The 72,089-nt window shown below is 40.3% G+C and overlaps 1 protein-coding gene across 7 annotated transcripts; it reads left to right on the forward strand.

The window, feature by feature from the left end:
- Positions 1-8,734: 8,734 nt before the first annotated feature.
- On the forward strand, positions 8,735-38,563 carry LOC111219766 (paired box protein Pax-2a-like). 7 transcript variants are annotated; one of them, XM_022742536.1, is made up of 15 exons: positions 8,741-8,783; positions 10,525-10,702; positions 11,260-11,457; positions 14,757-14,836; positions 14,958-15,077; positions 17,104-17,112; positions 21,082-21,091; positions 21,124-21,142; positions 23,514-23,520; positions 23,969-24,144; positions 26,996-27,110; positions 31,873-31,878; positions 34,967-35,068; positions 37,262-37,348; positions 38,327-38,403. In XM_022742536.1, the coding sequence occupies exons 1-15, from the start codon at positions 8,741-8,743 to the stop codon at positions 38,401-38,403; spliced, it is 1,227 nt and encodes a 408-aa protein (XP_022598257.1). The 7 variants fall into 7 exon arrangements, with proteins under 7 accessions (XP_022598260.1, XP_022598257.1, XP_022598258.1 ...); XM_022742537.1 differs by having other exon boundaries at positions 10,537-10,702; XM_022742539.1 differs by lacking the exons at positions 17,104-17,112; positions 21,082-21,091; positions 21,124-21,142; positions 23,514-23,520 and adding an exon at positions 9,176-9,178 and having other exon boundaries at positions 8,735-8,783; positions 10,537-10,702.
- The last annotated feature ends 33,526 nt before the right edge of the window (positions 38,564-72,089 follow it).

A 72,089-nucleotide genomic window follows, 5' to 3' on the forward strand; every position in this document is an offset into this window, starting at 1 on the left:
CAGTATGAATGGGATCATTCTTCATAATGGGTACTTTTCACAGAGTTAGTGCAGTTTGCTGATGATATGTCTGTACGTTTACAAATTTTGAATGCAGGACTTTTACTTGTAACCAAGTATATTTGACACTGCAGTATAAGTAAAGGATCTAAGTCCTTCTTTCACCACTGATGAAGTATACTGATCTAAAAACTTGCAAACACAACGTTGCCACACGCTGAAGGCAAACAGACTCAGCGAAAACGACAGGGATTGTAGGAGAGGAGGAAGCCTCTGAGTGGAGATGAAAGCTGACGGTTTCTGTGGTTATTTATTAACGCCGCTGAGTGAAATGTGCCAATAGCTGGGCTATACATTGTCACACTTTTACACAGTGCATCATCAAACAGATATATAAAACAGACAGGCAACCAGACCAAATTTTAATGACAAAAGCGCTGATCTGAGATAAGTATAAATACGTGTAATTCAGCAAGGTTTCATGCCTGGTTAAGCATGTACGTCTTTTGGCGGCCCACTAACTGATATTACTTCAGTGCAATATTTCAGAGTGCATCAACATCCCGGTGAAATTAAATCTGATGTGTGAGCAGTCCCAGGTCCGGCACTCCAAAGTGTCTCATGATTATATCGAGATAGATAGAGCAAGTTGTGCACTAAACTCCCCACAATCTACAAGCTGTCCTGACAAATTTAAATACGCCTCAGAAAAAAAAAACAAAATAACATGGGAGAATCATTTGCTAATGTTTGTGCTGCTGGAAAATAGGTAATAAATGCAATGCCCCGAGAGTGTTTTTGGAAGCAGTTGGTTTTTCCTCTGTCTGATTACTAAATCTAGGGTTGATAATATACAGATGTAAATATGCTGCTTAGAAGCCCCCTCCTCCTCCTCCTCCTCCTCCTCCTCTGCAATCCCTCCCTCCCTCTTCTCTTCCATCTGGCAGACAATAGTTTAAAATTCTTAATCCATGAGCAACCATTGAACATTAGTGAATTGCAAATTACAGATGTTTTACTGTCTCTCCCTCTTCTTTTTTTTCCTGTTTTGATCTGTGCATCCCACTGTCACTCAGTGTTGCGTACGCATCCCTCGCTCCTCTGCATTCATTAGACACCCTGTGCCATCATGGCACCATATGACACTGTCATCATTTGGTAATTAAACCTTTGCTCGTTTAAATATGAAAAGCTGGCAAGGGTGTGATCATAAACAATGTTGCGCAAACCAGATTTTCCAGACTAAATGAGAATTCGAGCAACATCATGCCAGAGATGGATTTCTCCCCCACCCCCCGCCCCCCTCTATCCCTCACTTGGAGCAAAACGAAAAATGAAAAATAAACACTGGGAAAAGTTGCTCTTGTGCCAAACATATCAGAGTGTCACACATTAAAATTCATGTAAACAGACACTTTATTTAAAGCACAAAACAATGCACTTTAGAAAACATACTCCAGCTTTGTATCTAATGTGACTGACATCATAAAAGTATGTATTTTATGGTCATAGTCACAGATTACAGCTCTCCTCTTTCAGTTCAGAAGTAAACAATGAAAATAAACCAACAGATGACAACTTCAAACACCAGTATGAGCACAATAACATCATGATGGGAGAGGAATTTTTTTTTCAAAATTCTGCCCCTTAAATGATAAGCACAGGACATAACATCAGTGTTGCACTCTTCTGTCCCCTAAACACAGTTATGTGCTTGATCATGTTGGACCACCAGACAATAAAATCTCCCCCGGTGCCTGAGGACAGGCGTCAACATCTCCCAGATTCTCATCTACATTCACACAGGCCTCCATCACTGAAGATTTAGCCAAATGGCTGTGGAGAGGAGGCATGCCCGAACCATTACAAGCCAAACTACTGGCTTTTTATTACCACTAAACAATCTTCCTCAGAGCCGTCCTTTAGCGTACCTCCGAGCTCGGAGCCGGTGAGAAAGTACGTGGGAGGAGGCCATTCAGTCACATTATGGCTTTCCATAGATCAAGGTCACAATTTTCATGATCATTACACCACTGAAGGTGACAGGAAGCATTTACAGAAGTGATCAGGAGCTTATGTGGGAGCTGCTCATCCGTAGATTTCTGGGGAGAGGAATATATGTGTATACACAGCCTCGTGCACACCCACAGACACACAAACTAATCAGCAAATCACACTGTGCAGCTGACATTCCTTGATCATATTATCATATCATTATTACAGCCAAGATAACTAGCAAAGACAAAGAAGAGAAATGGAAGAAAACAACAAGACAAAGAGGGGAAATTAAAGAAATCAGCTTGTCTGTGGTAAAGAAAAAAAAAAAAAAAAAAAATCAACATTTGTGAGTTCAAAGCCTGCCACCAGGAGGTGACTGCTACATTATGCATTCACACGCCATAGGCTAACACATGTCAGCGGCCCACTGGACAGAAGCTCTGTTTCCCATATTGCTGACATGTGATTGGAAGCTGTTGGCTGTCTGGTTGGGACAGAGGCAGCTGGCGGGACACCTCCGAGCCGCCTCAGGCTGATTCTCTGCTGCACACACACACTGAGACACACACACACACACACACACACACACACACACACACACACACACACACACACTGATCCACTGAAGGATCCAGCTTCTCCCACAGCGATAAACCCAGGGCCTTATGGGAGGACTGGCTGGTGTGTGCTGCCTTTATCCACTGGAAGAGGGGATTCTGTGCAGCTCTGGCGGTTGTTGTAGGTGAAGGTGGAGATGATGATTTTTTTTTTTTTTTTTTTCATTTTAGTAACTTGTGTAAAAATAATGATAAAGAAGAAAAAAAAATAGGAAAGATCACAGTGGATGAGGATGAACTTTTGCAGAAAAAAATAAAGACACGATATCCACAATATTCGACTTTAGTTTCCAATGCCCTATAATTTCACTTTTCTCTAAAGCCTCTCCAGTCTTTGTTAAGTTCCAACCAGAGGGGCACACATTTAACTATTCATGTGGAAAGTTTGATGGGGAAGAGAACCGATTTAGCCCTTGTTCCCAGTACAATAAATGCAACATGGAGAATACTTTTTGAAAATGACAAGATACAGTCCTATTTTTAATCCAGCACTGCAGGGCATATTTAACAATTACTTGCAAATCTGCATAATGAATGAGGAGCAAGAGTGTATTTTAAGACTTTGGTGCTTTATTCCCCCAACTTAGTGTGTTAATGCATGAGAGACGGAGAGAAAACGTGTCGGAAATATCTGGAATTTTCATGGAAATGTTCTTAACAGTAGATTTAAATGCTAATAATCGTAACCATATTAATAATAACAATAATAAAAATAATAATAATGATATGAAATGTTTTTTTGGTAAATAGGTCCTTCCTTCACGTTTAAATGCAAATGAGATGTTAATTTTTCTTAATGATTTGCTGTACCTGAGGCAGGGAAAAGCTCAGAAACTCAACTGTCTGACTGCTTTTGTGCTCAGGGTATGAAAAGTAATTTAACAAAGTGTTTTCTAATCAAAGTAATGTAACCTGATCCCACTTGCATTTGGATCTTTAATACAATACAAAATCACTGGAACCACTCGTCTTGTGTGTGTGTGTGTGTGTGTGTGTTGTGTGTGTGTGTGTGTGTTTGTGTGATTTGGAGGTGTTGTGGGGGTGGGGGGGGGGGGTTTAGGGAGGTGGGGGGTGTTGGTGTTGAGGACTAATGACGGGACAGATCATCAGCTGAACAGTCAACCTGAAAAGACTGCAGATATAAGAGGAGTTTAATTGGAGTTAACACCAAACAGGATGCAGGTTTTTTAAAGCCGCTGTGTGGATTTTCTTTTTTTTACACTTTCAGCACAAAGACTCACATTCAGCAGCTCAATGTCCTTCCTGTGTGTGTTTTATCATCTGAAATACGACCCTGACAGCTGTAAACTTTCGCATTGACTTTTACGCCTATTCTTAATTTTTGATGATTTCCCATCAAAGACAGTAAACGGTTAAATTGGCTGCATTAAACTGACATATTCACACTTTTAAGCACACTTGGAAAGCTGTGATGTGGCTTGAAATAATAAGGGTGGCGTCAATCTGGCGACGAACGACCAATAGTAAAATAAATAAATAAAAAAATACATTTCAACGAATTATATTGATATATATAGTTTATATCTATATTATATACGAATATTATTTATTCCTGTTCCACGTTGAATTCCCTCATTAAAATATCAATTTTAGCCTTAATCCAAACTCTGAGTTCAGTTAAATGTGAGTGTATTTACACATCTGACACTGAACTCAATGTAAAAGACGCTTTTCATTATTTATTTATGAGTTTATTAACGTTGTGAGGTACAGTGGGCGATTTCAATTACACACAATCCTGCCTGTCACCTGCATATGGAAGTTGAACGTGTGCAAATTTTTACTTGTGCATGCTTTTGTATTGCTTGGTTGATTAATTTAATATTAAGTATAAAGTGATTTTTTTTTAAATATGTGTGGTTTGGGTGACAGCTGATTATTTACAAATTAATGGTATTTAAATTTTAGCCCATAATAAATAAATTCAGAACGACACTGTGTGCATTGCTGTAAAATTACAGGTACATTATATGAGATATCATAGGAATATTATTTAAATAAAACTGCAGTGTCAAGGTGAGAAAATTCAGAAAATTGCAGGAATATTAACGCAATTGTTCGTTAAGAGATGTGTCCTAATAAATAGGCCACATCCTAAGGTTATAATGACTTTAAAACTCTGCAATATTAATATACAGTTGGGTTTAAGTACATTGTCAAGACACTCAAATAGCCAAGCTAGAAATAAACGATATTCGATTTTTTTTTTTTCTTAAATGGTGTTTTTGCTGTATGACTTTCTCCCACAGAATAAATAAAAACATAAAATAGAAACATAGATCACATCCTAATTCACCTTTGGTTTTACATTTGAACGATGGGATCAATGCAAAACAGTTGTAATGATCCAATTAATTATGGGCAAAATTAAAAGCAAGTGCAAAATCAATCTTTCACGGTGTCGAGGATGGAATCAAATTGATGCTCCATCTGTTCACGCCAGCAAGATTTGTAGCCCGGAGAGTGGTCTCCTCGCTGCTGGAGCACAGGACACAGAGTGGAAATCCAATATACAGTATAACTACAGTGTCAGGAGGTTGTTTTAGTTGGTGTTACAGTGTCATATGTAGGTGGAGGCTGAAGCTCAACTTCTGAAATCTCCTCCTGTTTCCTTCAAATATAAAAGACGCATTTGTATAGATTTCAAGAGCAAGTAGCTGATGTTTCAAGTCTATTTTTGACAAATTTAATCAAATAAAATACTGTTATTTATTTGTTATTTAAGCATGCAGAAAATTTTACATTCTATAAATGTTTTGGGCATTATTCTCAGATTTACAGAATGTGCAAATCGTCCAAAATCCGCCTCGATTTCAGCCCCAAATTCATCTAAATCACCATAAACCTCCCGACAAACCCCTCCCAGAAATCCAAAAAGGATTAATATTCAACTTACAACCAGTGGTGTCAGCTCCCCTCTGCAGGGAAACTCAGATCGATTGGTGACGTTGGAATAACGCGAGACAACCAGCAGAGTCTGCACAGGAGGGAAATGACACCTCTCCCACCTACACAGAAACAAAAAAAGTGGACTCTACACCACCACCACCATCACCATCACCATCACCCAGACGCCTCGGTCATCTTCCCCGCATGCTGCCTCAAAGTGCGAGCTGATGTTCGGCGTGCGGAGAGCTGCTGGACCCTCGGTGCTCCTTCTTCCCTCTCCACCTCCACCTCTTCCTCCTCCTCCTCCTCCTCCTCCTCCTCCTCCTCCTCCTCCATGCCACCTCTCCTCTCTCCTCTACACAGGCCATTAGGAAGCGGGGCAAAAGATAAATTGCTCTCTGTCAATACATTACACCTCTCCTAATGGGTGCACGCGGGCTCCAAAAACATTTTCCAAACTCCTGACATGCAGTGGCATCGTCTTAAATACTGCAGTTGTGTGTCAGAGTGGAGACGAGTCACACATTTGTATTTCAATTTTTGAATTTTTTTATTTTATTCTGAAACACATATTTTTGTCGCTTGTCTTGGCTTCAGTGATCAGTTGATTGGAAACATTCAGGGTTTGATTATTAGAGGTGAATATTAAGCGATAATTCATTGACTTTGTCCCTTTGTTTCATTTCTCCTGAATGGCTTTTGACCCCGCGTTGTAGCAGCTGAATGGAGCGGCCCCCTTCCTAAAAAGAGAGGGGTTATAAGGGCCATCTGACCACAGTCAAACACACCACACAGCACGTGCTGTTCAAACAACACGCCAAACAAAGTAAACACGTGAAAACGGTGTATTCATTTGGATATGTGTTTAAAAAAACAACACTTTCAGCATTTTATCCCCCCCACTGCTTAATTTTTGCAGGGGGGGGGGGGATCAAATGTGGGGAGCGATAGGCCATGGGAGAGAGGGAGGGAGAGAGAGGGGGGAGAAAACTGAGGGAGGGGGGTGGTGGTGGTGGGGGTCTTATAGGGTGAAAAAAAAAAAAAAGAGTGTAGCTTTAAGGGAAATGTGCAGCCGGGTGTGAAATTACAGCCTATAGTGCTACATATTGTACCAGAAGCTCACTCCAAAAACAGTAACAAAAAGAGAAATCATCCCCTAACCTGACCAGGAGGCAGACCGCGAGATGTGGCCGTCTGCCCCTAAGAGATGCCCCCCCTCCCCCCACCCACCCAGCCATCCCTACCATACCCTACCTACCACCCCCCCATTCCAAAAAAATAATATTTTTTTTAAATGCAGCCAGAGCGTCCATTAAAAAGAAGGAAAATTAGAAAGTCACTTAAAATTATGTATTTTATTTTGAAATCATTCAAACAATATTATTATTATTATCATTATTATTATTAATTATTATTATTGTTGTTACCTCAGGTATACAGGATTATTAAGACTTATTGACTGAAATTTGATGAGACTTTTATTTAATCATTTAATGTATTTAACGTTTTCCTTTGCTTTTTTTTTTTTGCTTATTTGTTTTTCCCTGTAAAACACTTTAAGAAACGTGCTTCACAAATTATGTTTTTTTTTAAATTGCCATATATTTATTCTATAATTCATCTATTATATTTTTTTTTTTCTTAGATTTTTAAAAAACAGGATATTTAGAACCTTGACTTTCATGTGACTCCATCATGCACTGTTTAGTTTCATTTCTACTGCAGCTGATTAATTCTTTGCAACCTCTCACATGGAGTTTATACATAATTGTTCCAGAGGAATATTTTTTACTTCTCAGTTTGATCACAGACACTCAAGTGCACCTCAAGTTTGACTCTTTAGGGGGGACTTTGACAGCACCTTTACATTTGAGAAACTATACAGCGCCATCTACAGAAGCTCAGCGGCACTGCTGCGCGTGCAGATCATTTTCACCCCCGACCACCAGCAACCACCGCCGCTCCCAGTTTGGACCACTGCAATCATCACCACCATCAGCCCAATGTAAAAAGGTCAACACATCTGCATAATATACAAATGACCACTTTAACATTTCCTCTTTCAAATTAAAGGAAGAATTAACGGTATAAACAAATTATTTTAGGCCTACTTGCGTTCCAGAGCGGACATAAAGGCAGATGCGCAAAGAAAAAAAAATGAAATAAAAAGACAAAATTCAAAGAAGGATGGAGCTAAATCCGGGTTGTGAGGAGACCTGACCACACATAGACATCCTGTATATTCCCAGAGACAGGCTGTTAGTCCGCGTAATAAAAGGAAAAAGATCAGAAAGGAACACAAATTTAAAAATAATCTCTATTTCATTGATTGAAAACTTCCAGTAAGCGAGCATATAATTCACAGCTGTTATAATGTCTAGTAAACTCTGATATTTGTAACTCCGAATCCATTCCTTATTTATCTCCCTCCCCTTCCTGCCGGTGTGTCAGACCTAGAGACCTCCTCATTTGGACCCCCGGTTTTTTTGCGTTGGCGAATCACAAAGTGTTGGCATCTATTGCCTTTGTCTGACAAGTCATCCATATAAGCAAAAGGGGGGTCTGCAGAGGGGAGGAGAGGTGGGGTGGGGTGGGGGGGGATGTTGGGGGGGGGAGAGAGAGAGGAGGGGTGGGTTGCAGCTTTTAGAACCACAGACACAGAGAGAGGCTTCATTCCCAGCCCAAAGATCCAGCCTAACGCATCCAGCGCGAAAAAGAGAAACCCCGATGTGTGTGCGTGCGCGTTTCCTCCTGCCGTTTTGACGCGTGAATCGAGGCCACCAGGATTGAGGAGATACCGGGCCCTGCACGCTGGACCTGAACGTTACATTTCGTTAAAAAAAAAAAAAAAGAAAAAGAAAAGAAAACGCGGTCTTCTTGCTGGCATGCTGTGAGAATTATACCTCTGGTCACCCACCCCCAGGCTTTGAAAAATACCGATAAACTGAACACAGGTCGTATTACTGAAACAATCCTTCGGTCATGCTGCGCACCTGCCAGACCTCCGCTCCCGGACCGGACTGTTAAAGACAAGAAAGGCAACTTTTGGGGGGAAGAAGTTGCCATCAGATCGTTTGTTGACGAAGCAGGGGTGGAGGGGGCAAACTAAGTCCCTCCATTGAGTAGAATCACCTTTTTTTTCTTCACATTTTCATCCTTGATAGGAAGGCGAAACGGCGACTTCAGTTGATTATCTCTCTTTCCTTTGCTATCCAATGGATATTCACTGCAAAGCAGACCCCTTTACCGCGATGCACCGTAAGTAGCACAACCTGAGTTTGTGAGCCACTGCAGCTTGTACATGTATGCGGATAAAAATAACCATCATTCCTGCATAATACAAAGGCCTGCAGCAGAGAGCACAGCGATCTTTTTGTGTGTGGAAACTGCATCTTTGCGCATAAAAAAAAAAAGAAGACAAGTCACAAGCTAATAAAGTGACATGCAAGCAAGCATGGAAACACAAGGCTGCTATAGTGGAGTCATATTCTCCTCATATTCCACACCCTCTTCTTCTGAGGGCAAAATTTCAGCCAAAATAGTGTGAAAAATTATTGTAAATACAATAAAACACCACAGCACTTCTTTACACACAGAGCAGTGATGTGCAGAAATTTAAGTTGCCATAGTAAACAAAGAACATGCGTTAGCAGGTACACAGTAATTTACACGTGTATCACCCTGCAGCTTCCCGCGCTGTGTGTGTGTATATGTGTGTTCAGGCCTAATAAGTCAGGACACATTAGTTACACATCTATTATTCAAATTATCCAAATAACAGCAAGCCCTCATACAAGTCTAACTGGAGTCCACGTGTAGTGTGGTTTACTTGTAATTTGGTGAATGTGAGTGAATAATTGATGACCTCTTCCTTTACTAAATAATATGTAATATGAGTGATCAAAGCTCGTTCAATTATTTAAAATTACCGTGCAGGGAAAATGAAGGAGGTTGCAACTTAATACCAAACATGAGCCGTGGAGCTGCTGAGGAAACATGAAGTCTGTGTTTTGACTGGGAGAAACTTTAAAAACACTGGAGGCTCAGTAAAATTCATATTTTTAAAATGTATTTTCAGAAATGAAATCACAGGCTCACTGGTCAATGTAGGCTCGATTTAATGTGCTCATTGTACATGCTGCAGAATAACATAAAAAATGTAAAATATATATGCTGTATGATTAGGTGTTCAGCAGGTCAATGCAACCTTCTGTGTTGTTTTATTTAATTATTACAATGGCATTATTCAGAATTATCTTAATTTGAAAAGTTAAAGTTGAACTTAAATTACCTTGTTTTAAACACAAAAGATGGAGTAAAAAAACACTGACCAACAAGCATGGACAAAAACGTGCAAGTGCTTGTATAAATAAGACTTTCTAGCTACTACTACTACTTTCTTTTTTGTTACATAAAAATATATATATATATTATATTATATATATATAAATATATATATATATATATAAATATGTGCATTCATGACGATAGTTGTTTTGCAGTGTTGTGATCATCTCTAGTCTAGTCTCTGCTTTTTCTTAAATCACCCCCCCCCCAAAAAAAAAAATCCTCTTTTCTCCATCAATTATTTTGAATAATGACTAATAACTGACAAAAGATTGTAACTTGGCCATTTTAATGTATTAAGGAAACGGTCAAAACACAGAAAAGTAAGGCGCCTCAGTGAAGCCAATAAACAACCTTCTAATCACATTAAATTGAAAAAAATAATCTTTTGATAAAAAAAATAAAAAACACTATTTTTAAATGTGCCGCATTTCATGCATTTTAAAGGCTTCTCCATAACATAATAAATACATTTAATTCCACCTGCTCCATAGAAACAAGTAGAGGAAACTGACCTGCAGCTGTTATATTATATGGGGTATTTTCTGTAGGTTTCTGTCTCCACGACAATTAAAAAAAAAAAACATTCACCTGCTTCCTCCTCTCTCCCTTACGACCTTATGTAATGTTACGGTTGTGTGTGCTGCTGTTGTATCCCACGTAGGGCACGGAGGTGTGAACCAGCTCGGCGGGGTGTTTGTGAACGGCAGACCCCTCCCGGACGTGGTGAGGCAGCGGATAGTGGAACTGGCCCACCAGGGAGTCCGGCCCTGCGACATCTCCAGACAGCTGCGAGTCAGCCACGGCTGCGTCAGCAAGATCCTGGGCAGGTAAGGTGAAAGCTCTCCGGCCATGCCCTCTGCGTCCAGCCAGGTATAGACTACACGCTGCTGGGAGTGAGGAGGTGGATGTATGGGTAGTGGTGGAGAAGGAGGAGAAGGCTTAACCTCCAAAACTCAGCTTTTAATTATTTTTATACATTTTAGTATTTTTGAGTAGAGGGCAGTAGGCTTTATTGTGGATATTGGTGCGTAATGAAATGACTCAGAATTACATGTAGGTCGTGTATGAAAGCATGCCCTGATGCGTTTTTCTTGTAGTTGGAAGTTTTTAAGCAAAATCTGTTTGTTTTGAGACATTTTTAATGTTTACAGTCGCCAGTTACACTCACAAAAACCTCAAGCTTCATGCTTTGTGGAAGAAAAGTTTGACTTTTGGACACTTTCTTGTAAAAATAGTTCTATAAAACAACAACCCTCTAAAGCTTTTAATCCATGGGTGCATCATTAAGTTTGAAACAGTATTAAACGCTGATTTTAAGGGAGGTATCGGCAGCATTATTGCAAACTATCACCGCCTGATTGGATTTTTTTTTTCTTTTCTGCAGATACTACGAGACTGGCAGCATAAAACCAGGGGTGATTGGTGGGTCTAAACCTAAAGTGGCCACGCCAAAGGTCGTGGAAAAAATCGCAGACTACAAGAGACAAAATCCAACCATGTTTGCCTGGGAGATCAGAGACAGACTGCTGGCAGAGGGCATCTGCGACAACGACACTGTTCCCAGCGTCTCATCCATTAACAGGTAGGAAGCAAGAATTTTAATATAACCGGAAAATACGCATAAAATGTGGATGTTCAGATTTTTTTTTTAATTCATTTGTAAATTTAGTTGGATTAAACAACAGGCTGCAGGATGTAAACACGTTAATGAAGAGCGCCGGCAGAGCGCAAATTGGAAATCATTTATCACAGTATATCTGTGCTAAGCGCACCACCAACAGCAGAATATTGTTTGACCAACTTTGTGCTGCCCGGCACGCTGAGGCTGCCTGCGGTCTCAGAGGTGCAATTCAATCTTTCAGACCAAACTCCCTCAACAATCAGCAGTACATCCAGGACTGAGTGAATCTGTCGAGATGAAAACCGATCAATATTCGGTGACCAGATCCCGTGGCGCTATAAAGCAGGCCAATTTTCTTTAGCACATCTAATGTGCTGGAGCTGCTTCTCACACAGAGAGAGCAACACTGGCTTCTCTGCGAGATTACATTTTTGAAGAAATGCTCTGAAAAAGGATGATTGGAGGAAAATATGTCGGCTGTAATTTGCTAAATATTGCATCATGTGAAAATAAGGTTGTAAATTAAAAAGAAAAAAAAAATTAAGTCTTTCTGGGAAGCCAAAATGAAGCCTTAAAAAAATCACTTTCTCTTTCTCAACAAAGCTCCCGATTTAAATCCTTGCATTAAAATTCGAGGTGTTATCTTATTACTGATGTATACATGATGCATAAAAGTGCAATATCAATTTTGCCTTGTTCGTGGCATATAAACGCTCATATAGAGCGTTTATATGACGATCTATCAGGGAAAATATCTACATTTAACAGAACAAGTCTCTGTATTTATGCTACAAATCTTCAGTTCTCCTAAAGAAAGTCATGAACAGCACTATGGTTTGAGAGTGGCAGCTACATGAGGACCGAGGACACCCCCACCTCACCCCACCACCATCTTACCCCTCCTCACCCCCACCACCACCACCAGAGATCCCTGGTGATGAACTTTGGTTAAGAGGCACTGTTCCATAGAGCCAGCATCAGCATTACATTTTAATGAGCTGATGGGAGAGCATGGACAGCTCCACACAAGACATCTTTTAAATAGAGAAAAGGCTGAAGAAAATTCATTTCATGCTTCGTGGCTGCTTAAAAAGCCCCATTTAAGGAGGCTCAGACACATGTATGTGATAAATTCAAAATGTACATTAATATCATTAAAAGAGCCCTATAAAGTTTTTTCAATTCCAATTAAAGCTTTCTATTTTGGACCGGTGGGGGGGGGGCCTTATGTGTCTTTGTTTATGTGGGAAATTAAATTGTGAATACAAAGAGCTGTAATTCTATCAGCCAAATATGAGAGCTACTTTGAATTTCTATTATGGCTTAATGCTGAATATTTTTCTTTTTTTCTTTTTTTTTTAAGCAGGAGAATTGTAAGATTTCAATGTGGCGCTCTATAGTCTAGCACCACACACATTCAGTGGAGCATACACACAAATGAGACGACACAAGCATTTGTTTTGATTTAGCTGGAGGTAAATATTTCAATACATGTTTGGATTCCTCAAGGAGAAGTCTGCAAAAATCAATGAAAACATCCTTAGTGGTTCAATCACTGGAGCAGACTTTGCTCCAGATTATCTGATGCTACTTCATATTGTTAAAAAAAAAAAAAGAAAAGAAGAAAAAAAAGAAAAAGTGAGTTTGTGTTAAAATAAATGACACGAGACGTTTAAACAGGGCTTTCCCAGTTAAGACAATTCAGGAAAAAAAAACCCACTAAAGACTGGAGCCAAAGTCTTTTCCAGCTGGATGGTTCTGACTGGGGCCAGTCGTGGGTTTCTGTGGCAGACAGTCTGACCTCAGGACTGTTGACAAAAGAGGATGCTCTATTTAAACACCTTTCCCCTGCATGCATTATTAAATGCTACAGAGATAGTGTTGTACTACATGTCAGGGCCACCACGACCAACAAGTAACGCTACCCTGCTGCTAGACATAAAAAAAAAAAAAAAAAAAAAAAAAACGGGTCCTCAATGGTGCTCGATATTATTGATTCAGAAGTAAAGCAATTTTAATATTTCTTCAGGGGATTTTCAGCAACAGCCAGGCCATTAATTCATTCTCCCAAATTGCTTATTCAATATCAAGAACATGGATACCAAATAAAGTCTTTGAATTTATGTAGCACACACAAGTCAAAGGGTCGAATAACTGTTATGGGGGAGAAGTGAAAAAAATTAAAACATCAATATGCGCTCTCTGGAAAAGCTTGTTGTCTGGCAGCTTTGCCTCCAAGGGGAGTTCTATCTTTTTTGTTTGTGACAGTGTTGGATTTATTCCTCTGAAGCCTTCTGGCACCATCAATATCCAAATCATGTGATGGGTTTCTGGATAATATGGAGGACAGAAATAAAAGGAGGAGGAGTATTTTTGCTTTAAAATTATATTCTGGGTGCTACATACTGTGCAGTTTTACCTGAGCGAGTAAATCATTTCCTTTCATGGAAATAAAATATGCAAAAGAATAGAACAAATGATCAAAATCTGACCTGTGTAAAAAAATCAACCCTAAAAGGCTCAATGGTCCTCACCTCTTTTCCGTGTGCTCTAAAATAGCTCTCGTGGCATACATGATGAATAGTTTTAAAGTTTACAAATTATTGTGACAGCTCCCTTTCTCCCCAAGTGCCATTCAGATTAAAGGAATCTAATGCTGGCGTAAGCTTGTGCAAGGCAATAAGGAACTATTGCTTTCCTGTCACATATAATTTATAGCTTTCTATTTGCATCTGTTTGGCCGTGTGACTAATCCCCAACTTTTTCTCCCCAAGCCCCGATCAATACAACCTCATCCGCATTGGCACATGGGGGCTCGCTGGTTCTACAGAGATGTTTGATCTGGGAAGCAAAGGGCTACTATAGGGCTGAGATCGGCCCCAGTGAAACCCCCCTCCACGGTGGGGTTGGGAGAGACAGAGTTGGTGGGGAGGGGGGTGCTGATTAGTGTGGGCCAGGTAGAGTCAGTGAAGCTGATCATTGAGGTGAATTGATGTGATTTCATGCTTTGTTTGCAAGATCACTCAGACCAAAAGTGCAATGAAGACTTTTCTCCAGACCTCACCTTTAAGGTAGAACCACTGACCGGATCCCTCCTTGCGAACGAGTTGCGTTTGATATCTTAATCATACAATATCTCCATAGTAGCTGCTGTAAGCGAGCGGTACGCTCAAATTAGGGGCAGTTCGGGAATCTCCAGGAAGGAGAAAGCGGTCATAGAAAAGCAGCAGTGACATCTGCATTTCCTTTGTTCCCCCCAGGATCATCCGAACAAAAGTCCAGCAGCCTTTCCATCCCTCTCCTGATGGGACATCCCTGTCAACACCAGGCCATACCATAGGTAATACTGCAGCTCACAGCATCAGCAGGAGCATTACATGGACTCATAGCACTTAGATACAAGCATGTATTCATTGTAAAATACAAGCTGGTTGTTAAATATGTTGTTTCTTTTTCCCCAGTACCAAGCACAGCCTCTCCGCCTGTAACCAGCGCCTCCAATGACCCTGCAGGATCCTACTCCATCAATGGGATTCTAGGTATTCCACGATCCAATGGTGAAAAGAGGAAAAGAGATGAAGGTAAGGAGAAAAAAAACCCCAAAAAAAACACTGCTTCAGTTTAAGATTAGCATGCAGAAAATATCTAAAATCCTGGAAAAAAAAAAAAGAAGCTTTATGCTATAAAACCCACTTTGCTGAACTTGCAATTACGGCATTAAAACCTGCTTCAGTTCCAGTAGATGACCCTTATAAAACACCTAAGTCTGAACTCTGTTACACCGCTGTGTCAATCTGCCAAGGAGTCTTTTGATTTGAAGACACGACCTCCGCTGTTGTCTCCTGCAATTAATCTTTATGGAAGTGATTAAAGGGCTTTAGATAATTACATGTCAAGATGATGTAGCCAACCACCCAGGTCAGTCAAGAAAGCCGCTACAGCTCTGTGGAGGGCTTCTTTTTTTTTTTTTTCTTCAACAAAAGTGGCTCCACTTCTGCTGCCGAAGTAGTAGGTTAGTGGATATAAGGGGGCCTGAGGCGATATAGATTATTGGTTCTGTAAGCAATAGGCTTCCTTAATGTCACTACATAAGTAGCTGATGAGAATAGCTAAACAGATGCACTCATGTTACGAGGCGTGTATGAGTATGGAGGGATGATGTGGCTGCTGAAAAGGGGCAGTTATCTCAAACAGGGTGGGGAATGAGTGCCTTATTTCTGCAGTGCTTCGGAATGAGAGCTAATCAGAGCACGGCAGCAGTTTACATAGCGTCTTCTTTGTTCTGGCGTTTGTTGAGAAGCAGAGGGGTTTGCGGGATATTGAGTGGAATTGATGTTTTATGTGCGTGCGGGGAGGGAGGGATGACTAATGACCTGTCAGAGGTAGATTTCCTGGCAAAGATATAAAAACCAGCATGACGTGGACATGGCAAATGACATAATCAAGTCTTTCCCTGTAAGAGATGCAATCGCGGAGGCATAATGCAAACGTCTGGTATTTTCAAGGGTTCATTTTCAGTCGTTCGAGGACCTCTCATATTAGCCAGGGTGTAATGTCTAGTCACTGAATGATAGAATGCACACATTTCTATGCAGATTGCTACTGAAGGGCAAAGAGGTATTAAAGGGCATGGAGAGGACTAAGGTATGTGTGCGTGAGGAGGAGAGCTGGCCTGTTTTGTGGAGGTCTCCCAGGTGACAGCGCCATGTTTCTATGGCTATTCAGTCTCAAATGATTCCCCTGATGTGCTGCCATTTCTGTGATTTAGGTGCTCAGCCAGTATGTACGATGAAAGAGGAGAAAGCTGTGTGTGTGGATGGTGGTGTGTGCTCGTGCGTACGTCAGGGTAGGACTCGTACTGAGGATAAAGTCGGGGTGGGGGTGGGGGGCTTTGGTTCTTATATACTCTCTCAACAACCGGCTGGTGCCTACCTGGAAACACAGGGTCAGGGATACTTTATCTTTCCAAAACATAAACCCCAGGCCTTGGCCCCACACACACACACACACACACACACACACACACACACACACACACACACACACACACACACACACACACACACACACACACACACACACACACACACACACGGCTACAAAAGCAATGTCTCGCCTCGAGCCACAGTTTGTAAGAATAGTATATTACATATGAAGTTAGCCTGTAGACACTATTTTCCTGCTGCTGTCTTCTCTTAAAGTGCACATTGCCAAACAAAACATCCCAAATTCAAGGTTTGAAGTGTCCTCTGAAACTGAAGAGGAGTTATCATTTAGGACTCTTATCATAGTTTAGGGACTGTGGAGGGTTTGGAACCTTTTCAACCACGAGTTACTTTTTGGTGGAAATCGCATGTCACTGTGAAATTGGTGAATGCTTTTATTTTGAAATGAAGGTCGCAGTTCCCAGTTTGTCATAACTTGCGGTTCATATGGAACTAAATATTCATGTGGTATTATTTTTTGGGTATACTGGAGAGAGAGAAAATCATCACTCATACCAGGTTTGGTTAATAAAATAAATGTATAAATGTGAATAAACATTTAAAAGATGAAATCTTTAGTCACTTTTAAATCAGAGCCATAGTTGTGATTTAAGACATTCAGTGATATGGGGCTTTTACAACCATGAGTAACTTTCAATTTTGTTGAAAATCAGGAAAAGAGTGAGTAGTTTTATTTGGAAATTTAGGCCCAAGCTCCATGATGTCATAACCTGTGGCATATATGGTGCTAAAGATCCATGCATTATAAGATCATTAGTCACATCTTGAGAAAAATTTCTGGAAGCTGTAAGCGTGAGATAACTGGTAAGTTTTTTTTTTATCCAAGAAAACCACATGTAAGATCAAATCGTTTAAAAGTAAGAAATATGATTGTCCAGTTTTGTTGGAGTGTCATGGTCATTTATTTTTCAATGCAATGATCTTTTTCAGCTGAAGTCTGTGTTTCAGTGTTGCCTTGTTTGCTATTCAGATGTATTTTGCTTCGCTCAGTAGGCAGTAGTCTATAGTCAGTTAATGCTTGGATTAAATTTCCTCACAGCACAGTAGCTTGCCTGAGCCCTACTTAACTTGGTAAGCCTCATGATGATTATGGCACAAGCAGTCATTATCAAGGGCTGAAAACATGAACAAAAATGAGCGAAGGAAGGGGGAAGGAAAGGAGGGGAAGGGTTAGGGAGGGGAGGCTCTGTGCAACACAAGCCCCGGTGAAATGGATTGGCTGTGTAGCCCAGAGTATTTGTTTTAGGCAGTAGCTGTGGCTCTCTGCCAAGCAGGCAGACAGCTCCTAAGTTTCCAAGTCAGCAGTGCCCTTAAAAAAAGGTCCCCCATTACGGGAGGGATGTAGAGATAATGTAGTGTGACACACGTTATGTACACTGGGTCTCGGCAAGAGGAGCTTCAGGGACACAGGTGTCATAAGAGCCATTAATCTGCTATTGTCACGTGTTATTGTAAATTAAAAGTAGCATGTTACACTTGGCAGCCATTGTTGCAGATGGACAGAGTGGGGGGAGAGAGAGAGAGGGGGTGAGACCCCTAGAGATGGTGTCTTTGGTGACCACGGCTGTCCGCGCGTTTTACAACGTGACATATATTAGAATTTGCAATTCTGCGGAGAAAAGCTATTACCTCACAGATTAACATCCAAGTACCCCCCACCACCACCCGCCTCACCCCTGCATCCCAACTCTGCCACCCCCCACTGCTTCTGACACAGTGGGCTTCAGAAAAGACAAAGGAGAAGCTTTGGCTGCTTCTCCGAGGGCGACGTAAAAATCTTTCATATAGCATCTGATGTTTAAGTACAAATCTGCTTTCATGGATGTTTTTGTTCACCTTCTTGTTATTAATGAACGTGTGAGAGAGCTGAATTGACCCGAGCAGAAAGCTCAGAGGTCTGTTGAGAACATGCAGTGTCCATGAAGTGTGTCCGGTCTTTCAAAGTCATATCACACGTCCTTTCAGAGCGGCACCACAAATTGCACTATCAGACCTGTAGATGACTCTTAATTTCAGCCATTCTGAACGCTTTCTTGCTTTGTGTCGGGCTTTTCTTTCTTGATTTATGAGAGAAATACCAAGAGAGAAAATTTCATGATAAGACGATCATCATATATTTCAAGAGCCAACAACAATAGCCGGTGGCAGTCAGAATGGATGTGATTCTGTGCTTCAGTAGCTGTTGAATTAATTATTTCTCATCTCTGAGCGTCATGAGGACTGAGCCGATGTGTGTGGATGGAGATGAGTGATGGAGCGAGCCGCCGTCACACCCGGCGCTGTGTATCAGCATCTGTTTTGGGGGAGAGGAAGAGTAAACACAGGAACTCAGAGAGCAGCAAAATGTCAACACCTAAGTGCAACCTCCGAATTAGATTAATAAAGCTTTCAAAAGCTCAGGAACATCACGGCCTAACATCTTTTCAGACTTCCCCTCTCTGAATTTTAGGAGTAATCCCACTTTTTGCAATTAATTGCTTAATTGTTTGGTTTATTTGTCAGAAAATACAAAACATTCAATTTACAATGACATAGAAAAGAGAAAAGCAGCAAATTCTCAGGTATGAGAGGCTACAGATGGAGTGTTTCGATTAATCGATTACCAAAATTGTCATTAATTATTCTTTTTTTAATCGATCTACTAAATTTAGCCTCTAATCCCTCTCAGTTTACATAATCAAAACATTCAATTAGAAAAACAAAATGCAGCTGAGTTCATCCAATTTGATGCAAATGAGTTTTAATTTGATTTCATTTAGTCAGGAATTGAATCAGGCGGGAAATTATAGAGGTGTATTTTTGTGAAATACATAACAATGTGTTAAGGGAACAAGAGCAGTATGTATGTTGACATGTTATTTAAACAAGGAGCAGACTTAGGAAGATTGTGGGGGTGGCAAGCTCATTCCTCATTGGGGGGCTTCCATGACCTCAAGGTGCCAGCTCAACTCCTCATGCTTCTAACAAGAACTTAGAAACTCTATTTTCATTGCATGAAAAGAGTTTAAACTTTTATTCTGAAATCATTCTCTTCCTCTATTATAGAGTTCGACTTTCAGAAAAAGCTACTATTCATGCTCAATCTGCACTTCATTCATGATAATTGTTCTGTTTTTGCTTGGTGGGCAGTCACTCAGACTGGCTCCCAGACCAAGAGTTGCGTTGGCTAAAGCCCCCTGCTGGGGGTCGTGACCTCTGGGTGCCAAACCCGCAGAGAGGAGTCTGCTTTATAGAGCTGGTTATCTGATCTGATAGAGGCTGCTCCCTCGTTACCGGAGTGTTAATACAGACTGATGTCAAGATGAATACACTCAACTCCAGTGATCAATAAACAACCACAGAGTGGGACAAGCATGTAATGCATCAACAAAGCCACTGTGGTCAAAGATTAGTATCACCGCTGCATAATGGGCAGATTTGGAAATGTCCAAATACTGGATCTGACTTGTGGTGACGATAAGTGCTTATAGACACTTTAAAGCACCTGAAAACTAGTACTTCTCTATATCATTAAACATTTGTCTTTAAATAAACAAACATCAAAGTTAAAGTTGCAAAAAAGTTTAACACTTAAAACTCCACTAATCTGCTTCATATGGACCGTGCTGGTAACGTTTGTTCAAATTTGATTGACAGTGGCGTCTCCTGGCAACCAGACTGAGCAAACAACCCAACAACTTGTCAGATTCTTATGGTGCATAAAAATAAAAAATACAATCACCTCTTTCTGCCAAGTTTGAGCACCGAAAAAACACAAACACAAATCTCTCAAGTGAAATAACCAGGATTCGTAAACATCACAGCAATTCGTCCAAATTAAACCACGCAACATGTCTTTTCTCACTGCTTTTCAGAACGACGAAAGTGGTGCTGTCATTTGTCAGTGCCTTCCCTGCAGCAAAAATAAAACCGTTTTCTGACCTTGCACAGCTCTGGCTAAAGTTTGGTTTGCTTCTCAGATTTTCAAACAGCTTCGGAAACCTTGCCTTCTCTCGAGCTTTCTTTTTCATTTGTTACACAACTACATTCCATGTCAACACCATGAATGCCCTCCGAGAGAGACTATCTGAAAACATGCACTTTTGATTTCTAGCGTTGCCGGACTAACACATCATTCGGTTCTTTTCGAGTATTACCTGACAGAAAAACAACTTTGTTAGCGTTTCAAAGTTTATTTCTTCGTGAAGATGGAGGGATTTTCATCATCATGGCGGTTAAGGTCAGGGAATGACTTAAAAGAAACCATCGTCAACTGCGGGTAGGAAACAGTTCATGAACAATCTTCTGTATCAGACTCTGACACTTTGTTGACGATTTGTGGCTCTATAATACTCCTCCGTGGCTCCTGATTGACAGGAATCACAATTCCTACAAGCACTAGAGGACGCTGTCACTTGAACATAAACATGTCATTCTTTGGGCATTTGACATCGTTTTTTTCTTGGGAGGTCCAATGAGAAAGGATACATGAAATCGATTTATACACCTTGACGAAGCACAATTACACGGCTGCATGAACGTTCTAAATGTCTCCAGAATCATCTTCATCACCAAAACACAGTTGTTGCTGATTTGTCAGATGGGAATCAGTAGCTGGGAGGGCACATGGGGCTGTCCTCAGCCTGAGTGGGAGGAAGAGTGTGGAGGTTGACCCAGGATGGTTTGTCTTGTGTGTGGGAAGTGTATTCCACAGTGGTGAATGACAAATATGGTGTGGGGGGGGGGGGGGGTATTGATCAGGCGTTGTGGCTCGGGCCGGCTGATGGAAAGTAATTAATGACTCTATTTGCTTTGGTAGCAAAGAGAACAATTGAGTTTGATAAAGTGACAAGCAGCAGCTATTGTAGGTGAAGGCCAGAAAACCTGCCGAATATTCACCTGAATGTAGAGACGAGCAACACATCAGAAGAATTAGAGCTAAAATCTTGGAAAATATGCTTTCATGCTGAAACTGTCCATTAAATATGAAGCCGCATCAGGACTGGAAACAGGGGAATACAACTCACTGTAAAATCATAACGCTGCTTTTAAACAGGTTTTTGCTCTAATAAACAATTAAACAAGATATAATGTGTTAATTAGTAAGTTTAAGAGGTGCCAGTAGGCAGATTTTTCTACATTTCGACACAGCCAGGCAAGTAGTTTCCCCCATTTCCAGTCTTTATGCTAATCTAAATAGACTGATATCGACCTTCTCATCATCTCTTGGCAAGAAAGCAAACAAGCAAATTTCCATCTTTAAAAACTCTTGTGTTTTGTGGTCAAGCCTTTCAGAATCTCATGATCTTGACTAAATTTACAAATAATCACAAAACACCCAGATTAGGTTCAAGCATTCAAGCTTCATGACAAAGTTGTGAGAAGCTGATAAAGAATACTCATAACTGTTTTATGAAAACCATGTATCCACAATATCATGTTTCTGGAAGCTACAAAAAAAGCCCTTTTTTTTTTTTTTTTTAAAGCTTGGCTGCAAAGCTTTTTTGAGCTAATCCATTGAATTTTTAAGTGATTCCACATTTTCTCTGCCTGCAATTTGAAGATTGGTTTTCCCTGGATATACTGTGAGTGTGGAACATATTTTTCCCCTAAATTTAAGGAAACAAAAGAGGAAATCTAAGGGGTAAAATCAAGCGTTTAACAGGCTAAATGACAACAGATGACACTTTTAGGAGGTAAATAATGGGCATGCTTGGCGATCCTATTCCGTCTCACTCAAAAAGGTACTGATCCGCTACTGGTGATCTCTTTTTCATAAAATATAAACATAAACATTGCTATGTGAAACTCACTGGAATCATTTTTATGTAAGGTAACATGAGGACAAGGATTGCTGCACCAGTAAAAATGGATTCAGCAGCACGCCATGACTGAATGAACGTAAACAAAAAGCCGAAACCTTTGATTTTTATAATGATATAGACAAAACAACTCGTGACCGATACCCGATCCACTTAATAAGATCAGTATTGGCACCAATAACGATCCAGCGTATCGGGTCGTGCATTGCTTGTAAATAAGTCCTAATGCAGTTCTGCTGTGAAAATGGACTAGTTAACAAGATATTGTTAGCAAACTCATAACATATTTATTACTAACCATCAGCATGATTTGACGTTACACACACACCTGCAAGTGCTCGGGGACAGACACACACACACAGAGACACAGAGACACAGACACACACACACAGACACACAGACACACAGACACACAGACACACAGACACACAGACACACAGACACACACACACACACACACACACACACACACACACACACACACACACACACACACACACACACACACACTTTTATAGCTCCTCCAGCTCTTCACGCGAGAGTCGGGTTCATCCTCTGGCCTCAGCCTGTGAAAAAAGGTCAAGCAGCAGAATAGAATGGCAATAACCCTCCCAAATGGTACTATCACACAGACATGATTGATCAATTGAATTCCATGGCAGAGAAAAATGTGGGATTAAGTAGAGTATTATACGCACAATGAGTTGAGGCATGATGTTCATTTCAAGTTCATTTCAGCTCCCTCTTGCCACCAGATCAGGCAATCAATAGGGGCCTTGCATATCATATATCACCACTCTCCCACTGAGGGGAGAACATAATCTGCCGCAAATTTAGAATGACAGATTTGTAAGGGAGCTGAAGCTTTGTGGGATCCGGGGAGGAGACCTACAGACACAGCCACTGCAGCCAGGAGAGGTGGGGGTGATGGAAAAGGTGGGAGGAAAAAGAGAGGGAGGGAGGGAGGTATGGTAGAATAGTCTGTAAAGGCTTTAAAGCCTTGCACACAAGTGACAACGGGAAAAGCTAAGGCATCCTTCTCCCCAACAGTTGGGTAATCAGGTCAGGAGTCAGGAGAAAATTCCTGTGTTTGGAGAGCAGGATGATTAAACTAGACTGTACGATTTTATTCAGCCTCTTGTCCTCCGCCGCTGTTTCCAAATGGAACCACACACTCGCAGAGAATGAAAGTAGTTTTGAATTGTGAAAGGGAAATTGTGCTTTAAAAAAAAAAAAAAAAAAAAAAACCTGCTCTCGAATTCAGCGAGCACCAGTAGAAGAAGAAGAAGAAAAAAAAACCCTCTGACTGTAAAGAGAAGGGACTATAATGGGCTGGCTGCTGCTTTCATTAGTATACATGCTTGCCACAACATGTATATATTTGCAAGTGATGGTAATCCATCAATTACCAGAGGGCTTTCAGATCATGATGGTGTTAATACTGTGGGGTGGGGGGTTCAGGGGAAAAGCCTGTGTGATGTAGCCAGTGGCTCACTACAGCCATTAAGGTGCAGGAAAAAGCTGCACTCCATCCTTTTCTGTCCTCCTCAGATCCCCCACAGAGGTGGTACAGAAAAAACATGAGGAGAATATAAAGTGCATAGCTTGAAGTAAAGGCCAGCTTCCCGGGGTCAGTGTCTCGATTGTTGCTCTTTCTTCTTGTAGATGGTTCAGATGGTTCTGGCCCAAACAGTGATTCTCAGGGTAGTGTGGAGAGTTTACGGAAACACCTGAGGGCAGATGCCTTCACCCAGCAGCAGCTGGAAGCGCTGGACCGGGTCTTTGAACGCCCCTCGTACCCTGACGTCTTCCCTACAACGGAGCATATCAAACCTGAGCAGGTCAGTAGCACTGCAACTCTCCCACTTTCTCTTCACATACACTGAAACACCCAAAATGTGCATGTGATGCTGAATCAAGCACAAAAAAACACCTTTGTCAAATATTCCCAGGCCATATTCAGAAACAAAAGCTAATTAAACAAACGTCTGAGATGGCCAAGCACTGGATTACAACCCAGCATGTATAATGCTGGAGGGATCACAAGGAAAACTCCCACACATTATTGATTTTGTGATGAAAAACACATTCCTTGCATCCCCTATAATTGAGAATAACAGTAAGGCAACATGAAATTAATCAATACCTAGATTTTTCTTCATTTCTGCTGTGTTATTCAACTGCTGCTTCTTGCCTTTTGTTGTTTATTTTCCAACCCTGTGTCATATCTTGATGTTTAATGAAAGCTACCTTTATTGTGACGTGTATTCATGAAGTGGATGCATGAAAACGCTCTCTGTGATATTAAAACCACAGTCGCCATCCATCCTCATTTCAAAAATTAGGAGGCATTTGGGGGAACAGCCGCCCCCCCCACGCCAAAACGACAGCCAGAAACCACTGCTTATTAAAAGCTCTGGGCTTATTACAATGGATAACCTTTATTTACTTTCATTATACCATTAAACAACAAGAGACTATTAATTTCTCTCACCAAACTACAAGTTGGACCCATAAAGCAAAAGCAGTCGCCTAATTGAGTTCATTTTAATTTCTCTCCAATCGGGGCGAATTACGCAGGTGATAAATCAGTGGGACAGGCCTCACCTCCAGAAGAGGGCCTAATTTGCAGCTAATTACAAAACTGATTTCTACTGGAAGATCAATACCAAAACGAATTGGAAATGACTTGCAATCACAAAGAACGTCAGGGAGAGTATTAAAAGGCAGAGGGAAAAGGGTTAGGCTGAAAAAAAAGGGGGCAAGTGAGGAAGAAAAAAGAAAGGAGGCCAGGAACAGTCCAGAAAAATCAGCTTTAATTTAATGCAGTATTAATCAGAGCACTTTCCCTTTCATGGGTGCCTCACGGTTTTTTTTTTTTTCTCTGGAAAATGTGGCCCTATTAGCCAGTGTCTGGGTTCTGTAGCGAGGCATTAAAAACCCATTCTGGAGATGCAAAACTCAATGGATTCACCCCTCCCACACTTCTGCTAGCCATTTGGTCATCCTTTTCAGACCTATCTTTTCAGTTTTCCCCCTCCTGCCCTTTATCTGCATGATAAAACGTCTGTTTGGCGTCTGAAGCCTCCGAGAATAGAGGAAAACATCCGACATTGTGCCAGTGAACAGTTGTAGCAGACAATTAGAGTTTATCGGTGATAGTGGCAGACAAGAGCGGGGTCACAGGCGTCCCCCTGTGGGAGCGCGGCCCACTGAGCCACTCAGGCTCACACTGGGCTTTGGACAAACATTGTCAACACTCAGACTCCGGAAGTCTCATCTCATTAAAAAAAACCTGCTAACATCTGCCATGAGTGTCTTTTAGCTGATTTACAAAAGGAAACATGACGATGAAAGACAAGCTGGGAAGAGATTACTTTTTAAATAAGTGATTTTTTTTTTTTTATTATTTATTAAATGATGAGTTCACCCAAATTACAAAAAGGTATTTGTTCTTCTCTGCAGAGGCTTTTAGACATGATTTCTGCCCCCACCTCAGTATAATGGAGGTGAATGGTGTTTAGTTTATGGAAGTCAAATTTTTTATTTAAAATTTACTCTGAAGAATCCAGACTTTTTTTTTTTTTTTAACAGACTACTTTCTACTGAAATAGTCCCTATTATCCAGAGAAACCAGCGAGGACACTGTTTCTGGAAAGAGATGCTGCTGTTAAATGGGCCTTTGCATCAAACTTCAATACTATTTTAGTACCAACTGAAACTAACATTTAACGATGGCATCAAAGGTCTGGGGAGATTCACAGTTTTATTTACAGATTCAGACATTTACTGATTTAAATCATGATTATGCTCATTTTAGACTGTTTTATTTAGCTATACAGCTTTGTTTAGAAAGTGTCAAACACTGGGGGCATTAGGCCGCTTTTGTTAAAAATAGTAGGATAACAAAAAAGGGTGGTTTTGGTACTGGTATTATATGTCAAATAAGACCAACTGACTTTTCAAATGGAAAATGGCCATATTTTTTGTTTGTTTGATTTTTAATTAAAGCAGCTCAAATGTATTTTATTGGACTCGTTAAGATGGGAGCTTTGGCATTATCTGCATGGCTAGATGCAGTTTCTGTGTTTTTCGTGTTTTGTGTGAACTAGTCCTTGAACGCAACATCTGAATGCGCACAAGAAGCAAAACCTCAAACAGTTAAACAGTAACAAAAAGCACAAGTTGTACAAGTGATTCAGAGATAAGAGGTAATGAAATTTAAAGGTGGTTTAGACTCCAAATTAAAAGCAGAAAACAGAAAAAAGGGAAAGAAAAAGAAAGAAAAGGTGAATGGTGTCTCTCAAACAGGACCACATGGTGTGCCTGTAACAAAGCAGAACTGCTTTCTCCCTTGGCTGATCAGGGGTAGGACTGCAGTCAAGCACAAAGGGCCAGCTGACGCCTTGGCTTTTCACTCATCTCAAAATCCCACTTCCTCTCAGACAATACCAAAATACATTCATGATATGCTTGAACTGCCACCCTGCAGCTTGAACACACACACACACACACACACACACACAGACACAGACACACACACATACACACATACACACACACACACACAATGCTCTCATACAAATTTATACTCGCACAGGCCTGTGTGGAGCGCTTAATGGAGGAGGAGAAGGGAGGATTTCCATCTAGGTATTGTTTGGTTGTGTAATGATTCAACTGTCCTTTTCCCAGGCTAATGAGTACTCGCTCCCTGCCCTGAATTCCAGCCTGGACGAAGTCAAGCCCAGTTTATCCTCTAGCGCCAACCCAGACCTGGGCCCCAGCGTGTCGCAAAGCTACCCTGTAGGTAAGATCAAGTGCCATACAGTAACGCCTTTATGCTGCCGAGCCACAGCTTCAGCTGAGGGGTTTTGAAGAATACTGTAAAAGAAAACTAATGCTAAGCATGCTTGTGCAATTGACTTAAAAAGAAATGTGTGAAAATAAAAGCAAACCAAAAAGTTAAGTGTGAAGACTTTTTTAATACCATTTCACTCTGAGCTGAAAAGGTGGTACGATGATGCGATAAAAGCTTAGCAGCTGTCGTCCGTCTGGTTTTTTTTTTGCTGAGCAAGCAGGACGATGAGAAAGACTGGGAAGGGGGGGGGGGGGGGGGTGTTCAGTCACCGCTGGACAAGGACCTTTGGGTGTCAGCATATCAGAACTATGACTGTGTATCAGAGCAAGGTCTCTCAAAGGAAAAAAAAAAAAAAAAAAAAAGGCCACCATGCAGGACTGGCTGCTTGTTGGCTGCTGCTGCTGTTGCTGTGTTGCTCCTGTGATTTGTTCGCCGGGAGACAGTTTGTGTGTCTCAAAGCACGAGTAATGTGCCTCGGTAAATACGCTCTGGCATTTCTGCCGCCTAACTCTAACACCATGATCATTTATTTCACCCTCCTATCTTTCTCTCTCTCTCTCTCTCCCTCTTTACCCCCCCTCCCCTCCTTCGTCTCCTCTCCTTGTCACAGTTAATGACTGCCTGGCTAATTGAAATATTGTTTCGTTGTTGCCATGTTATTACCAAGAAGAAGGTTAAGTTTACTGAAAGTTTACGATGACTGTCGGAGGCCTGAGATTAATATACAGAGCTTTTATTAAAATTCATATAATTATGCAGCAGCCATCAAAGGCAACGGGGTTCTGCATGGGGGAGGACAGGGTGATTGAAAATTGCAGCAGCCCCCCTTCTCAACTGATAGCCAAGCAGACTTACGAGAAAATAAAGAGCCCTTTTCTCATTAATATGTGGGAGGTAGTTTTCCCCTGTAAGGCAGGCCTCCTGAGAAGAAAGGTGTGTGTTTGTCCTTTGTGCACTGATGGCCGTGTAGAGAGCAGGCCTGGTTCTGCAGGCGGCTTTGTTTGCACCTGGGATATTTTAGATGGTCTCTGCAGAGAGGGTCTCCTTACTTACTGCGTTACAGGTGCAAAGAGACATGTAGAGGAAGAAAGATGGGATTGTATGCATAACCGTGTGTTGCAGTGTGTGTGTGTGTGTGTGTGTGTGCGTGTGTGTACGCACATGAGAAGCACATTTGTTGCTTTTGTATCAGCAAATACTTTTATTCCATGCCCTTTTCTGTTGGTAGATCTCACTGGAGGCAGAGAAATAAAGCATTCAGAGGTCAAACTAATGGAACAAACATCGCTCTGACTTCCACTTGGTAATTAGTATTTGGTTAGTGGCTCCTCTGCTTGGTTTTCCCTCAGTGCCTGCCTGTGTGGATAATAGGTAATATTCAGGTGTGTGGTCTCTCTAATGGCTGAGTATTACAGTTTACTTGCCGGCGATAAGCCTACCAGAGGAATTTTAAGCCAGGCAAAAAGTACTAAATTATCTACAGTATTTAGGCTGAGATCCAATTTCAAATTAATTGTGTCTTTACGGGGGAAAGAACTGGAGATTATGTTCATCCTTAAAATGTTTTCGAACACCAATTAAAACGCCTGCAGTTATTGATCTTGTTGATTTTATGTCCTGGAATTTGCATAATCTATTAAAAATGAATGATTCATGAAGTGCTCTTTGCCAGAGATCGGGATTCTCAGTGAACTGAAAGACTTGAGAGATAGAAATCTATTGTGTCCTCTGCTTATCCTATTAAGGCTCAAAAGTACCTGCAAAGCAGGCTCAAATAAGAAAGGGATTTAAGGGCATTGTGCACATCATCGAAATTCAGAGGCAAGAAGCCACTTCCATTAAAACAGTTTTTTTCTCTCTCCCTCTCCTCCACATTAATGCTGTATTAACTGCTAAATAGTCCCTCTTACCCCATAAAAACACCAAAGGGTTCCATGAATATGTGGATAGGACAATTGCATATTGTGAGGTAATTTCTATTGTTGATATGGGAAGTAATTTCTTTGATGAATTCCCTTCGAGAGATGGATTTCATCTCAAGTGCTTCTTATTCTTGTTCATTCGAACTGCTTAAAATTCAAATAGTGTGGGCTGTGGGTGAATTTATGAATAGCAGAGGGAGGAGCTCGGAACTTTTTTGTGTATTTTGAGAAATAAATGGAGAGATGGCCTTGATACGGCCAATTGTCCACTATTTCTATATAGAGAGTCTCTGTATTTTCCTGAAATTAGTCAGAGCCCACCTGTTTTCTTGATGGTGCTTCAGACTTGAGAACCCTCTTCAAGCACTAGCTGGATTCCCCTGAGCTTTCAGTGGGAGTTTTACACTTCTCCACTCAATGACTGCATACTGAAGACTCTTTAAACATATTCCCTGCTGGGCCTGTTAATGGAGGCCTCCAAAGGCTCAAAGCCCCTGTGTCAATGACACCTCTCCTCCTCAAGCATCTGCTTCTGTACGCTCCTTTTATCCTTTATCCCCTCCTGTTATTCCTCTAAACAAAATTTCATCCGGCAAACACCAACTATCCACACTTAAAATTCAATTAAGGTGAGTGAGTGCTCTCAGGGGGAACTACACAGAAAGTATCAGGACCTGCCGTTGTCCAGTGAGCAGCGAGCAACGATCAGACAGCGAACCTGCCGACAGTGACGTGTGGCCTCATGACAAACCGCTCGCCTGTCTTCCCACAGGGGGGGAAACGGAGGCTCAGGCGCTGAAATTAATGCTTATTTCGTCTTCACAAAAGCAAACTAACCTTTGAGCACACATTTGATAATGAATGACTTTCAGCCGGTGTTTGGGGAATTAAAGCAATTTGGCTCTCCAAACATTCTTTACTTAGTTGTAATTAATTAGGGTGCTGAGATTTTTTGGCTTGTGATAAATTGCCCCATTCTGCATATAGCCTGGAAAATGGAGGTCAAAGATTTTTGGTTGTTGTTGTAGCAAACATGAAGGTGTCCCTGTCATGCTAAATTTAATACTCTTGCAAGCAAAAGAGTCATTCACAAACGACTTTGTTCCTGTGCCAGATAAAGAGAAGGTCACCCTGCTTTTCTGTTTGTGTTTGAAGAAACTGAGTTGATGGGAATGCAAAAGCCGGGCATAATGTTTCTTGTCACGTTGTGGTTTGGGATAAAACTCATGTATCTTGTACAGTATAATTAAGTGCTGACAAAAAGTTTTTTTTAAAGTAGTTAAACGTGAATGACGTGTTCAAATCAAGAAAATTACCAGTAGCATTTACTTCCTACAAAAGCACAAGACGCAGACAGTCATGTCTGTAAAAACCTGATATTTCTCATCCACCAAAGGCAGGAAATACTGTATTCCCAGCAACACTACCAGTTACAAGCCACTTTTCAAATTAAGGCAGAAATCAACAGGCTTTTGTAACAGCAAACCCAAAAAATCTTTGAATTGATTTTCGCAGGGAAAGAAAAGAGGCCAGAGGAAAAATAAATAGCTTGATTTGCTGGCGTTCAATCTAAGGGGACTGTCAGAGGAAGCAGACAATATAAAGAAGCCCATCTTTTAATGAGAATCTGGACACACATCTCTGTTGTAAAAACAACAAAGGCTAGGAAGCAGCTAATGAGGCTATCATTGCTGTACAGAGAGTTCTCCGAACCGGCGCCTCTCTGAAAGAGGGCTTTAAAGGGGACATAAAGCAACAGTCACAGAGCTGCTGGCAGTCACTGCCAACTGTACCCTGGAATATACAAAAACAGGATTCAACAGAGGCTGTTATTATCATCATCATCAGAGTCAACATGTGATTGAAAAAGACTGAAGTTGATGGTAAACACTCAGAGTACATGGACTGGTATTCGCATTCATTAACTCATTTAGTACTGGGTGATGCAAACCTGGAAGGGAACATACCCCCCCTCGCCAGTCCTTTGTTTTTCTATATTTTCATATTAAAATAATAACTTGTGCTTTTACCACCTCATTTTCTCCCACCAAATTGTCTCTTATTGTCGCTTTTTAATGTTAGAATGAAGGTTGAAGTCTCCAATGAGGGTTAAGTTGAAAGTATTGTACCTGATCCGATGCACTGGATCAGTATCAGGACTAATATTGATCAGGTATCAGCTAGAAGTGACCAACCCACATTAAATTAAACTAGTTTCCTAGTGCTTGTATTAACCTTCTGCAACAGTGTCAATAAAATCAACACAAATCTTAATGAAATTTGGTGTATGAGAGTCTCCTCTTATGGTTAGGAAGTGATGTGTAGTTACAGCCTCAGAACTGATCTGTTAACTAGATGTTACTGTGATTCTGTGTAGTAAAGACAGGGATCCTTTGCCCATGATGTATTTCATCTCTCTGAAGCGAGTTAATGAAGAGATAAGAGTATTTACTTTTATAGGTCATGAACGACTGCTGTAGCTGCTGCAATAATAATGAAGAAAAGATTGGGTCAGTGTTTGCTGAGACAGTTAGACAATAGTTACCAATGTCACACACACACACACACACACACACAATGGCCTCACCCCTGCTGGACCCCCCACCTACAGTACTCCCACGGCTCCCTTTGACTTATGTGCACTGGCTTGTGGCTAACTAATTCTTATTATAAATGAAAGGTCCGACATGACCTCACTCTTCTCTGTAAAGCTCTTTAACGCCACGGCCCTCGAGTCTCAAGCGCTTTAACCAAAAAGACACATCTCACCAGGTCCTCAAACAATACAGCGACCGGTGCTGAGATTTGCAAATAATAGAGAACAGTTGTTCAGCGTTAGACTGAATTGCTTCTTTATCATTTAATTCAAGAGCACAAATGGACATGTTCTTGTTTTGGCATGTGTCTTCAGGGAGAATTCACCCCGAAATGGATTTCCCACATGCATTTTCTGTCACGTTACAGCTTTGCGGTTTATTTTGTGGTATATTTTGAATAAATAAATAAATTGAACTCGTTGACTGACAAACTTTAGTGATTATGTCACTCAGAGACAAATCTGGGAGCTGCTCCGCACACACGCACGATAACAACTTCTGAAAGCGGCAAAGAGTTGATGTTACTGAAGTATGGGCACATTTTCTGATGCAGAAGCAAACAAAAGCACTACCAACACTTTAAACTCAAAGCTCACTCTTTACCCTGAATGACCTCTTTTAGAGCAGTATGTTATTGTACACAGTACATGGCACGTTTTTGAATTTGTATGACATGTGCTTTAAAATGCAAGCAGCACATTTTAGCAGATCAGGGTGGAGTTCATTTTGAATACTGTGGTAGTGAAATCTTCAGTAATGCTTCATATTCTATTAGCAGATCATTCAATATGCTATGACTGTAATAAATACACTACCAGGTAGGTAGTAGGGAGGCAGGGAATATATAAAACTTAAATTCTATAAACCCACAAAAAATCAGGTCCTGATTCGATGGACCGTCTCCTAAAAGTGTCAAATGACGACATCTTTGAAACAAACTCCTTTTGATCTAATTTCAGTGTTTGTGCATGTTAGTAGATGTTTTTCGAGTCCAACAATGGTTTAACAGCACAAAGTTAATTCTCCTATTGATGGGATTTCCTGTTATGTATAGACCTTTATGTCTGCGTCCAGATATAATGTATGTATCATATATAGACAGGCAAAAAGCTCCTGTCCCTCATAGGCTTTCCTCCATCCATCATTACAACACATTAAGAAAGAGCCATACGAAGCATCTGTAGCTCCTCTCAGCTCCACTTCCTCCTCCTCCTCCTCCACTCTGCCTCTTCACCAGATTTACCAACCGTTTCACTTCCTGTGGCCCCCGTGGCCTCCACTGCAGTCAGCATGCCTGCCAGCCTCTAGCAGCAGGTACTTCATTACCCAGAGGGCTCATTCACTCACCCTTAAATAAATAAACTGTTCATGATATTGTACATGTAGGAAGTAGTTGACTTTGCTTTTTTTAGCCAAAATGTAAATTTGCTCGTGGTTATGCCCTCATTAGCAGTGCTAACTGGCTGCTCAATCCAGTTTGTGATTTTCAGACGTTGACGATGAATGTTTTGTATTTGGGAGGTATCTTTCTCTAGCGGGTGTATCAATGCTATAACTTCATTTCCATTTATTTTCCCTCTTGTAAGACTGCTTCCCTTTAACCAGGTAAAAAAGTTTTGAGATTAAAATCTCTACTTCAAGAGTGACCTGGCAAAACGAGCAGCATAAAAACATTGTTAGAAAAATAAAAACAAACAACTGTCGCACACTGTGAAAGAGTTTACACAATATCTGCGATAAAAGATTATAGACAAAATCCAGTTCAAATCAGCTTTAAAAAGCTAATCACATGCTGATGTTAAAAGATGCAGAGTATATCAAGTATATAAAAAAAAAAAGACAAAACCTCCACTTCTCCACAGCAAAAACTGTCACTAAGTGACACATTTCTTCAAAAGGAAAAGAAAGCAACAAAAGAAAAGAAGTAACGATATTAAACAATAAAGCTTTTTTCTTTAGGTTGTTGAGAGTGGCTCTGTTTTCCTGAACTTTATTCGTAAATACAACATGGACAACTGTTGTCTTGCAGTGTTACGATGCATTTCGTTCAGTAGTTCCCTCATTACAGCTCCAGTGGGAGGTGATTTTCCCTTTGAGTCCGAGTGGCCCTCGCAGCTGACAATATAGCTGGGGCCTCTCCTACCCCGGCCCCTGCTGCAGATTGGGGTTACGTGCTGTAGTCCAAATGTCCCTGTGGCCAATGAGGACAACCCAACTGTCACTCTCAATTACAGAGCTGAATATCTGCAGATGGGTGACGCTCAGCAGAGGGGGGCCTGCATGCTCGACCTTTACTGGGATTCAGTAAAGGCTTTAAAGTTTGAACTGCCCACTACAGCTCCTGCAAAACACCAGCTGTTTCATTCACATGTTACAGAGGCGGGCTGAAGCTCTCTGGTGTTAAGCAACAGGTTTATATGACACCGTGCTCGACCCGGGAAGATCGAGTGTTCCTAAACCACAGTGAAAATGGAGTTGTTGTGCTGACTGACTTGCGGTGGTGGTGATGAGTCATGGTGTCGACAGTGAACAGCAGGTTTTTGTCTGTGTAATCTGGCATGATGGAGATGTTGTATGTTTAAAGGGGCTGCTTTGATTTTTTGGAACTGAACATTAAAACAGACAAAGTAACTGACTACATTTAGTCAAATACTGTATTTAAGTACAGTTTGGAGATAATTGTACTTCTACTGCATATTCCAGAGAAAAATACTGCACTTTTTGCTCCATTTACAAGCTTTGGTTACTTATACTTACTTAGCATATTCAGATATATAAAACTGGTCATGGAATATGTTTTTATAGGTTTAACAAACCAACAGTATATAACATAGGCAGAATTAGCCATGTTTCCACTTGCTACAATATGAAAACGTTACTTAAATTACATGTATCAGATACAATTTAATATATACGGTATGTGTAGTATTAAGTAACACCCTGAAAACCCCCACTTTTGGTCATAGTACTTTTGGTTTACTTATGTAAACTTTGAAATTCAGGACTTACATAAGTAAAGGACGGAGAGATTTCTTCTGCCATTGGGTATTCTATTCAAATAGTTTTATTCTAATGCAGTTTCCAGCTCTGAAATAGAAAAAAAAGCCCAAATAAAACATTAAAACAAAAATGGAAAATAAATTTTTAAAAATCATGAGTCACTTTCTGAAGAGCAGCTTCAGGATTTATCTTTAAATGACATCGTCACTAAACTAAGTTAAGATGAGGTTTGTCACTGATGATGTGTTTTTTTTTTTTGTTTGTTTGTTTTGCTTTGTCTCTGCAGGTCGGGATATGGCCAACACAACCTTACCTGGGTACCCACCCCACGTTCCCCCCACAGGCCAGGGCAGCTACCCAACCTCCACACTTGCTGGAATGGTTCCTGGTGAGTCACTGCTTCATATGGTCGTTGGGGTCTGTTTAACAGGTGGCGTCGCTCTCAAAGCGAACAGGTGTAGAAGCTACGAAGCACAGTGAGGAGACTTTAGCACCGGATTACACAGTGAGGCGATAAATATTGACCTGGAGAGTTTGAGGCGCACACATTCTTATATTAGCTCTGTGTGTATGATTGGATTAGACAGGCTGAATAAGTGATCAGAGACAAGGGAGAGGACAGTCACTCTCCCTTCCTTCCTGCTTTCCTCTCGGCCTTATTGGCTCATTATCTCCCTGCGTGGCTGTTCTCACACGCCGTCGATAAACAGCGCCACCAGCCCTCCCCAGCCTCTGCGCTCCAGAGCATATCCCTTTCCCCTCCTCTACTTAACCCGCAGTTCAGGTTCACAGCAAACAGTTAAGGGTCAAAAGGCAGAGGCATGGGAGCCCTGTAAATATTCAAATCGCCGTCTCTCTGAGGAGGTCGGGCTTGTGTTTCACTGCCAGGAACAGGGAAGGGATGCAGTTTTGGTGCTGGGTTTGTACGCTTCCTCAGCTCCAGCATCACCATACATATACATACACACACACACACACACACACAGACTTTCACCGAAAGGCAGCCGGCATTTTGCTTTGATGTGATTAAACCACGTGGATGGGGAAACCAGTGGAGTGTGTGCTGTGTTAGCATATCATTTACCAATCACACCACCCATCGCAGGCTCGGGCTGTTCCCCTGTTCTCCTGTATAAAGGGCTGCCATGACACGTTTCGTTATCTCCTCAGCCAGGAAGGTCATATTTACTGTCACATTTGTTTTTGTCTCTTAGTCAGTGGGTAATCTTAAAAAAACTTGCAAAGATATTCCAATGAATCCTAAAAAATAGGTCACAGGCAACAAAGAACAACAAAATGCTTTTGTACTGGATTTTAAAGGATTTTTTTAAAGGGTCAGTTCACACAAATTACAAAGATACATATTTCCTTTTGTGTTGATTGTTTTATTTGTCCAGATAGTTCAATATCTGCCTGTTATTTTTCTGCCCCCACCTCAATACATGAGCTGATATGAATTTAGTTTGAACTGAATGACTTACATTTTATAACATGCTTTGTGTGAAGTGAAGTGACCCCTTTTGAATGAAAAGAATAACTTAAGAAGATTTATGCATATAAACTATTGCACTTGTACACATGTAACTGCGGGTATTTTGATGCAAATATGTTCCCAGATAGGAATTTTAATTTTCTATTATTAAAAAAAGCTAATTTTGAAAAGCCTTTCAATCTAAAGTGCTTCTTAGGTTTTTCTCTCTGCTTCTGTTTTGAAAATATATTTTGAGAATAGGCTTTACATTTTTAGAGTCAATTTAACAGCTACCAGTAAAAACAAAAGGAGACATGGTGGCACCATGGGGGCAGTGCAGTACGGATTTACTTTTCGATTTGGGATTTTGACTAATAAAATTGTTAAATCATGTGGGTGGAAAAGCATCAAGTCAAACATACTTTTACTTTCCATTTGTTCTTATGTAGCACAAAGCAAAAGATGAGGGCCTTAATCCCATGGCTTGTGGTTTTGTGTTACAACCCATTCATCCTATACACAACCTCTAAGATTTAGTGACAGGCGCAAAACACTGTTAAAGCAAAGCCATTTCTCACCAGCTTCATATAAAATCTGGCCTTTATTGTCTCGTAAAAGAAAGAAACGTGTTGAACCAACAGCAGTGCTCACTGACATGCTCCAAGTTACTTCCCCTGCAATGAAATTCTGTCACGAGAAAACACCAGAGCTCAGACTAGAGGGGTTTCAGATTGGAGATGTTAAAATTCCTCCAAGAAAGGCTGCAGGATTTATTGCAGCATATCAAAAATGTATGCATGAAACTGTTTATTACCACTGTGTATTTATTAGGCCAGTTTGGAATATACTGGAGGAAGAAGAATGGGTAGATATCCATAAATGGGACAGGGAAAGCCGCCTTCAGTGTCACATCCTGTATTGTTCAGTGTTGCATAACTTAAGTGAAATGAAAAAGAAATAAATTACTTGCTTGACTGGTTGCACACCGATGACTATCATTTTCCCCCCCTCAAATTGCATCCTGTTTTGAATGACGAGAAATGGCTGCATGTGAAGGGGTAATGGTTTGACACATTGAAATGCTAATTGATTTGTTGTTTTGTTTTGCAGGGAGTGAGTTTTCGGGGAACCCCTACAGTCATCCACAGTACACAACCTACAATGAAGCCTGGCGATTCAGCAACCCAGCATTACTAAGTGAGTAAAGAGTGAAAAAAGTGGATGAGAAAATTTAATTGACTGTTCGCTAAACCCCTCCCTTGAACACTTATAGTCTGTAGTCTAACTGTAGCCTTGGAAAACATAACGAGGCTCACGATTTTAAGCAAGCTTTTGATTTCTCTACAAAGTGGTGTGTATGTATGTGTTAGGCTTTAAAAAACCAAAAACACAAAATTGTAAGGAATGGGTTAAACAGTGTGTAAGTTTGCCCTTTCTGCCCTGCTAAGTAGCTAATTAGCATTACTTCTACATTAATAACGAGCTACACAATTTTGTGGGATTTACAGGTTACAAAAAAAATAAAAATAAAAAGTCATGTCATGTCATGTCAAGTCAACTAGCACACCCACTATATAGTATTTCTCCTCTGTGTGAAAGCCTATTTTGGATGCTACACTATCAAAGTTTGGGCTAACGTTAGCTGCTCTGTCCTGCTCTTTATTGCAGTGGGGAAGTTTGCACTGCAGTCACCCCAGCCAAATCTAAGTTGGGGTTAAATTTGCCAAACAAATGAATTAGTAGTCCTTATCCTTAAAGTCTTTTTCCTTTAAACATTTAAAAAGAAAAGTATGTAAGCTAAGCAACAAAGCAGTTGCGTTCTTGCAGATCATAAAGTCAGCTTATTAAGGCAACACACAAACACTGAGATTTGTTGCCTTAATAAAATGAGTTCAAATGGTGGACAGTGTACAGGATCTACTAAAATGTGGAGTGGTGAATCTGCCACCGACATCATTGTAAACGGGAAGCTTGATAGGCGTAGAGGCAACACTATCGAAGAGGGAACAGAGCTTAGCGAACGCTCAATTATCCATAAAAATTTTAAGAGCTTATTAGAACCCAATGTTACATAAAGGAACAGTTATGGCTAAAAGTAATGATAATGAATTTGGTAAATGGCAGTTAAAACTGTATTTGTTGTTTCAAACGGTTCGTTCTTCTGTTAACTTTCAGGTTCCCCTTATTATTATAGTGCCGCATCGAGAGGCTCCGCCCCTCCCACTGCTGCCACTGCCTATGACCGTCACTAGTTACCATGGAAACCAAATCAACCTACAGGACCATGGCCTCAGCCTCCATATTGCCCCCGTGTGAGCAGCATGGTCCACTGGACACTGAGCAACTGCGCATAAAATGTTCCCCGGCTCACACAATGAGACACTTAACAGTTTTTTGGGATTCCAGACGACTTCTCTCCTCTCTCCTCGCAGCTTTTTTGGACACTCAAAGCCAAAAAAAAAAAAAAAAAAAAAAAAAAAACAAACAAACAAAAAAAAAACAAACAAAAAAATAAAACAAGACATCATCAGAGACATCATCACCTAAAGATGCTACACAAACGATGATAATTGTTGCAAATTGCAGTGATTTAAAGAAATAAAAAATAAAAAAAAAAGACTGAAAACAAAAATATCCAGAATTTATTTCCCCCCCTGTAGCAGTGTCACAGTTTCATCCCATCATGGATCAATACTGTACATTCCTTTTCTTGACGGCTCCCAGCAGGGACGCTGTCCGGAGCATAAAATGTAGCAGCAGCCCCCCCCCCCATTCAACTCCCACTTGATTCAAATGGCAGCGCAGTGAGATCAGAGGAGATTAGCAGCGGCACATGCAAGACTGTGGCAGGCTAACGTTGTTTTTATCCATCTGAACAGTCACCGACCAAACATCCAGCATGAGTAAAATCGATCACTTTTGATGCCATGAGAAGATTAGGACATGTTCTCTGTGATACACAATCAAGATGTAAAAATGAAAATGAAATAAATAAAGAAACATCAGTTTGAAAATAGAGGGAGCCATGACAATATATCACCATGGCCCACTATTTGCAAGATTTCAAGAAACTAGTAAATATATTCTTAAAATAATTTTTTAATTTCATTTTTATAATTCGTAACAACTAAACTGCAGACTGCTTGGCTAGTGTTTTACTATTTCTTATTTGTCAGGATACAAGAGGTCATCAGGCAAAACCTTTGTGTTTTTTGTCTCTTTTTTTTTTGTTGTTAATTTTGCACTATTTTGGAGGTTTGCAACACTGGAGCGTTATTATGCAGAAAAATGATGATGCATATTTGCTTTATTTCATGAAGATGACTGTAAGTCTAATAAGTCTCAGTCTGTTAAAGGCACTTACAGTTTCACTGTTTTTTTTTTTTCTCCAGTACTTCAAAACCCATTATGTCACTGCCTTGACATGCACTATACTATGTTCCCACAGCTTCCATTTTTTCTATTTAAGTTGATTAAGTCTTTGGCATTCAACCACAGAAAAGGATATAACAGCCATCCCAAGTCAAACCAGTGTCATCATTTGTCTAGTTTGATGCCACAAGCGTCCAGATTCACTCTGATAGGATGATTCTGACGACTCCAATAATGTCAAAAAGCAGGGCGACGTTTTCAGCTAAATGCCTTAAACATGTTCCCTCCTAACTTCAGCTCCCTCACATGTTTCAGGCCAAGTCATTTCTTTGAATCAAGCTGGAACGATGGTTTCTTCATCTGTCAAGTGAATGTATTTGCATTTGCCAAAGACTTAGTTCTTGTTAATGTTTATTTACAGGCCGCCGATATGCATCATGAGAGCAGTATTATTATTATTATTGTTAGGAAAAACCCACGTTGTTCATGAGGAAAGTATATGTATAAATTCTATGCAGTGCAGAGATGGTCATCATATGCATATTCAGCTGTAAACCTAAAGGTAGGTGGAGTTTATTTAATTGTTATGTTATTTACAAATTGTTCATTTTGTAGGTTTTTTTGTGTGTGATGTGAAGACACTTCTCTGTAAATACAGTAAGAAAAAATGTCTTTCATGTTCATGGGTATTATCACTTTCATTACGCTGGTCTCACTTGTACAATAATAAAAGTGTCTGAAATCTTTTACGCAAAAGGGGCTGCATGGTGTTTCTGACTGTCTGGAGTAGAGCTGAAACAATTAGCTGATAGAGAGAAGATTGGGTGACAACGTTTCTGATGACTGGTTAATCATTATAGGTTTTTTTTTTTTTTGCTGGTTTCAGCCACTCAAAAGTAAGGATTTGCTGCTTTTCTCCATTTCATCTCACTGTGAATTGAATATCTGAGTTTTAGACTACTGATCAGACAAAAAAGCTACTTGAAGATGTCAATTTGTACTCTAGGAAGTTGTTATAGGCATTTTTCACTATTTTGCACATTTTTTATTCTAAAGGATTCAGCAATTTTTTTTAAATTAATAGATGAAAGCAATCTTTATTTGTGGCACTACTTTGACCCATATACTTACACATATTAACAAATCTTGAACAAGTTGTATAAAATGGGATATTATTAAGACTTTATTATAACACCCAGTATAAACACTTAATACATGGTTTTTAACACCAGGTGTGAAACGTAACAAGGTGCATTTACTGTATGTTTTAGTATTACTGTTTTCTACTACTTTGTACTTCTACCTCACTACATTTCTGAGGAAAATATTGTACTTTTCACTCCATTACATTTATTTGACAGTGAAAGTTACTCTGCAGATAAACATTTCACATAAAACATATGTTCAGTTCATAAAATATGATGCATTGTTAGAGATTAGGCTGTCCCACAGTACATAAGAGTAGCTAAAATTAGATTCACACTTGGGAACTACAATATCAAAATGTTGATTTCACAAAAAAGCATCAGTAATAATAATTCAATAATATAATTTATAATATAATTCTTCTGCCTCAAGAAATACCCCAAAAACACTTATTCTTATAGTTTGGTGTTACTACTAAAGGAGATGAATACTTCTTCCACCACTATGATGCACTATAAAGTAGTTGCAAGGCAACATAAGGACATTTTAAAGTGTAATACTAATGTATTTGTCAAAATATCTAACTCCTGGTATAAAGCACCTGTAACTGGTGTAAAAACAGTTAATGGAAAGAGTAGTAAAACAAAAAATCCTGAACTCAAGGTCCACTTACTGGATTTCTCTTGAGCCTTTCATATGCATCTCACAGCCCTCAGCAGCAGATAGAGTTTGCTCAGCTGTCATGGAGAATGAAGAAGTATTTATAGATAAATAAATACAACTACCATAATAATAAAAATAGTAAACATAAATATATACTTTTAATGACAGCTTCTCAATCATTAATTAAACACCAGTTACAGATGCGTGATAGGAAGAATTATATTAACAAAATCTTAAAATGCCCTTATATTTGCTTAGACCTGCATCATGTCATTGTGTATTACACACAATGTTAAGTGTTTTATTGCTTCTAAAATGCTAAATAACAGGTTAAAATAAAGTGTGACCATGTTAAATACACATTTGATGTCGACAAATTCTGCTTGAGATGACAAATAACTTATTATTTCAAGCCTGTTGAAATAAACAATACGCCACGATGAATATGCCACCGCCTAATCAGACTGTTCTGAGATAAATGTATTTACTTTTCAGGTATAAAGATCACATGGTACACCAGGGCTACAGTGAGAATGCCTCTGAATGTTTTCTCCATGATTTGGATCACTGAGCAGCACATAAAGTGTTTAACCTCTCCTCGCTTTGTAAAGCTGAATTAATTTTTCTAGCAGTGTGCCTGAATTCAATTTGTGCTAAGTTGCAGCGAGAGATTTATGCATGAAATCCCTCTTAGAGCTTATTTTCACTCTTTCTTCGCTCCGTAATCCCTCCGCCACTGCCGCCTTGTATGACTTAGTTATATCATTATTGATTTACAACAAGTGGACAGTGTCCTGATTAGCGCTGTGTGATTTGCAAAGGATTTGGGCTGCGGGAGCACAAGATAAAGCAGCGTGTACATTTGAAATGATGTCAGACAGAATAGAAATGTATAATACAGTAATTCAGATATCCATTTGTTGGTCCAAACACTATTCTCAATCTTGTTTTAATGGCAAAAAAGTCAGTTTGACTCTCTGGTCCTACAGTGACAGCAGTGATATGATATTAAATGAAAATCTTATAAGGTTTATTTATATATATATTTTGTTTATTTCCATTTCTATCCTTCTATCACATATTTTCCTCCAAATTTCAACATCGTCAAAAGAGAAAATAAGCTCTGTAAAACATACTGAGCTGAGCTGTTTTTGGTGCACGCTGATGCCTCTGGGCCCACAAGGAGAGACCCCCTTTTTGCTTTGTAATTCAATTTCTCTGCCTGTTGTTTATTTCATAGCTCCCCTGTGAAGCATCAAAAGCTGATGTTCTGTCAGCCCCTAACTGTCGTATATGTTTGTCATTCACAGCCCTTGTTAAAAGAGGAGGAGGAGGAAAGAAAAAGAGCTTGACTCTTTCCTTTCCCCAGCTGAGAATTCCCAGAAGCAGAATTTAGATGGAAACTTTTTTTTGTCACTTTCCTGTCTAAATTGGCATATCTGGCTCTCTCCTCCGAAACCAATAAACTGTGAACCTGGATGTATCTGTCAATCACGCTCAAATTGACTGCAGTATGCCAGATGACAACAGCATCCTCTGGAATATAAATATATATATTATTTACAGTATAAGAGCAGGGAGAAGATCTGATTGGCTCTAATCAGCATCTGTCTTTGCTCATCAATCATTCAGTAAGAAAAAAAAAAAATCAACATTATAAAGCACAGCAATGACACCGTTCGTCTCAGATGAGCTAGAGTGAAACACATGAAATTGCGTATTTGATTTGAAAAAACAAAAATAAAAGTTCAGTGTAGCATAGGGCTAAATAAAGAGATTTTTACTCACACGAAAAACTACTTCAGTAAATCAAGTTAATGCACAAGTGCTGAAATCTTGATTTACTGTACATTTTAAACATGGAGCAGGTTGCTCTGCAGCTATGATTTTTAATTCATTTGGGAGAAAAAAAACAATCTTTTTATACTCTACCTTTTGCTCTGTAGCTAACTGACATTAATGTTATTACTCCCCACTGGATAAGCAGTAATTATCTTAATGTGTAGACCTCACTACTTTGCTCAAGACAAAAATATGTGCATATAGAACAATTGATCTTGAAAGTTTATGATCCATTTAAGAATGATCAATATTATCTTTTAAGAAGAAACAGTAAAGAAGAGGGTGGTCACATGTGGGAGGATGTCCGTATAAATATAGTTTTGACACACATTTCCGTTTCAGGAATTGTAACCGTGAACCTCATCATGTATAACTTGAAACCACATTGTCAGATCTAAGTGTTGACCTTTCGAGCTGCTCCGCACTAATACATGCTGACTGAACACTCTCTGTGCGATTTGTACAGTGGTTCTATGAATATGCCGCAGCGACTGAATTATAATTTGGGTACTGGTGTGTCAAATGTACAATAAATCCTCAGGATGTTATCATTTGCAGTGACACACCAAGACGAGGATGGGGTGGTGGGGGGACCGGGCTGTGGAGAAAATATGAAAATGCATTTCACGTCTTTATATCTGAGTAGTAGTTTGGACGTTATGAAAAGAGGGAATGGATCTGCTGCTTTATGTGCTGTATCTAATTGGATATGGCGATATATAATACGATTCTCCAGTATCCATCAATTCCTGTGTTAGACCTGTTTGTATGGCCGTGTCAGTGGGGCAGCCTAGCTTGTTATGATGCCTGAGCAGCAATTATGAGGTAATTTTTGACTCTTGCTGTGTGAGGCCATCCAGAGGATACTTGAGGGGAGGTTCCTAATGAGTGAGCATTGATTGATTGGACATAATAAGTGCCCTGCTTGACTGAAAGAGAGTGTGAGAAAAAAGGGGAAAAAAAAAAAAAGAAAAAAAAGGAAGGGGAGGGGGCGGGCAGAGGGGTCCGGATGACAACATATTTCTAAAATGAAGCAAATGACCTGTGATTATATCTGTTAGCGTATAGGTGAGCACCACACTTTTGCCAAAACGAGGATAGCTAGCTGCCTGCCTGCCTGGCTCAGCCCAGCGCCGAACCTCATTTACCCTTCACCATTAAATAATTACCCTAATGGCTATTGTGTGATACATGATGCAATTAAAGCCTAATGCAATGCACCTCACTTAGTGAACGTGTCAGGTCCCACATAACAGGCACTGGTGGTCCTGGGCTAAACAGGGCTTGCTACCTGACTGGCCAGTAATGGGGATATCCTCCAAAGCCGACAGAAGAGCTCCCTAATCAGCTGGATCTGTCAGCCAGGCATGTTTGTTTGCAACCGAGGGGAAATATTCAGAGAGAAGTGAGGGAGGTGGGGGAGAGCAGAATTTGATGCAGGCTATTCCTGTTAGCAGAAGAGGGAATAATAGAAGCGGGTAGAAGAGAGGGCACAATCATCAACCCCCATCCTTTCCCCCCTATAACCCCAGCTTCTCCTGCAGCTCCCCCTCACCCTCGCCTCCCCCAACACCACCACCACCACCACACCACACTCCCAACACCCCAGTCACTGTCAGGCCAAACACATGATGAATTGCCCTGTCAACAGAATTCATTCAGGGACCAATTAATTCAGCAGAAATGAACTAGAGCCATCAGTCGCTGAAAAACTCACGGCAAAGAGAGCAAAGTAGCTCTCTTTGGAAGAAAGAGAGACAGTGTGTGTGTGAGGGAGAGAGAGAGAGGGAGAATGAGAGAGAGGGTGCCAAGGGAGTGCAGTGGAAGTTAGCCTGACAGGAATTGGTCATTTAATGCTTTAGCGCACTGGAGACAGCCCCTGTCATAGAGGAAGCCATGACAGGACTCCCCTGGTACTTTATTTATTAATTATCCAGAGCAGCAAGGGGCATTTAACTGTCTCACTCCAGGCCTGTCAACTCGACTTCTTGTCATTTCCTCACCATAAACAGGTCCTTTAGAAACAAACCCGGATCAAAGCAGGAGAAAATGCAAGTATGCACAGAGACGACGAGAAATTTGGTTGCAACGAGTGTTTCAGAAGTGTGACCCTCTTTGAAAATATAAACACTTGATTGCCATTGAGGAAACAATATCTGGCCTTGTGTTATGTCAGCTGATCAGCTGACAGCAGTGAAAGGGCTCCAGCGAGTCAGGTCACTCTCACGACCTCTAGACACAAAAACAAAACAAAAATAAACACCCATCGAAGAACGCACACTCCTGTTAGAAAAAATAACAGCTTGATCCCTTCACACAAAGCAATACTTCCTGTGACCCATGCATGTGTGTAAGTTATGAACTTTTTAGGCGTGTGGAGAGGTCCACAATTTAGTTATTTTCTACCATTAGATTCCTTTTGCGACCCCTCGTGAGGGTCCCAACCTCCCTGTTGGGAACTTTATCTGTTTAAGAAGAATTTTGTTTTTGTTTTGTTTTTTAAACATCTTTGCATCAAATGTCAAAGCAAAAAGACAAGTTTTTTAGATTTTTTTGCCATTGACCATTTTTGTGAGTTATCTGTTTTGAATCACTACATGTTACTGTACCATTCGTGGCAGAATTAATGTTAATCCACGCCTTTACTACTTTGTACTTTGTAGATAACATTTCAATAAAAGCACATTAACCCCCAAATCATACTGAAACAACAACAACTCAGAGGGAGCTAACTAAGAGTACCGTAAAGTCAACTGAGAAAATGAAGTCGGGGTACAGGGACATCCTTTATTTTTAACATAATGATAAACTTAATATGAAATCTACGGTTCTATTGCACACTACATATTTTTCAGGGAATATTAAGTGTTTTTATTTGTGTGAAAGATAAAAAATAGTTTGCTATGGTAGGATTTTTGGTTTAAATTGATTAAAGACAGTCGAATAACCAAAAATGGGAAGTCACACCATTAGGATGCCAAATCTTCTTTATTACAACATACTGCAAGCTGATTGCTATGACCTATAAATTATAACTTATTGTAATGTTGCATCAAATGTGAGTCACTTTGTATAAAAGATCATCTATGAAATGAGAGGAATGATTGAGTGACTGGCTGGCTGACTTTACAATTGTACCTTTCTTTGTAAATGTGAAGGGTTAATCTGAGAGAAAACTGCTTTAAGGAATGACTTAAGGCACATAAGTTGTTCTTTAGACCAATAACACAATGAAAAACTTTTCTTAAAGAATAGAAAATAACAAATCCATGAGGATTTCTTTTCTACAGATTCTAACAGTGCAACTATTGTCTTCCTACAGTCTGTTTTCTCTGCTGGAAACCCAATGAGTCTGTGGCTGACCTATTCAGTCAAAGGTTTGATCTTTCCCTATTGTGTTGTGTTGATCGGGTGGTAAATATTTGATGGAAGCTTTTCTTTAGCACATTATACATCCTAGTGTAACAGGAGGATGAAGTGGCAGCTGGGAAGCTGCTTATGCCATCAGGTATTCCTTTACCGAGATCACACAACAACCCGCAGAAAAACAGCATCACCTGTCCCAACAGCATTACAGAGCACTTTAATGAAACAGGAAATACATAGAAACTTAAAGAAGGAATGTTAAATGATCTCGCATCCGATCCACATCCGATTGTCATGGGTGTCGCAGTGCTTTAAGTAAACATCTTGTGGTGAGCTAAACAACCAGAGTGTGTTAAATTCACACATTGGCATCATAGTTACGACCCTAAATGGAGTACCAGCACCTAACTGAGCACATCTTCTCTGTAAGTTTGAAACAAAGGCAATGAAATCCAGAGGAAGCCAGAAATAAGGAGAAGTGCTGCAGTATATAATTAATTAAATGAGACTAATTAGGAACATGAGAGCAGGTGCCAGGCTATGGGCTGACAGCACAGACAGCCAGACAACAGGAAGGGAAAAAAAAAAACCTATGGGTAAGGGGTGTAACGTGACAAGAGGAGGGACAAAGCAACTTTCTGTGTTTTGTCACATGAAACCTCCAAGGAATATATGTGACAGAAACTGTAGACCCAGACACCATGGGGGTCTTTCCCTTTGTTTAAGACAGATTTTCATTTCGCCAATTTGAGGATGATGCAAGCAAGAGATTTTCCTCCTCATTATTTCTGCACATGGATTTAAAGAAAAAAAAAAAAAAAAACAGAACTGAGACATGAGCAGTAGCTCACCGGAGACGGCATAGAGATGTCACACATTTAGAAACACCATGCATATAAATGGTAACGCAGGACTTACATCACTGACTGCTCAGCCTCTGGTGGGATATAGAATCCCAGCATTTCAGGTCAGACAGAACAGTGATATCAGGACGCACAGGAACATCACAGTTATGGATGAGAACCACTCTGTTGTGTACAAGATAAAAGTAAACCTGTATTTGTGCCACAAAAGCACCTCTCATCCTCATTTTTGTCCACACAAATAGGGTTCCCAACATTATGGAAAGTCCAGCTTGTGCAGCTAGAGATGCTCAGAAGGGGCATCAGCCTATTTTATCACAATTTGCTCGCTAACCAGTTACAAATGTGGCATGTGATGACAATAATGAGGCTTGATGTCACTTAGCCTTTGGTGCCGTGTGTGTGGAATAGCAAAGCAGGGTGTCAGGGTGCTGCAGGTCCTCCACTCTGGCACTGAGAGGCCTCCTGCACGAGAAGTGACAGACACCTCGGTTAGAGAGAGAGCCGCCTCTCTAACAGCATTATAAATTACTGTAGATCCTATTTGTGTCAGTGGAGGCAAGTGAGGGGAAAATTCAACATCAGCCTATTTATTCATTTACTTATTCCCTGGCTCGGTCAGGCTCAGTGCTGCCGGAGAGGAGCTCTGCTCCGCTCTGCAGTGCCACTCTGCCTCAGAACAAATGCTGTGTGTTTACGGGGACACATGGGCATTTTATTTTAGAGGCACTGGTGATATCAGAGTCAATCAGGCCGGAGGAGGGAATGCACTACACTAAAGCAGATTTTTTTTCTCCCTACCTGGATGGAGCCTGAATTTTTAAACAACCATAAAGTGTAAATAAACCTGCAAGTGCAGACACCATGTCGACCATGGGCAAAAACATCCTCGCTTAGACGTGACTAAAATGTTTAAAAAAGACCTTATTCATTCATTTTTTTCAAACATAAGTCGTGATACCTACATGACAGAACAGGTTATGTTATTAGTTATGTGGAATCGTGTGTTAATATGAGGAAAAATACCTTATTGTAGATTGTTTTAAGACAGAATAAAACCAAATGGTTGGTTTCTACAAAATGACAAAATGACCTACAGCATATGACCATTATAAACATAATTTATATGGGGGCTTTCTGATATGTCACCTCTGATTACAAGGTTACATTTCTTGGTAAACTTAGGCAACTTAAACTTGGTTAAGATTAGTGAAAGATGATGGTCATGTTAAAAAAAAAAAAAAATAATGTTGTCAGGTTGTGAATGAGCATTGCTGTAGTATGCCTTGTTGATCCAACGCCACGCTACATTGTTCACTTGTCAGGAAAATGTAAAGTCGCTTTAAGCATTTCAACAAATGACCTTTGCTAGTAATGTTTTGTATTGGTTTTATGAGCCTCAGTTTAGAAATCTCTTCATCTCTCCAAAATTTCCTGGCCAAGAAGTTACACACAAAACAGAAAATAACAGAAAATATGTCACCAAGTCTGAATCAATCAAAATGTGATTATGAGACCATAAAAAATGCAGGTAAGGTCATAAAAGATCACTTCCTTAAAACCTGAAGTGGAACCATAAAAACATTGAAAAACAGATAAGAACAATAAGATTATAAACAGATTCAGACTCTAATATCATCCAAGAGCAAATGAAAGTCTTTGTAAGTAAGAGATTTTTGAGCAGATGCTGTTTGCTCAACAAACAGGCTCACCTGACCGAATGCTCAAAACAAGATTGTTAACAGTTCTTATTTTGCGTAATCAATAAAAAGTGACAGAGAATGGATTCACCAAAAAAAGTCATTTCCCAGCTAACAATGCCACAAGTGATTTCAAAGGAACAAAGTGATTGCAGCTCGATATGTTTTTGCGTGCACCTGTTAATTCACAAAAAGAAACAAAAACAAAAACAAGAGAAGAAAAAAAAAAACAAAAAAAAAAACATGACTTGAACTGTGCATCATCATTAGTTTGACTAAATAGCGTCGGTCAGTGACTCAAGTAGTGGTAAATGGCACAATTAGCAGGCTGAGCAGGGAGAGGTATATTCAATTTGAAAGCCTTCTTTCTTAATCCATCTCCTGTGATCATGAGAAATGCTGAGCTATGGGCGTTTACGCTCAATGACATTAATCAGGTTAATTCCGAGCAAAATGTCAACATTGTAATCAAGAACTAGCACACTCCAGCAAAACGTAAATGTCTATGGACGCTAAATTTAAATGTCCTGCAGCTTTTATCTTCCCTATCTCCATCTCAACGTCGTCCTTTTCTTTCTGCACAAATTCCTCTGTTAACAAGTTGGCACATTTCCTCTTCAGCTGGGCATATTTGATTAACAGCTAAGGAAAAAAAAAAAGGAGCACAGATTAGTTAGAAACCTACGTAGCAACCAGCAACAATGAATAGCTTAAGTACAGACACCAGGGAGGTGTTGACATGCTTCCTTAACATGAATCTGTTGTTCCTTGTTCTACTTCTCCCAGTGCCCCAGTGCCCCAGTGCTTAATCCCTCAGTGCACTTGCTCTGTAACCCCAGCAGGTGCAGTGGGAATCTATAAACACAGCTGGTGCGTCTCAGCATCGAAACTCTCAGATCTACCCTCACCTCGCTCCTCACCCCACCGAAAACCCCCCAGTTTACCCTGAATACCAGGCATAACACAGATTCATGATGCTGGCTGACGCTTTTATCAGGGCTGCGGGCAAGACAAGGGTTCACGTCAATTAATTACAAGTACTCAGTGCTGCCGTCAGGATTTTTAGAAATTTGTCAGGGTTAAAAAGCCGATGAAAAAGCTTATAGACCATCATGGGACACTAATCTGAATTCCTCTCTGGTTATAGTACCTCTTCTAGGCAAGGTGACCTATAACATGTATTCACTGCTAGTGGAAACTGAGATACATTATGATTTTAAGCTACAAATACATTTACAAAACCAAGCATAACAGGAATAAGTCCAGTGTGGAGCAAAAAGAAAACATTTTAGTAGCACCAACCGACACTGAGTTGACTGTCAGTAGTTAATAAAAATGAAATATAATATTTATTTCAACTGCAAAGGGATGTTGATTTACAGTAAATCAGGCCTACAAAAGGCAAGTAAAGGACCAAGTCTGGTCGAGATACACTCTGGGCAAAAGGAGTTTGAAACTGAGACAAGAATCCAGAGTGGACTGAGTCGTGTCCATGTTTCTGCCACATGCAATAATAAAGATAGCGAGTTCATTAAGGATAAAGAGAAATATAGACGTCCATACTTTCTAGAGCAACACACAGAGGCGTTTTCTGATCTGACGTCCCTACCGACCAAATTTGTCTGTTCCTTTCAACACCATTACAAGTCATTGCTGAATTAATAATTACATTTATAATGTGACACTGCTATTATTAAGGTTTGTTTAGATTTAGGCACAAAAGCAGCTGGTTCAGGTTTAGAGAAAGATCATGATTTGGGTTTAAATAAGTACTTTGTTAGGGTTGGGGACTGTTTTCATCATGGTTACAATAATAAACATGTGATTACTGTTCAAAACGATTAAGGTCATGTGTTGAAACTTTAGACTAGGACTTGGTTGTTCTGTAACTGTCACCTGACCTTGCTCCTGTCATAATTACTACGGCCACTAGAGAGCTTTGTCATTTCAACGTAAACAGATGTCATTTTTCTGACATTCTTATTGGGAGGATATTGTCACTCATATCATCATTAATGACAATAGGTTGTTTGTCAGTGCTTTCCAAAATGATCCTATGACTGTTACAACAATGTTTCATATGTGATTTTTCTGGATCCATCTCTATGGTTAGAATTTGGTTATAATCCGATGATGAAAATTTGATGTCTTCTTTACAAATCCCTCTAGCTGTACCAAAGCAAATATGCCTCCTCTGCAAAATGCCCCGCAGCCAGCTGCTCTGCTCTTCCGGGTTACAGCAGTATGGGACATAGGGACGTAGTGTATATGCGCATGTGCACAAATTACATGCAATGCACACACGCAACAGCTGTTGCCTTCCAAATTTTGCCAAGTACATGCATGTATCAGTTCCTGAATTGTGAACCTTCTGAATTCAACATGGGAATGGTGGACCCTGCCACTGACAATGCAAACTTCTGTGCACAGTTACTAGTTAACTAGTGAATGTACATATATTTTACAGCAGAATAAATTGCCTACCATACACACTTGGGTTTGAGATTATGAAAATATTATATATAAAATATATAAAATAATGATTATCATTATAACTTTCAAGAGGTCTTGCTGTCAATATTGTTAATGTATTAGATTTCAAGCAATTTAAAGATATATGTTTAGTACAGATACAGTACAAAATTTGGGTAGAAAATTGACAAAGATAGAATAAGCAAAGAAAGTCTTAAATGAAGACAGTCAGAGACAAGTAAGAGACATTAGAGAAGTGGTCTGGAAACTGAGACTAAACTATAAAGCCTTATAAAATGATATGGGTTCATGTACGTCTGTTTCCCTGCTCTATGTATGTACAGATATGTCACCAGGTGTCTCCTCTCTTTTCTAGAAGCTTGATGACTCTGGGTATCGACTGTCTCATTCACTCTGATTTAATGTTCTACTTGGCTTTGCATTTTAACTTGTTAAGGTGTCGTAGTCTATACCTGCCCGGGAACGTTAGTCCTGATTGCTTAGGAAATTCACCGCTGCCTGCCTATAATGAGAGTGGACAGAGGTTAGAACAGCTCAATAGAAGAGATAACCAGTCTTTGATCCAAACAGCCATGCAGAACATACAGGCAATACCATCAGAAAATGTACTGTCAGGAATTTTGGATTTTAAATTACTCCTGATTAACCTGAAGGGAAGTGGAAGAAGAGTTTGGCGGACTTGAACAGGAAGAAAAGAAACATGGAGTTGGTTGGTCACAAAACCTGTCAACTTTCCTGAAGTCTGAAAGTGAGTAAGGCATTAATGCCTTGCACAAAGACAAAAATACAAAAGAAAAACTAACTAGTTGCCACATCTAAGAATAAAATGCAAGTTTAGTTTTATGCAAGCTCTTTGTGATGAGGGATTTTATTTCATGCACCTGTCATTCTCCTCCACCTAAAGCACTGCAGAAGTGTGAGAACAGCCCTTGCTGATCAAGATCAGTGAACAGTCTCATGTTTGCAGATGTCTGCTATGTTATCAGGAAACATCAGACCACTGCCATGAAACATGCATCAAAGAAGAGATTTGATTCAGTGGATCTGAAGCTTGAATTATCCTATTTTTTTGTGTATGGAAACGTGACCTATAATGATACTGCAGCTACTGCATTTTTTTTTTCCCCAAACAGCATTAAAGCATTTTTGGACATGTTTGTGGAATCAGTGTCGCAGCTTTCTCATGACGGCGGTTGACTGACATCTGTGGGCTGTTGACGCACTTTACAATATTTAACAATTGTGAGGTGTCATCACGCTGTTAAGTTTGTAATCCACCCAGAAAATGAAAGCTGGCAAGCTACACTAACTTGCCTCTAGCCTTAAAGTGCATGCTAATTAGGTTAGCTAGTTTAATGTTAGCACTGATTCATACTGTAGCAGAGTTATAACAATACCACTTGCCGTTACTAACCATCATTACTGTGAACCTTGTTTATATTATAGTGAGTGTCCCACTGGGAATACCCTGTGCTCAGCCCCCGCAGACTTGAGGGGTTTGCTCCAAGCTCCATTACAGGTCAACCGTAATAAGCTCCAATGAAATACCTTACCAAGTTTGTCGTTGTTGCTAAAACTGTATTCTCTGTGCTTTACATGTTAGAAAGGGCTTCCAGTTAACACATCAAAAGCTTTGGTGATGATATTAGTTGTATGTAATTTGTTGTATGGTAATTTGCTGAGTACCTAAATTAACTAAATTAATTAAGAGATCATGGCTTCCAGATAGTAAAATTATTCTGCTGAATAGTTGGGTCACATATTTGTGTTACTTCTGGCTCAATATACGTCCAGTTCCTCAGCCAAAGTCCGACCCATATACAACTTGACTGTAAGATGCTACATCCACACCTGGACCAATTATGGCACAAACACAGAAAATCTTCCTGGCTGTCAGCCAACACTTGAGGATAATAGATAGAGTAATGATAAATATAATAGATAATGGGTAATGACATAGGGTGACAATGCAGCGTCACAGAAACACTGACAGAAATGTAGAGGGCACTGTCGATATATATTTCTTTCAAATACCATGGACACTGATTTTTTAGGAAAAGTGAATTATAATTTCAGTTTGACTCTAAATTTAAATGTCTCAATAAACCTGTTAAAAATAGTCTTTATGAATCTTCTACTATGGATAATAATTAAAAAGATGACAGTGTTTGTGCTTCTCCATAAAAATAAAATCATCTCAAGGTATTTCCCAGTAGACTAGCATTAAAAAGCTAGGCTAACTAGCAACTACTCTTAAAATGGAAGCTAGCTGGCTTACCTTACCACTTAGCACTGATTCATACTATGACTGACTCATTCTGTTTATTTCCACACCTACAGTGTTCTTTTCATCCAGCATGAGAAACTAAAGACAAAACTCATAACAGCAAATTATTCTGTAACCTTCACATGTAAATCTGCAATGTGACTAATGACAGAGTAACAAAGCAAAGTCACAGAATAATTAAAGGAGGAAAAACATTTTTCTTCTCTTTGAGATAAACTGTCCCAAGGTATTTCCCTCTAGACAGGCTTGAAAAATGTATCCGTTGATCTGTCATTGCCCCCTGTAATTAATATTTTTCTTCAATCGGGATTATGTTTCGACTTTTATTAAAACTGTAAATTGATACTAAACATTGTCTCAAATCCCATGGCTCTTGAATATTCACGAGGGTCAGCTAAAAAACAATTCGATCATCCTCAGCCACAGCCTGATTGTGGTTTCCAAAACACCTGAGGGGGAAAATGATTTCCTCATCGTCAGGCTAATGATGTTCATTTCTGTTAATCTATGGCCCAGTGTTTTCCAATTTGGAGGGTGTATCCTCGCTCTCCACTGTCTATTATGCTCCAGGGCCGGGGAGAGGCCACTCTCTCCCCATCTTGTGGAACTTGAATTAAATGGAAGCAACTTGATTGCTGGGAAGAACAAGGCTAAGCAATAAAGCAATTAAGACACTCCAATTCTTAGCCAAAAGACGGGGCAGCAACGGCACCGGAAAGAATTAATTTGTATATAATGATATCCTCTAGTCTTTTCATTCACATTTTTGTTTCATGGCTTTTTTTGGGCTCTTTTGTGTGGAGACACTCCTCCCTTGGCTTGTCAGAGAGATGAAAACAAATCTGTGGTTAAAAGGTCCTCCGTGGACAGAGGTGGTCTATTGGAGAGTCGTCTGGTAATGAATGGGAGGACTGGCTGAAGTGAAAGAAGAAAGGACACTGATAACAGCGCGGACAAACTGCTTCTCTTCTGCAGGTTGACTTTATCTTGATAAGATTTGCTTCAGTTTGATTCTTTGATTAAATATTACACTTTGATTAACTGATTCAAATTAACTGTGAATGGGTTACAACTGTTTGTTTTTTACAGTATTGTTAGCTTACATATGTAGGGACAGTATGCTTTCAGTTCTGGTCCCTCCTTAAAAGGATAAGTTTACCCAAATTATTAAATTCTCACTTCCCCTGCTGGCACAGATAGTTTTGGTTTTATTTGCCTCTGAGTTTTCTGCCACTACCAATGAAGGTGAATGGGATTTTGATTCTACAATGTCTCTGGAAAATCCCCAAATCATCCCCAAACCTCACTGTTAAAAGTTTTCATGGGGATTATTTCTTTGGTGGAAGGTAGTTCCGTTTTTAATGTTTAAATCATGTTAATATCCAACTAATTTGCAAGATATTCATGAATGTTTTCCTGCGTGTTAGTCAATGCATGACTGCATATTGACTCCGTAAATGTCAATATGACAACTACCACTATTTCATTTGTTTTTATTAGCTCTCTACATGACACACACTAGTAATGATCAGATCAGAAGTGTTTAAAATGTATATAAATATCAACCGGAATATGTGAATTATATGTATGAGCAATCAGCGATAGTTCTAATGATTGTAGGTCACCATCGGCCATCAGCACAACCCTAGTGTAAACGCACCCAAGATGCATTGAGGACGCATTTGAGATCTGATCACTCAGACCACATTCAGAGGTGGTCTGGGCCACGTGTGTCCACATTCTTTAGCAGTGTGAACGCAAATGCGTCCTGGGCCACATTGAAGGACACCTACTCTACATCCTCTGGCACAGTCTGATTAGTCCCGCCAAAAATTCCTAGGCCCTTTTCAGACCTGGTATTAACATCTATCTCGGGTGATCCGATCGCAAGTGGACAGCTCTCAGTTCGTCAGTTCACACCTGGCTTTAAATTGCGTCTCCACATGCGTCTCGATTGACCAGTTGTGATCGGATCTCACTTACCTGCTTTATATGCCAATAAACAGGTATGCATTGTTGTATTTATCCAATTGAGAGACAGGCCCATTGTTAATATGCTTGTTTGTGTGTGTGTGCCAACACGGAAGTACCAAAAATGACAGTTCTTCGAATGGCCGCTTGAGGCTGGCTCCAAAAGCGAGTCAATCCCGATTGACTCCCGTGTTAAAATGCCGAACTTTACAGCAGAAATAAACATGTTTACATCCTGGTACAAAAAACGTTTTTGGTCTCTATAGCTAATTTCCTCATTGACAACTGTACAGGTACATTATTTTTATATAGGCTAACTAACTTGTTTAAATTTTATTAAGGCTTAAAGTTCTGAGGGCGTGCTGCTTTGAGTGACAGACGGGTGACCACACACCTGCCACAAGCCTTTGGCGGAGTTCGGCGGAGTCAGGTACTAGCATGATGGCAATGACGGAAAGGCCCACTTTGAGCTTCAAAACCGCTCTTCAGAAACCTATGGGTGACGTCAAGGAGGCTACGTCCATCTTTATTTACAGTCTATGGTGTGTGTGTGTATGTGTATGTGTATGTGTGTGTGTGTGTGTGTGTGTGTGTGTGTGTGTGTGTGTGTGTGTGTGTGTGTGTGTGTGTGTGTGTGCGATCGAGTGAGATCCGATCACAAAGTGGTCAATCAAGACGCATGTGGAGATGCATTTTTAGGTCAGGTGTGAACTGACGTACTGAGAGCCGTCCACTTGTGATCGGATCACTGAAGACGCATGTTAATACTAGTGCTGACCATCATTGTCGTCATGTGCAATAAACACATCGCAACAGATTGACGGAAATGTGATGACGCCATGCATGCAGGGTTTCCAAGGCACACTGCCTGAGCCAAATGAACCGGGGGAAAAAAAATTGTTTTTGTTGTCGGACTGCAGCCTCTCACACACACAGTAGACAGCACAGTGTAAACCAGTGGGGAGTGAACTTTTTACTGGAGCTGACAACAACTACGGTCGTAGCTCTGTGAGTGTCATCACAACCTTTGCAACTAAAAAAGCAATTAGTGTCCTTCATCACACTACCGCTACATTTTCAACATCTCTATCCGGCGCGATTTGTTTTACACGAGCGGAGCGCACTAAACGTTAAGCTTATAGTGAACTGGTAACAAAAAAGCTAAAAGGACAACTTTGTGTGTAGACTGCAGCTTCATTTGCCACAAACAGTTGTAAACTTACAGCTACAGTCTGAGACAGCAGCCCCCCCTCTCAGCGACATTACCTACAGCAGAGGGAGGACGACAGAAGAGATGACCGATAGTGACCTTTCTCTGTGATCTTCAGTCAGCTTTGCTCAGCAAAACTGTATGCACACTTCAATATTTGTTTATTTATCGCAAGTAATATCATCAACGCAAAATTGAACAGTGTCATCGCACATCACAAATCTTCCTCTCATCGTGCAGGCCTAGTTCATACTGAACTGCAAACGTTCACTTTCAGCCACATTTTCATTGTTTTCCTAAATTATTCAATCCTGGTAACTAAAGAATCATTATTGTTTTCATGGTTATGTTCAGTCAACTTCAAGAACGTTTGTGATCTGCGCTAAATGCTGAAAAAGTCCCCACTGACTTGAAGCATGAGACAGGAAGCACTGACTTTTTATATGTTTAACCAAAGATGCCTAACCTATAGCTCTACATGGATTACAACACAAGACACAATCTCAGGTGTCCAGTGCTTTGTACACTGCAGCTGTCCATCATGACTTCCTTCCTACAACGTCTGCCAAAAAATAAGGATGTCACACTTCCTGAATGGAAAAAAAATTAATCTTAACCAGGCAGAAATTACATTTTCCCAAAACCTATTTTGCAAAGCAAATTAGTATTGGCATATTTTGAATGAGACAGGATTGTTTAAATGCACTGAGCCCCATTCATCCCAACTTGATTGGGGTGGAGGCCATCTAAGAGACAGAAATCTCAAAACCTCAGAAAGTAAAATCAGAACTATCTGCATTGATAGATACCACTGGAAAGTGAGAAAAAAAATTTTTTCTTTTTTAAATTTGGGTTTTAACTTATTTAACTCAGTTGATTATGGCCAATTTCTTTGTAAAAGAATGTAACTACTATTGTCCCAGAAAAAAACAAACATAAAGGAGTTCAAAGAGTGATAATCATTTTCTAATCACGAGTGTGATGGCTTATAGACACTAAATGTTTGAGAGCAAACAATTTTCTCTCCAGCTGGCCTCTTTATAGATCATGAAAATATACTACTTAAATCAATGGGAGACATCCCACACACAATGGCAGCCCTGCTGTTCAATGATGGCTTTTGTATTGGGGATAATCTACTAAGGTCATCAATCATGCCATGCATCCTCCAAAGAAAACACACTGGCTGATGTAATGGATTGAAACATACCTTTTATAAAACTCTCTTCTTCCATTGCTCACAAAAATATGTGAGTTAATGTAATATTTATTTATTTATTTACAAATATGTGTAAAGAAATATGTGTAGCACCATACTAAGTTAATACTTTACACTAAACACCAAGGGAGTCAATATGGCAAATTGTTCCAAATTCACTGTCAGGCATGTGGCGAGACAGGCATTTTCACAGCAAAAGACTCCCTGGTTGAGCTGCAAATGTACAATTGACCCTGTCTGCCTGTTCAAAATGGTGCAACATTATAACCTGGGGGAATGTGTTGTCATCCAAATGAGATAAGTTTATTTTCTGCGATGTAGCATTTGTTCCATCAGGCAGGGAGGCTATAAAGCTAGAAGGATCAGTGGGGAGTCGAGCTCGGCACATGTGGTGCGAACGAGGAGCCCGACGAAAGGGCTTGGCCACCGCCCAAATCTCTGCCTCTGCCTTCTGTGCGGGCCCAGCCTTGGAAAGCAGGAGGCCACAATATTGTGGAACAAATTTCCTCTAATCTGAGCGTGCTGGTCCGGGGCTCCAGTGGGAAGACTGCTCTCCTGTGCCCTCCCCGCCTGTCCCACAGATCAGCCCAGTTTACCCTTCACAGTGCCAACACACTGCAAGACGGATGAGATGTAGGCGGGGGGGGTTAGGACTGTCGGGATCTCGGCCCTTGCGTGGACCGCTCATGTGTGCTCTCAGCAGGCCTGCGCTCTGCCCTGGAGAAAGGAGCTGAGTGGAGAAGAGCTGGCACAGGATTGGCATTCTCCCACCTGCACCCTCACAGCCAAATACTTTCATAACTTTAAAGCATCTCACTGTTAGTGTAAGACTAATCATTGTTGCTGCTCAACTCAAGTCAAACACTAAAGCATGAAGTGACATTTTCTTTTCTTCTCATGATGCTCAAATTAAACCATTTTAACCAAGATGACCAAAACAGATGGTGTAACCTGTCCATTTTCAGAATAAAGTAAAATTACAACCTTGTGGTTCAATGCTTCCATCTCTCAGACCAGCTTCAGGTTACATGCTTGTTTATCAAGAGTCATAAAATATTAACCATTTGTTTAAAATTTCATAATTGCTGTGTGTTTTCTGAGGTCACAGTGACCTTGACTTTTGACCACCAAAATCTAATCAGTTCATCCTTGACTTCAAGTGAAAGTCTGAGCCAAATTTGAAAGGTTTCCCTTGAGGAATTCCAGAGATTATTGTGTTCTCATGGCCAAAATCGTATTTTGTCATAATGACCTTGACCTTGTTCTGAATAGTCGATTCTGATTGGTTGATTTGCAACAACTTGTAGCAATTTGTATGAACCAATCAGAATACAGCTACAAACCAACCAATCACAATACAGCTAAAAAACAACCAACCGATAACAATATGACTACAATATTGCTGCAAATCAACTAATCAGAACACGGCTAGAAATGATCCAATCACAATAAGGCTATATACTGTCACCGTGACCTTGACCTTTGACCCTTAACCGCTATAATCAAGTCCAAATGAACATTCGTACCAAATTTGTAGACATTCCCTCACTGCGTTACTGAGATATCACATTCATGACAATGGGACAGACAGACAGACGGACAACCCGAAAACATAATGCCTCAGGCCCCGGCTGTTGCCAGCGCTGAGGCATAAAGACACAAGAGAGAAGATATATATATATATATATATATATATGCACACACACACATATACACACACACACACACACACACACACATACATATACATATACATATACATATATATATATAGAATACATTTACAACTGCAAAGATCCCACACAGCCAAGTGAGGATCCTCCTGTTGTCAAGGACTACATTTAGATTAAATGTGGTGCCATAGGCACCAATGGAGACAAGTCACGTGCCCTGCTGGGGACTGTATCCATCAGCTTCCAGTCATTTTACAGCAGCACGCGGGGCTCCTCGGCTCAGGATTGATCGAGACAGGAAAGGAGTGGGAGTGATGAAATATATAGCAGATAATTATTTATGGTGGTGATGCTATGAAGCTCCTCCAGCACTTTTTTGCAGGCAGCTTCTCGAGGAATAAACATTGTTTATACCACAAGTTTGAGTGTTAAAACTTTGAACTGACAGCTATAAGATGAATTCCCAACACTTGTTTGTGGCTTGCAGTCTTGATTTTAGGAGGAGTAATGAAAGGATTATCATGACAGTACAACAATTAGACAAAATTAAAGCTCTCACATAAAGTCTTTCAAATGGCTGACTTGACAGGAGTTTTTGTATTTCACTCCTGTCATCCTGCACCCAGAAAAAGTAACAAACATCTTTCTCCTCAACAGCTTCATACAACAGATTGTTCTGTTAGTAGATTTCTTGCTATGTTTATAACTTCTGACAAAAACGTTCCTGACACCATGCAGGTGGAAGATATTAGGTACATAAGTCATTTTTTTGAAAATCGGCAGCTGATCAATCAGGGCATCCCTAGTACATATCATGACTAAAAAAACTTACATGACAGCAAAATTAAGATCCTGGGTTGAAGTGATGGTTGATTTAACAATGCTTGTGGTTTCTAGTGGTAACTTCAAGTGTGTTTTAATGATACAGGTCTAACAGTGCTGTTGACACACACAACAACAGGGAGCAGCAAACACGCCTCATGTGGCTACACTAACAGAAATGCATCAGAACTCGTGTACGTGTTTATAGTGCATGCAGATAAACTGTGGACTGAGAGGTTTCAGCGTCTTCACATTGTTTTCATAAAGAAGACACAACAATACTGAACTTATGATCCAACCTTGTCTTCCACATTATGTCCAGTAAGTGCAAGCTTTGTTTCCTGTGAATCCTTTTTGTTTGGGTACACAATTTGAATCCCACATGCCAGGCAGACTCTGCCAGCAACCATGCAAACTTCTGTATTGAGAGGCAATTACAGAATGCAAAATATAATGAATGGCTTTTGCTGAACACAAATAGCAGCAAAACTATGGTGTAATATAATGAAAATCTTAAAAATGATTCCTTAAAGTACTAACAAATATTTATCACATTCTTGATCTATAGAACTTTCTTTCTATTTATATACAGTATGTGCTTGTATTATATTGCTGTTATGGTTATTTAAAAGTGAGGTAGACTGTGAGGCAAACAATTTCTCAGTCTTCATCTCTAGCCAGCTTACAGGAGCCCATTCTAGGAAATTTTCCAGCTGCAAAGCCGGGCTGAGCACCGTTAAGCACCCGAGTGCACCCCAAGCCATTTTCCATTTGCAATAAACCCCGTTTGAAACAGGGCAGAACAACAGAAAAGTTGACTTGTTAACACAGGGAGAAGGAGGAGGACTTGTATGGTCTCAAATGAGCAGTCTGGGGCATTTTCATGCACCCCAGGGGGGGTTGGGGGGGTGGGGGGCGGACAGGCAGGGAGGAGGAGGGGGTTGTGATTTCCATAGCAACAGTCAAGTCCCCAGCTGTCATGTTTGGGCTGAGATAGGTGCTGTGAGCATAGGGACCACTTAACCCCAGCCACACTTCAACTTAGGAAGTTAAGATGCTGCTGAGTGTCTGTGCTGTGCCTCACTTAAAATGCAAACTCTATACCCCTGGGAAGATAAGGGAATGCTTCTGAATTAACCCGGGGATACAGGAGCTATGCAAAAAGCCTCCTCAGAAATAATTAACCATCAATGTTTTTGGATGTCATTGAATGAAGTGTAAAAGAAAAAAAAACAGACAGTGAGAGCATCGAGCCAGGCACACAAACATTGTGAGCTCTCTTTTTTTTTCATCATGAGTCACTTGAAACGCATTCACTGGTTGACAATTATAGGAAGTGGGGTCTATTATTTAGTAATCCTAGAAGACACGCTGTCAGAAGTAACACCTTGAGGGGAATTCTTCAGAGCTGTTACACATCAAAAGTATATATTCCATAAATTGATGAAATCTGCAAAACTCACAAATAATAAAAGTTGTTATCCAAACCTTTTTATGGCAGCTTTCACATGAAAACTGTGTAGTGCAGTGGGACAGCTCTAGTTTCTTGATCAGGAATGTCAAAATAAAAGCCTTGACAAGTATCTTATAATAGTATTTACTATCTGCATCATTCTCTGTAAAAATTTCTTATTCTCTGCCATTGTCCAGGGTTCTTTCTCACAACCATCTGAGAGCTCTTGATGCTCTAATGAGCAAAATGAGTTCATATTATGTCTGAAGCTACAAGCCTTTGGTCAGACAGGGAACATGGTATTATTACAGTGTTAAAAGTGGGGCCCTTTAGTTGTTGAAATACAGCCCAGACTGATGTACAGGCAGAGCACGAGGTAAAGTGTAGAAGTGTAGAATGAGTGAACTTCAATAAGCAGCAGTTACTGAGAGGACATTTATTTTGACCCTATCAGCCAGTAAGTTAACTCATTTTCGAATGTTTCATACATTAAATGTGTATTTTATACAATCAGCATCGAGCGTAAATGCATACAGGATGGTGTTCAGATATTAGGGCTGTGTAATGGATTTCAAATGACTTCTGTGATTCAGGTTCAAAATAGCCCAAAAAACATGAGTCATTCTGATAAGAAACACACACTTCAACACCCTCTCCCCTGAGGGGGAAGGACAGCATGAATAAAAAACAATATACTGACTAATAATATACTAATATATACTAATATACTGAGTTTGCACATAACGTTTTAAAGGATTTACTGTATTGCTGGACTTCTCTGAAGGCAGGGAAATGCCATGTTTATCAAGGTTACAAGTGAAACCATTGTACATGACCAAAAGATGAGGGTTTAATCTCTCTGTACAAATAAATATAAATGTTCATATAAGTTCCTATAATAGCTGTAGTGCTAACAATTTTATTTTAAATTAATAGTAGTTAAATAACATTTTGGGAAATGTACTTATTAGATGAGAGGATATCACTCTCATGTCTGTGTATTAAGTATGTATACCAGACAGTCCAGCGATAACAAAATCACACTACCAGCACCCCAAAAAGCTCACTGATTATCACTTTATAAATCATTTATTAACTGACTCAATGGTTAAAATACTGAATTTCATTTTTTATTTCATTTTTTTGTACCAACAAACAAGATATAACATGTTAGTTAGTCTATCTTGTCGTTAGCTAAGCTAAGTTAACCTGCTGCTAGAGGTAGCGTCATACTTAGCTTACAGGAATGTGAGTGGTATAGATCTTCTCATTTAAAGCCAATAAGCATGTTTGATAAGACACATTTTATTTCTACATCAAGTAGTAGACTGCACCATCAGGATGGGTTTTATTCATGTTATGTGTGGCACCTGCTGATATCCACTAATAGTTAAGATGAGATTAAACATTATGAAACTAAAAAGGGAATTAAGTCAAATGGCCTCTTCCAGATTCACCACAAAACATGATCCTTGTTTTAACAGTGGCGACTGCTGATTGAGCAGCGAGTCGTCTTCACATCCAGGATCGCTGTGTCTCCTCTGAGCTTTTCACACAGTCCTCCGCAACATAACAGATATTGCTCACGACAGGCCAGACAAAATGTCCCTGTTGTTTTGCAAGGGAAAATGTGGCATTGTCCCTCCACGGCAGTCCCCTTCTGGGTGTGAATGGGCATCTAATCAAGCTCTGCCTTTCACTGCAGCTGGTTTACAGCGAGCAGCGGGGCTGACCTCTGAGGGGCCCGCCTCCCCCTCCCCGTCCTCTGGGACCCTTCAACAAGCTTTAGAGGCCAAATGAGGTGTAAGTCTATTAAAAGGGAGTTTGTGTGTAGATCACAGTCCCTCTGGGGGTGGGAGCCTTTGCCTTGTCATTCAGGTGCGGCTAATTTCCTTCTGCTCCACATGCAGACATGAGGCCGGCCCATGGTCCTCGTTGCACTCAGACGAGACCCGCTGCTAGAATTTCAAATGACAACGTTTTGCAGAGGCAGCAGGTGATTTATTAAAACAGAGCAGAGAAACAGAGAGACATCATGATGAATACAGTGTGACTGTGCAATTTTCAAAGCCTATCATCCAGTTCATTTATGAGGCTCATAGCTACAGTGCAAATATCACTGGATGCAAATTAGATGGAAAAACAAGCATTTTTTTGCTCATGTTTAAAAAAAAACAAAAAGTAAAATTTGGTCAGAATTCTGGCGGGGTGTGAACACAGCTGCAATGATAAATATTTGGTGCTGCTGACTGCTGCTTATTGAACTGACAGAGAAAGAGTGAGGCTGGAGAAGCCGACAAGGGAAAAAGGGAAATGGAGGAACAAGGCCACAGGCGATGCTTGAGTGCATGCGAGTTAGAATTTGTGGCATAAATTGATTGGAAGTGAGGGTTGTCAGAATAACATGGTGTTCTACCAATCAGGGTCGTATGAAGAGATCTGATTATCACAGCACCACAGAGGGACCTTCAACGTCGCAGTTCCAAAACACAGATAGTCACAGCAGAGCGCAGCAACAAAATACCTGACAGTTACAGCGCAGTCGGGACAGTGATATGATTTTCATTGTGGTGGCTCTGTGCTCCAGCACACTGGATTTGAAAAGAGACAATGACTAAGTGCTTAAGTGTTGACATGTGTTGTTCACATCTATGTACAACTCATAGCCCTTTAAGGTCCCTAAAGTTTAAGAAAATGCAGCCGGAAACGTACAGACAAGACAACTAAGGAGTTTATAATGGACAAACATGACCTCAGTCCAACGTATCACTTGATTCAAAAGACCAGAGTGAACAATAAAAATCCAAAAAACAAGCAAAAAGTGACTATGGCTACAGGACAGGTCTGGCACGGCACCACAGAGAAGCAATATTTTATTCATGTTATTCTATTTTATTCATCTCTGAATCATAACTTGTAAATTGAGAATAAAGTGACATTACTGGACTTTTGAACACCTTCTGCCATCTTCAGAGCAGACTGACCTGATATTTGGCTGAGGAAGAGCTTTTCCGAATCAAGCATTGACAGTGTTTGTCAGAGGGGACCGGGGTCAGCCGAGCAGCATTAACCTCTGGGAGGCCATCTCTGTGCAGTGCATTAGTCACATAGAGGAGGAGGAGGGATGTCCTGTAATAGATTATTGACCAACGGGCAGCGGCCTGCACCGCACCATGTGGTCCTAGCCAGCTACTGACCTCTTCATCACAGATGGAGGAACCCACCTGCAGTCTAGAGCAACACACACACACACACACACATACATACACACCCATGGCAGCATAACCCTGGCGACTAATGACAAACACACAAGTAATATTCTCTGTGTGGTTGCAAGATATTTAGCAGGACAAGGAACCTGAGGGGTATGAAACCATATTCATTCATAGCTATAAAATGGGAGTCCTTGGCTCATCAAATTGAAAGTGCTGGGGAAACAACAATTGCTTCCATGAACTTAGACTACCTAATTAAAGGCAGGCAATTTCTCTCCCAGAGTCACACTCAGGATCTTTAATTGAAATCAAAATGAATATCACTGGAACACAGAGAGCAGGGTGGAGCGAGAGTTGGGGGTGGGGATGGACACGTCCTCTGCCATTTTACTGGTTTCGCTGTCAGTTCGTATGACTTTATATTTGATTTATTGATTGCTGAGAAATACATTTGGAAATCAGAAGAATTCTTCTTAAACACATGTATTACAGCAGGCAAAAGTACAAAAACAAAGGAATAAAACAAATCAGAAAAAAACTGACTTAACCCAGAAAGACAAGAGCATCTCAAAACCATTGCCAATATCATCTGTGCTCTGTTTCCCTTTGGCTCAGCCTCGCTTACTTTTTTCTTTTTCTTTTTTTTTTTTTTTTTTTTATAATTGTTTGATAATTCATCTCCGAGCTCTAATTTACCCCCCATCGTCAGCCCTGTATGTTCAACCACTGTGTGAGACATTCAGCTGAATTTCAAATGAGCTGGTAGCATATAAAGTCTTTCTTCCAGGGAAAGCACCTATTTATGGACATGTTTGTTTGTTTTTCATCAACATTAACCCTTTGGGCGACGAACGTCCGTATGCCATCTTCTCGAGAGCAGTCCCAGGAACGTCCTTGGGCAGGAAGTCACACTGTTTTGGCTAGTCTGGTTTCTCAGGGTAAAAATACAAGATAATTAATTTGGTTTTCACCATGAGAACATTCGACCCATAGGATGGACTCTTTAAGCACCTGCCTTATAGCACTGTGTGAAAATCACCCTTCCATTAGACAGCATTTTGAGGTCATCATCCAAGGGGTAAAATAGTGAGATATGTGTTTTGGTAATGCGTTGTATGATGACCCGAAGAATTTGTGCCAGATATCTCCACTGTATAGTCTTTCAGGGAAAAGTATTTGTAATGATAGTGATTGTTTGAGAGAGGCATTAATGGTGTGTTCTACTTGTAAAGCAGGAAACTTACAATATATCACAAACACCAATTTTAAAACTCAAAAGTTTTGATGCAAGATTTGTGGCATGCGATAGAAAACTATTTACCAGGTTAACAGTAAAGACGTATATGCCTATTTAATTTCATTGTTTATCTCATAATGTTTAACAGATTACATGTAGTTATTAACATCAGGTCCAGTCAACTAACAAAATGGGAAGTGAATGCCTGGTTTCTATATTATCTATTTCTTGCATTGGTGTTGCCCAACACTTAGAATCTGGTAAATTTTAATTATTAATTCTTATTTAGTTTTTTGAATTTATAAGCTACGATGTACAATATCAAACATAAATGCTGCCATTTGATGTATTGTATCATCGTATGTATTGTATAGCATCTAATGTTCACAATGATGTAACAACAATAAAGAAATAGGACGAGACACATGATGTAAAATTATGGAAAAATGCACATCACAAACATATTAACAAGAAGTGTATGTTGGGCAAGACAACCTGCCTTTAAATGTAAATTAGAGATTAAGTTCCAATGTCATTCGCTCTTTAAAGCTACAGTTTGAAGGGAAATGCATGTATTCTCCTTAGATAGTTAGATAACTATATAACTATAGATTACAAAATTGATAAAGCTCTCATATCTGTACGGTAAAAAATGAAGCTATTGCACCAGCAGTCGATTAGCTTATCTTAGCACAAAGACTGGAAACAGGGGGAAACAACGAGCTTGGCTCTGTCCGAAGTCACCATCAAGATATAATGTGTTGCTGAGTGGAAGATTTTGTTACTGTTGGACAAAGCCAGGCTGTTTCCAGTCTTTGTGCTATGCTAAGACAAGTGGCTTTAGCTGTAGTCTCATACTTAACAGACAGATATGAGAGTGGTGCCAAGAAGCAAATAAGCATATTTCCCAAAATGTTGAACTATTCCTTTAAAGATTGGTGATGATCGTACCTTCTGAAGTCAGCAAGTCATTGGACAAATTCTCTATAACAATGTTAAACCTTTGTTACTAATTTTTTTTTTTTCCAGATATGAAAAACCTTTAAACATATCAAACGTTATAACAACATGTGCTGTGTCTGAAAAACACTGTGAACCTTTCAACGTGCACTTGAATGTGCACCACACACAACACACACACACACACACACACACACACACACACACACACACACGTGTAGGCGAACACCCACACACTCAAACAGGATTGAGAATATGAGGCTATCAGAGCCTTGCACATTACATTGACTAGTGGAGGTCTTCACTGTTTAAGTGGAGCTGCCTGCTGAGGTTTTCCTCCCAGGCAGCAGGCCTATAAGAGTGGTAAGTGGCGGTGATGAGACACTGTCCCCTGTGTCTCCTTCAGCTGCCATTCCCTTTAAATTGAAACAGAGTCCTGCAAATAAATGCCACATTCTGAGAAGGGAGAACGCCTGAAAGTTGCATTTCATATAAGCACCCGTTGGGGAATTGGCCCCGGCACAGTCTGCTTTATTCGCTCTGCTTTTTGTTATTTATATGATGAAGGAACACGGCTACGTCAGGGTCATTCAGTGTTCATTTATCTTTTTATGTTGTGTTCTAAGGCAAGCTAGTATAGCCAGGCTCCCTATAGCAGTGGTTTCTGCAACATGAGTCCCCTCCTATGGCTCTGAATTTTACAGACAATCTTATTTTGATGCTTTCACCTCTTGGTACCAACATACATCAGTTTTGCCCCCTGTTCATTAGCTTTAAATGGTGTCTCTCCTTAAGATTAATTGAGACTGGGACAAAAGAAGATGGCTCCAAAGAGTGGCCCAGTGTTTGTTATTCATGTTGGCCTGAAAACGGCAACAGTAAATCCTCTAAGTTGTTGTTAAGCTAGCTGTATTACCATATGTGTGCCATTTCCATGGAGTGACAGACCCCCCCCCCCCCTGGATCAAATGGGGACTATTGATCCTGTAGCACTCCATTTCAAGTTAATTGTGCTTGAAATGAGGTGCACACACTCAAGCATACCTGCATTGGGAAGGCTTTATTTATTTATATTTGTCAGGGAACCCGTGTCAGATAAACTGAAAATATTCAATTCACGTCTTATTCAATTTTGCTCAAAAAACCACTTGTGCTGAAGTATGCTCTGTAAGTGGCTGAACCAGATTGAATCAGACTATGATTCTCAGTAAGGCCAGTGCTACACAAGACTACAGGCAACAGGGGAGCATGTTTAGGCAACACAATGCAGGGGGCTGACTGAAATGATACTAGCATGGCAGTGATTAAACCTCATCAGTGGAAAAAGCCTCATCAGATTCTGGCAATATTCTCCTCCGCTTTCCTCATACTGCCTCCCAGCTTTGGAGGCTCTCTCCCTGGCTGGTAAGTAAACCTGGCTGTAATATTTCAGCAGAGGTCAGGTGAAATTTGGCCTCCCCCTGACCCCTATTCCCGACGACATTAACAAAGCAGGCTCTAAGGTAACCAGGCATGAAGAGCCTGGCAGAACCAAAAAGGCTGGAAGCGTCAGAGTTCCTCAGCAGACGTCCTGCTCAGCCTTCAGAGTGATCATGTGCCAGATTATGACTTCGAATACACACCGCAGCCTACAAATCACTTATGTCCCTGCAGCGCAGTGGGCTTAAAGTGGGGAATCTGGAGTGAAAAAGAGGCATAATCAAATGGGAAAAAAAAATAAAATCTCACCCTGAACATATTCTCATGATGCATTATATAACCTCACTAAAAAAGAAAAAAAACAGCACAATGTCCTGTAATAATAAAATACACTGGATAAATTCATGGTTAATGGTGGACTGATCAGTCACAGTTTAAGACATCTTCCACATTTTCCACAACACAGGCAGCCCCATTGTCAGTGACTGGCAGTGAACGACAGTGAAAATCACAGCTCCCTCCGCCAGCCCTGGGGCCAGCACAGCCCCATTTATAGAACAAACCCCTCCCGCAGTTTGTTTATAAGCCTATTCTTTTATAATAGTATATATAAATAAGTGAAACTGTGTAATGGATAGCATTAAAACAGGCAGGCATATTGAGGCAGGATTTAATTTGCATGCCAGATTAGCTTGCTATTGGTTGGGGCAGCGCCGTAGGGCAGCCTATTCATTAATAGGATCTAGTCTCTTCAAATCCATTAAGTCAATTGAACCCATACATAATCTGATTTCAGAGGCACCATGTAAATGTTGTACTGGTACGCCTGTTCTAGGACAGGCCTTTGCACTCCCTTAAGTGCAGTGGTGTGTTGGCATTTGTAAAAGAGAAGTAGGGATTGCAAACACCACCTACCCTACCCCCCCCCCCGACCAAATAAAGAGGCATGCAGATAAAAATCAGTTATTACAGCACGTGTTGTTAGGCCTACATCTTTAGTTTTAAAACTGATTTAGTGATATAACCCCTATCCTCCAAACAATTATCTTCACAAGAAAAACATTTGAACTTGATGCTCCTTGATGAGTTTCTCTGCCACCAGCGGCAAGTGGGTGATGAAGAGCAAGACCTTTTTTATTCTGCTACCTGTCACCGAGGATGGAGGACTTGTTCTGTTACTGTACTGCTAACAGCACACCACCTGGATCAGAAACAGCGTATAGGACAGGTTGTTGTTATCTCTTGTTATCTCCATCATTTGTGATGACATTAACACCCTGCCAAGTGGTTTTCTTGAAAACTCTGCTAAACTAGACTGATTTTAGTCAGTCTATCATGAGGACTAATAAGTGAATGGCATCAGCTCATGAAAGTGTGGGCTGCCGACGCTTGTATTTCTCTCAGCTCAACAGAGTTTTATCAAATCTTTAAGCCTATACAGCCTGCACCTTTACTGTTTTGGTTTACTCTCTTCACTTTCACTAACCTCGTTTGCAACCAAATGGCAACTAGTTAGCGACTAGCTGGAGAACAGTGAAGCATTTGATCCCAAATTTTATAGCAAATTCTTGGCCACTACACCAATTTTTTTAGGATTTAGAGGTGCTACAACAAATTCAGTTAGCATCAGAGATTATAGTTAGATGTTACTGTCCATGTTTGTACATTTTGAAGCCGTGGGTATGAAATTCTGCTCATGCACTGCTCCAGGAACAAGTTAAATATCTACATTAAGGATTACAGTGTGCAAAATTCTTATTTACATTAAGAATGCTAAAAATACACTCATCGTGTGTATATAGGTCCTGGTGTAGAATTAAATATGAAGCCATGAGCCAAAAAAAATCTGTTTTGTGCAAACACCTCTTGTAAACATCTTGTAAATGCTAAGTCCACAGATCAGAGAAACGTCCAATTCACGTTAACAAACGCAAGGGTGAGGCCGCACCGGGGGGGGGGGGGGCGGTCAAGATGACCTAAATCCTTGTTTGTGAGGCTGGCTGGTCAGAGCTGAGGAGGGGAACACTGCTGGAGGCACTCGGAAGACAAGGCCCAACATAGTCCAGGTCATGCCTGACTGACCCAACTAGCCCCAGATTTACACACTGTACACACCCCAGCATCTGGGCCAACAGGGAGCTACACATGCATGCACACACACTCACACACACACAAACTCACAGATACGCACACATCCACACTGTAGATGTGAAGAGAGGACAGGGACTCACCATGGGGAAATCTATACAGTTTATAATTGGGGGGAGGCTACTGAAGGAAGAAGAGAACCATAACAAATCTACACAAGGGTGCATGAGGCTAAATAGACCTGAATGTCTAAAAGCAGACTCAAAAAGTGGGTACAATAAATACATTTGGAGCGGTGCCATCCAGTCCTCAGTAAGTTTTTGCGTGTATGTTTGTTCCATTAATTCTGCAGTAACTGTTTCTTATCAATTTTGGTAAAGATTTTCATAAGGAGGTAGATTCTGCTTTCATCTAAAACATCCAAAATCATGTTTATTGGCATAAAGAAGGAAATAAGTAGCATATGTAGTTGGCTGGTCAAAGGTAAAGTAAATGCTGTAAAATATTAAATAAAGAATCACAGTAGGAGGCAGTTAACTACACGTCACCTGAAGATTTAAAGACTTTATTTACAATCCCTAAACTGTACCACAGTGATTTCGATGTCAGAGGATTTGTCACCTCTGCTGTGAGGTTTTCCTGCTTTTCCAAACACACAATGGGGGAAAAATTAAATCCTTGGAGGAGGATTTAGACACTTATATAACTCCCCAATTATAAAGTTTTTTTTTTTTTTTTTTTTTTTTATTCCTTCAAGAAGCCTCAGTGCCCTCCCTTCTGTTTATATGACTCACAAATATCTAATACTGAACTGTGTATAATGCCAGTATGCCCACATGACTGCAGAAAAGGCTCTTTTGCTTTCTGCCCGACTGAGTCAGGCATAATGGGAGGCTTGAAAAGCTGCAAGCTTAAACCAGCGCAGTCTTGACAAAGCCT

The sequence above is a fragment of the Seriola dumerili genome, unplaced genomic scaffold (genome assembly GCF_002260705.1).
Source record: "Seriola dumerili isolate Sdu_G_001 unplaced genomic scaffold, Sdu_1.0 BDQW01000068.1, whole genome shotgun sequence".
NCBI lineage: Eukaryota > Metazoa > Chordata > Actinopteri > Carangiformes > Carangidae > Seriola > Seriola dumerili.

Coding starts and splice junctions, on each gene's coding strand:
- LOC111219766 (XM_022742536.1), top strand. CDS start 8,741: ATGGATATTCACTGCAAAGCAGACCCCTTTACCGCGATGCACC. Junction 8,784..10,524: donor CCCCTTTACCGCGATGCACC/GTAAGTAGCACA, acceptor GTGCTGCTGTTG/TATCCCACGTAGGGCACGGA. Junction 24,145..26,995: donor AGCATATCAAACCTGAGCAG/GTCAGTAGCACT, acceptor TCCTTTTCCCAG/GCTAATGAGTACTCGCTCCC.